The 72,089-nt window shown below is 40.9% G+C and overlaps 1 protein-coding gene across 7 annotated transcripts; it reads right to left on the bottom strand.

Moving 5' to 3' along the window:
* Positions 1-3,591: 3,591 nt before the first annotated feature.
* LOC109037054 (dynein axonemal intermediate chain 4) lies at positions 3,592-56,917 on the bottom strand. Of its 7 annotated transcripts, XM_072296319.1 has the most exons (10): positions 55,887-56,917; positions 54,967-55,148; positions 52,324-52,431; positions 50,211-50,277; positions 49,688-49,849; positions 35,600-35,706; positions 33,795-34,033; positions 33,282-33,520; positions 30,995-31,155; positions 18,301-18,625 (listed from the first exon to the last, which is right to left on the bottom strand). In XM_072296319.1, exons 1-6 carry the CDS (start codon positions 55,996-55,998, stop codon positions 35,687-35,689), a joined length of 651 nt encoding a protein of 216 aa, XP_072152420.1. In that variant the 5' UTR covers positions 55,999-56,917; the 3' UTR covers positions 18,301-18,625; positions 30,995-31,155; positions 33,282-33,520; positions 33,795-34,033; positions 35,600-35,686. The 7 variants fall into 7 exon arrangements, with proteins under 7 accessions (XP_072152417.1, XP_018907092.1, XP_072152422.1 ...); XM_072296320.1 differs by lacking the exon at positions 33,795-34,033; XM_072296316.1 differs by lacking the exons at positions 18,301-18,625; positions 49,688-49,849; positions 50,211-50,277; ... (1 more) ...; positions 54,967-55,148; positions 55,887-56,917 and adding exons at positions 3,592-4,319; positions 16,910-17,089; positions 32,079-32,227; positions 46,239-46,650.
* Between the last annotated feature and the right edge of the window lie 15,172 nt (positions 56,918-72,089).

The following is a 72,089-nucleotide window of genomic DNA, read 5'->3' on the forward strand; positions in this document are numbered from 1 at the left end:
TGACTCAGTTAAAACCTTGTACCAACCTGTGCAAGAAACCTGCAAGAAGTGTGGCTACAAACACAGAACCCCAGACTATTGCCCAGCCAACAACAAAACATGTGCAAAATGTCAAGGCCGAAATCATTTTGCCAAGGTATGCCGCTCGAAACAACCGAAATATCAAGCAGAAAGACCAACAAAGAAACAACCAAAAAAAGTGGACGGGGCCTGCATGAACTCTAGTGATGAAGATTCTGAAGAAGACTTTTGTGGTTCAGTCACCCATGAAGCACCGCCTGAAGTCACCCGATCACAAGCATGGATGCAAACAGCAACTATAGAAGACAGGATGCAAGACAATTTCAAACTTGATCCAGGAGCTGACATCAACATTCTTCCAGGGCCATTGTACTCTCAACCGAAAGAACTCGCTCCGCTAACATTGCGCTGGTCCCCGTCGCGGGTACAAAGCTGGAACGGCTCCCAGACTCAAGTAGAGGGAACAATAACCCCTAAAAATTAAAATTGGCAACCGTGCCTCAGAAGAAAAATTTCATGTTGCAGGTAATGAAAAATCAATTCCAATTATGTCTAGGGACACCTGTACCAAAAGTTAAGCGCTTATCTGTGAATGAAATTATTTCCGATGACACAAAAGACCCACAATCAACCTTAAATTCCCAACTGCTAGAAGAAAAGAAAGCTGTTATTACAGAATTCAAAGATGGATTTCAGGGCGTAGGTAGAATTAATAAAGAATATTCAATCAAACTTAAGCCAAACTCACTCCCCTCCTCATATCCACCCTACAGAGTACCATTAAAAGTGCGACCCAAACTAGAAGAAGAACCGAGTAGACTCCTGTCACTCGGAATAATTAGTAAAGTAGACAACCCGAATTCGTGGGTGAATCGGCTGGTTACCGTAAAAAAACCCAATGGAGATCTGAGAGTATGCTTAGACCCAGGAGACCTTAATGAAGCAATTGTTAAAGAATATATTGTTTAATACCCACTCTAGATGACTTTTCGTGTAAACTAAAGATGGCAGGGGGGCAGAAACGGACATTATGACACATTGCACTTTTTTTCCGAGGGACCTGAAAAAGAAAACACCACAATTCTTTCCCAGGGCCCTGAAAAATAAACTCCACTGTTTTTTAAAAAACAAACGTTGACACGTCTGTACCAGCAAGGAACATACAGGGTGTTAGAAAATTCCCCTCCCCTCCCTCTAACTTTTGACCTAATTAAGGTAGTGATTTGAAACTTGGAGAATGTTCCTAAGTCAAAGGGAACTACTTTTTGACCCCCCCAAAATTTTCGGGGGTAATGGACTCCAACTTTTTTTTTAAACGGGAGGACCCTCTTTAAGGTACCTCGTTCGAAAGAGCATAAAAAAAGAAAAATTTTCGCGCAAACTTGAAGTCAATATCTCAAACCGTTTCAAAAAGGCGTCCGGTTAAAGTTCAAGATGGCCGAAAATTGACACCTAGATTTTTTTGTCGATGGATTTGCATGAAACTCGGTACTGGGAGGTAGGTATTTCAACACAAGAAAAACGAATTGGAATTAGATTTTCAAAAAACCAAAATTGTCAAAATAGCAGCTGATTGAAGATCAAAATGGCCGAATTTTTTTTTCTTTTTCATAGAAATCTAATTTCAAATTGGTTAATCGCATGCCAAAATATCCCCAGGTTCCAAGTTCCAGGCAAATCCATAGGCACATAACCGAGATGCCAATTTTCGGCCATTTTGAACTTAAACCAGCCGCCATGTTGACAATTTTGGTTTTTTTGAAAATCTAACGTCAAATTCGTTTATCTGGTGTTATAATACCTCCCAATGAACCGAGTTTCAGGCAAATCAATCGACAAACAAGCGGTGCCAATTTTCGGTCATCTTGAACTTTAACCGGCCGCCGTTTTGAAACGGTTTGAGATATTCACTTCGAGTTTGCGCTAAAAATTTTCTTTCTTATACTCTTTCGAGCGAAGTACCACAAAGGGGGTCTTGCCATCTGAAAAAATAGTTGGGGTCCGTCCCCCCCCCCCTAGGGGGACCCCCGGAGATTTTAGGGGTGTCAAAAAGTAGGTCGCCAAGTTTCAAATCTGTACCTCGATTAGGTCAAAAGTTAGAGGGGGGAGGGGACTTTTCTAACACTCTGTACATCCCTTGCTGGTATAGACGTGTCAACGTTGGTTTATAAGAGTTTTTTTTTCAGGGCCCTGGGGAAAAATAGTGGTGTTTTCCTTTTTCAGGGCCCTCGGAAAAAAAAAAAAACGCATCGTGTCATAACGTCCGTTCCTGGCCCGTGCCTCCCCCTCCCCTGTCTTCCCCGCCTCCCCATGCCTCCCCCTCCCCCTCTCCTCCCAGTGGAAGTAGCCACTTTGGTTCTATATTCCTTGCTGGTATAGACGTGGCAACGTTGGTTTATAAAAAACAGTGGTGTTTTTTTTCAGGGCCCTCGGAAAAAAAAGTGCATCGTGTCGTAATGTCCGTTTCTGTCCTCTATAAATAGTATACCTACGCATTTTTGCACAAACCCAAGGACGCCGATGCTATACCTTTTGTTCAAACAAAAAAAAGAAAAAGAAAAAAAAAAGGACACCGATGTTGACAAAGAAATGAAGTCCCTATTTATTGACCTTCCTATACCCCCCCCCCCCCTACTCATCCTAAACTTCGACCTTTCAACTTGTTATCTTTATCTCTATATTAAGCAGCTACAAGCAAAATCTTGGAAGCACTATTTCTGACGAACTGCCGGACCGATAAGGATGATCTTTATGTATGTCATCTGTAGTAGATGTAGATAAGCAAAAAATTATGAAACCCCAAACTTTTAATGTTGTAGAGCTTTTAAAGCTCATGTCACTTAAGTCCAATGTTAATAGCGTGAGAGATATGTCGTTTCCGCTAGAAACGTCAAGGTGTAGGATTCTACCTGAGTGACTCGAATAAACAATAAAACAATGGAAAAGCTCGTGAAGGGCTCCTCATTTGAAGAGTTGAGGAACGCTGCATCGCTCAGGGTTCAAGGTCCAAGGTTCAAGGTATAAGGTATAAGGTTTAACTTAATTTTTCCTGCATTCTTCCGGCTTCGATTTGTGGCATTGGTCAATTTACTTGATTGCTGAATTTCTATTAATATTTACAGCAGATAAACGGCAGATACAAAGTGAGAAGGCAGGCGCTGTGTCGCGTCGGGACGGACCAAATATTATTAACTGTTAACGGTCGAAATCCGATTTTTTTTTTAAAATTAAGTATTTGAAAATAACATAATAAATGGAAATTTCTCCAGTAAGAGGACTATGAAATTATGTACATCCAGCTATTCTTCATCATCATTCCCTTTACAAATTTGAGTGTTACGTCAAAAATTTTGAAATCGATGCAGCTCCAACACAAAATGGTGTATTAAAATGGAAGAACATTTTTGCCTATACATATGCGTATAGGGCCCGCGAAGCGCCCTCCCGGGGGTTGGGTCGCGTAGCAGTCAGGGGGCAGGGCCCCCTAGTATACGCATACGTACGCACATACATACGAGGCGCACCTGAAAAGTAACGCATTCAAGCTCCTCCCAAAGGGGGGGCGGCAACTTTTCTTTTTTTGGGGGGGCCGGTGGCGATGAGCAAAGCCTCGTGAGCGTCGGAGCTCGAGCCTCGGGTATGGATGGCAGAGAAGCGAAGAGGGGCCGGAATGGGCTGGAAGGAGACGGTACGAGTAGTGCCGCACAGTGGTCCGGCCGGCGAGACCTCCGTTCACGCACATAAAAACGGCAAATATCTCGAAAACTGCACATGGGATCTCTTTCGGCCCGTGAGAGCTTTTGATTAGAATAACTATCTGAGTAACGTAGCAAAGTTTCATCAGATTTGAGCGGGGGAGGGATTTCTCATAAGGATGGTGCGGGGTTCTTTAGAAACATTTTTACTCATAGGTGTCTTAGAAAACAAACTTTTCAGCTGAGTTCTGCAAAATCGCAATTGGACACACGCTTATTCTTGAAGGATTACCCGCACACATTTTTGATGGATTAAATTACGCATAAAACAAGATTTTGGAACTGATCCCTTCGTCCCGCTGATAAATAATGATCATGTTTTTTTTCTGTGCGCAGCACGGATTTCCTGCTAGATACATAAATAAAATTTACCTTTCCAGATGGTGAGAAGACAATAGATGTCAAGCCTCCGGTTGAAACTTTTAATGTCGACAAAGGCGTCACAGTCTTGCGAGAAATATCCCATAAATGGATGCAATCTCCGCTTACGCTAGCCAAAAACGTAGAATGGGTGGGAGACCAAGCAGCGTCATTTACCGCGTCCTTGAAACAATTCATAAAAATATCAACGTTTATTATAGGGCTCCATAACCCCAGCCATACTGCTTCCCACAAAACTTTAAGTAAGAAGTAAGCAACTACCTACTTCAGTTGCAAATCCACGACGTGTGCAAGTGCTTCACTATCCGGAAGTTATCATTTCTATTCCACGGGTTTAGTTTCCCGGCTGAAAATGAGTGTAACTGTACGGCGATTGCCGTTCTGTCGGAATTATTCGAATTTACATTGGGCCATGTTAAAGTTGGTGCTAAAACTTTTGCTGTATTTGCAAAATGTTTGCCGAATTAGTGTATGGTTTTGCTCTTTTTACTAATTATTTTGCGAAACTCACTAAAATCAATCAATCCCTTAGGGAAGCTCAAGAAACTGATGCTAAAATTCAATATTATACTCACTGTAATAAGCGGTGCCGGACACGGGAGCTGTCAGCAATAGATTTCGGGTGCAGATTGCAAAACGACGGAGGTGGCGCGACTGCGGAGTGCACAGGAGTTAGGGCGCTCCGCGAGAATATATGAACAATACCTATATGAAGCGTGTGGCTCATTTTAGAACTTTGACTTTTAGAAGTTTTCTTGTCCGGACTGCGGGCCGAACGCTGCCTTTTTTTAACGGTATATTACAGAAAAGTGCAGGTAAAGGGGAATTGTGTCGATATAAGAGAAGGGGGAGTGGACTGATTAATCGGAATAACTGGTAAAACAGTGGTTGCCCATTTTTGAGAGTGATTCTTTTCGCTCTAAATGTTTTTACTAATGTCTTTACTTTTTTCTTTAGGCCTTTTCTCCACGGGCCGTTTCACGAGATTTGTCCCAGCGTTAAATTCCACTTACGAAGTTGAGAAAAATATTGAGTTAATCAATTTTTTTTTCCCAGTACCAAGTATGGTACTTGTACCCCTAGGACCCACTGAGAGGAGAGGAAGAAGTGAAACGAATTGTGCAATATTTTATTCATTACTCCATTGTTAATGTTTGTTTCGTTAAAATAATGTGTATAATTGTCAATTAAGTGCAATTAGTATTTTAATCCCGGTTAAATACTCGACTTTATCTAATTTATCTTCTCGCGCAAACTAGTCGCAGGACTGTATGAGCCCCGTCCCGTGGAGACGGTAACTGGGAAAAATCCCAGAAGTTTCATTCCTGCGATTCGAACTTGGGACAAATCCTATGAAAACGTCCCGTGGAGACAAGGCCTTACCTTTCTCCTCTTGTATTTCAATCCCCCTAAGTTGAGAAAATGACAATTCCATATCTACCAGCAATCCCCCCCCCCCCGATCACGTCATCCGGACACCCATCAAGGACGCCATAGACTCATCCGTTGATGACGTCATGGAGGCACCTGTCGATGACGTCGATGGAAACGAGTCTCGTTGATGACGTCATGGAGTCATCCTTGGATGACGTCTTGATAATGGCATTTTGAGGTCACATCCAGGATCCAGGGTACCAGTTGATGGTGACGTCACAACACAAACCATAATTCATGTATATACATTTATTGCTAATTAGTTTTTGATGAGTCAATATTTTCTAAATTTCTAATTTTTAATAAATTTTCCGCTTCATATATAAAACCTACTTTAGCATGTACAGCATCAACTTGTTTTGAATCCCCCGCCACCTCTTTTTAAAAGTCAGAGAGTTTTTAGAATCTTGTCCATCTGTATTACAGGTCGTCAATTTTTACAGCCCACAAGCTGTTCGTTAGTTCCTCAGATGTCCGATTCAATTTAGAGATTCAATTCTCCAATCCCGCGGCCAAAGTTTGTTTACATTATACGAGCGCCCTAACTCCTGTGCAATCCGCAGTCGCGCTACCCGTCGTTTCGCAATCTGCAGTGCACCCGAAATCTATTGCTGACAGCTTCCGTGTCCGGCACCGCTGTAATAAGAATATTAGGGACATCAAGGTTATTATTCGTGGCCTACACTCTACGTTAGATGAACAGGACATTCTTGCCGATCTACAGGCGAAGGGTTTCAAAGCTAAAAAAGCCGTATGTCTTTTGAAACGAGTACCAGTACCGGGTGCCGAACTAAAGGCTATCAAAAAAGCTCTTGAAGCGAAAAAAACTAATGTTCCTGCGGATGATGCCTCATCTTCGGCTCCAGTTGCTGGAAACTCGGATCAAAAAAACAGCAAACCAGTACCTCCTAATAACGATTTAAATGCAATGGATACTAATGTTACTGAACAGATTATTGATAATGAATACGTTCCTCTATTTACTCCAGATACAGAGTATATTAGTAAAACTAAACTTATTAAAATTCAAGTCCATCAGGTCGACTTTGACCATTCCGAAGACGTGGAAAAAATCTACAAAATTGTGGGCATTTGTTCAATGTCTGTCAAAGTAGAACCTATAAAAGTATCTTCATCGAAGATAATCCAGTGTCGTCGTTGCCAAAATGTTTGACATTCAAGTAACTACTGCGGTAAACAGGCCAGATGCGTCAAATGCACAGGCAAACATCTTTCGGCTGATTGTCCCTGGCCTCAACGCGTAATTAATCCCCGATGTGTGAACTGTGGAAAATGGGGACACCCTGCTAGCTATCGAGGCTGCCCCTTTGCCAAAGAGATGCAAAAAGATAGGCTCAAAGCTCTTAAAGGTAAAAATCTACAAAAATCCAGTATTAGGGGAAATTTCCCTGCCCTTCCTTAAAAATCTAATCAGAAAAACGTAAATACTCAAAATAATAAAAATTCCAAATTATCTAATCATAATAAAATCAAACCGAATGTCACATATGCAGAAGCAACGAGCCCCTCGTCATCCGGTGATAACCAGCAAACGGAATTGATAAGTCAACTATTACTCACAATTGATTCTCTTAGAAAACAGCTCAAAGAAATGAGTAAACGCCAAGAAAAATACGAGAAAGCTTTACATGGCCGTGTTATCGGCTCTACTTCCTTTCGAGCTTGAATCACTCTAATTCTAGAGAAAATATTTTAAATTTTGTTGCATAGAACGCCAACGGTCTAACCCCGGCTAAATTACTCGCATTTAGTGAAACCATGGCCCAATTAATAACGGACGTTGCCCTTTTTTCTGAGACCCACTTTACCAGAGAATCAAGGGGTTATGTGAAGGGATATCGTTTTTATAATGCAAGACACCCGTCTAACAATGCGCGGGGGGGGGGGGGGGGTGCCTCGATAGCAATCAGGGAGTCATTAAAACACTCCGTTATCAAAATTTTAGAAGAAGAGAGATTTCAGTCTGTAGTCATTCAGATTGAGTCATCTCTGGCACCTTTCAAAATTGGTGCCATCTACGCACCGCCCGGACAGCGTTGCAACGTTGCACATTATACCGAATTGCTAGAAGGGATGGGTCCCCGCTTTATTATAGGCGGTGACTGGAATTGTAAATCTGTTAGGTGGGGATCTAAACTCACGAACCCTAAAGGTAGACACTTGGAAACGGCAGTAAAGAACCGTATGCAAAAACGACGTTTTTCGCCCCCCACCCCCCCACTAAAACTTATTCAAACTTCGTCTATCAGTTACTAATACTGGAGCGCTTCTTTTCCCAAATTTTCAGACCCCCAAAAAATTTTGGGGGGCGCTAGGGGGGTGGAAGTCAAAACCTGTGAACCTCGATATCATTCGAACGAAGCAAGATATTGAGGCCCGGTTTGGACGAAAAATCGTCTAAAATTGCATACTTTAAGATTCTAGAAGTCAAAATCCCGATATCACATTTTTGACTGAACTTATGTGCTTTTTTCAGTTTTTGAGGAAAAACAATTTCTTTTAAACACACAAAACTGAAAAAGCACAATTTTGTATTTGAACCAAAACCAGTTTTTTTAAATTGTTTGTCTTTTTCCGCATCCAACGAGTGGTCATTCAAGCTGGGGAACCGAACGGTTCCGGAGTTATGATCGATTGAAGTTTCCGCTCAACGCGCGCCGACCGATTTTCGCGCGCAAAAAAGTCGGATTTGACTGTTATTAAATCAGATTGAATGTTCAAATTGAGCAAAATGCATTATTAGGGACTCTTGAGGGTCGCTGAGCTCTAGCTTGAAGAATGCTGAATTCAGAAATTATAGATACTTCCAAAAAATTCACGTTTTTAAAATTACAGCTCCGTACAGGACCACTGAGCGGCCGGTCGGCGCTCAGTGGGCCTCTAAAATAGCGATACGGAGCTGTAATTTTAAAAACGTGAATTTTTTGGAAGTATCTGTAATTTTTGAGCTCAGCGACCCTCAAGAGTCCCTAATAATGCATTTTGCTCAGTTTGAACATCAAATCTGATTTAATAACAGTCAAATCCGACTTTTTTGCGCGCGAAAATCGGTCGGCTCGCGTTGAGCGGAAACTTCAATCGATCATAACTCCGGAACCGTTCGGTTCCCCAGATTTTATGACCACTCGTTGGATGCGAAAAAAGACAAACAATTTAAAAAAAACTGGTTTTGGTTCAAATACAAAATTGTGCTTTTTCAGTTTAGTGTGTTTAAAAGGAATTGTTTTTCCTCAAAAACTGAAAAAAAGCACATAAGTTAAGTTAAAAATGTGATATCGGGATTTTGACCTCTAGAATCTTAAAGTATGCAATTTTAGACGATTTTTCGTCCAACCCGGGCCTCAATATCTTGTTTCGTTCGAAAGATATTGAGGTTCACAGGTTCTGACATCCACCCCCCCTAGCGCCCCTCTCCCCCAAAATTGTTTGGGGATCTGAAAATTTGGGAAAAGAAGCGCTCCAGTATTAGTAATTGATAGACGAAGTTTGAATAAGTTTTAGTGGGGGGGGGGGCGAAAAATAACGTTTTTGCATGCGGCTCTTTAATCGGCGGTGATTTCATCACCCCGGGCAATGCCACATTTTACCCAGCTGATGGAATCAAAGAGTCCGATGGTATCTACTTTTTTGTCTTTAGTAATCTCTCACTAAGTAACAAAACCGTCTGCGATGTTCTGAATAACAAAAAAGGCGTACGCCCTAAAGATCATGTCCCTGTTGTTTTGTCTATCTATGCTACACCTGTATTAACTAAAAGACCCCCGTGTCTTTTTTCCGCCCAAACGGACTGGGAAAAATTTCGCTCAACCTTAACAAACCGGATCGATAATTCTATCACCATTAACGATCAAAAATCCCTCGATTTTGAAGCTGAACGTCTAACTTCCCTTATACAAGAGGCTGCAAAAATTAGCACGCCAGTTGCACGTAATAATGGGAACTTTTACCCAAGATGTACTCTTCCGGCAGAAAGTCTTCGTTTAATTGATAGGAAAAAGGGGGCTGCACGACGCAAAAAATCTTCCTTGTTTCCCGCAGACAAAGTTCGTTACAACCAATTGAACAAAGCAGTAACAAAACGCATCAACGAATACAGGAACGCTCAGCGCGAAAAATTTATTCGTGATTTAAGTGCAAAAGAAATTAATGATCACTCTTTGTGGAAAGCAACTAAATCTCTGAAACGCCCTTTCCACACAAGCTTCCCTATTTTACAATCAAACGTCGAATGGGCTAACAACAGCCAAGAAAAAGCAAACACAATTGCTGCTCATTTGGAATCAGTGTTTCAACCAAACCCCTGTACTGACCCAGAACGAGAGAGAGAAATTTCGAACGAGGTAAATGATATTCAATTCCTCCCCGATGAAAAGATCAAAAAAATTAGCTTTGAGGACATTTTTAATGAAATCAAATATAAAACAAAAATCAAAAAGTGCCCTGGCTTTGACCTTATATCGGGTGTTGTGCTGAAACAACTTCCAGAAGCAGCAATTAAAAAATTAACAACTATTTTTAACGCTGTCTTAACCGTTGCCTACGAGAATGGAGAGGCCGTAACTATGATTCTGTGACGTCACACTAGTAGATGAAACTCGGCCGCGGTTTAACACGCGTTCTTATGGGAGAACGCTTGCCGCGCGATGATTTCTCTCCTATATCTTTTTCAGGGTTGATCTGACACAAAATTTCATAAGAACCTTTTCGAAAGAGGATGAAATTTCACTATGGAAAACTAACTAACCCATTTGTGACATTGTCTAAAAATCGAGGAAATGAAAGCGTAATGCCGAAAATCGTTACTCCACTCAGATTCAAACGGGCCGCTCGAGCAACTTCGGCCGATCGAGGGCCACTCTGATTGATCCACGCAGCACACGCAGCGACTGCCTCACTCATCGCAACAGACAAGGCAACATCCAAGAACACGACGTTACAAAATTTCTTCTCTTCCAAAGATTTCTCAATAAAAGCAGAGATGCGATGGAGTTGCTCTATTGTACTGTGTTGTGGTCGGAATCCAAATTGCTCGTTAGGGAGAAGTTTATAGCGATAACGCTCCTGGACTGGATGGATGCTCCACGCCGTCTTAAAAGAAGAAAACCCCACGAGTTGGCAACGGCTCGCTTTCGCCAGTATTAGGCTCGTGCCACTGGCCTACGATTTAGTCTTTGTCGACTGACAGGGTCACGCACTCTTAAATCAAAAACTCTCATGTTTTACATGAGAATTCACATAGCTATTCATTGTTAGTTTTTCCCACTTTTCTCTTTTTTTCTTTTAACATTCAAGTTCATTATTTTTAATTTTAATTTCTTACAATCTCTTCGTAACTTTCGTAAAATTCTTTCTTTCAATAGTTAGCTCTCACCTTGATGTCCCTATTTTCTTAACTTTAGTTTCAGTTACCTGATCTTTATCTCTTTTGTCATTTTATCCCCTCTCAATCTCAATATTGTAATTCTGTTATTAACTCTAAAAAGTTGTGTGTACGAGGGCTGTCCCAAAAGAAACCGGACTTTCGTCATAGAAGGCGAACCGAGCGTCGTAATGAAGTTTTCTGGGGCTTGTTTGAAAGCTGATAAGCTACTAAAGATGCTTGTTTTTACGGAATGCAAAAATTCGTCTTGGTAAGGGAACTACACGCTTTGGAATAAAGGAAAGTCAAACTCGAGTTGCGATTTTTGTCTTTATTTCAAGAAAAATTTAGATACAACTTTACAAAAAAACCCAGGTTTTAAGTTAAAAACTTCGTTGCTCTCTTCTTCAAATGCTTAAAAATAAGGAAATTAACATTTTAAGCAGCTTACCAAGTCATCACCTATCCCCTTCAAAATATTCGCCAGCTTTGTCGATGCATTTTTGCCACCGTTTCTTCAATTGGGAGAAACACTGTTGGAAATCCTCAGGTTTGAATGATCGCAATTCCTTCAAGGCGTTCTCTTGAATTTCCGGAATGGTTTGAAAACGTCGACCTTTCAAGGTAGATTTAAGTCGCGGAAATAAGAAAAAATCACGGGGAACCAGGGCAGGTGAATAAGGGGGATGAGGGAGGACACTCATGGCATTCTTTGCACACAATTCGCGAATTTGGAGGGATGCATGGGCAGGTGCATTATCGTGATGCAGAAACCAGGAATTCTCTCTCCAAAGCTCGGGCCTTTTTCTGCGGACATTTTCGCGTAATCGTCTCAGAACACCATTGTAATATTCGCCATTGACAGTTTCTCCTTTCGGTAAAAATTCATGATGGACAACTCCTCGAACCTGAGAATTTCCAACAGTGTTTCTCCCAATTGAAGAAACGGTGGCAAAAATGCATCGACAAAGCTGGCGAGTATTTTGAAGGGGATAGGTGATGACTTGGTAAGCTGCTTAAAATGTTAATTTCCTTATTTTTAAGCATTTGAAGAAGAGAGTAACGAAGTTTTTAACTTAAAACCTGGGTTTTTTGTAAAGTTGTATCTAAATTTTTCTTGAAATAAAGACAAAAATCGCAACTCGAGTTTGACTTTCCTTTATTCCAAAGCGTGTAGTTCCCTTACCAAGACGAATTTTTGCATTCCGTAAAAACAAGCATCTTCAGTAGCTTATTAGCTTTCAAACAAGCCCCAGAAAACTTCATTACGACGCTCGGTTCGCCTTCTATGACAAAAGTCCGGTTTCTTTTGGGACAGCCCTCGTATTATACTTTATTAGGTATAAGTTAAAGAAAAATTTTATAAAGACCTATCTGGTCTGAAAGTTTCAAGTGTAATTGCTATGTACATTTACATTGATAAAAAAAAAAAAAAAAAAAAAAAAAAAAAAAAAAAAAACTAAAATCAATCGCTACTTCAGCAATCTCGATATTGCGATTTTCACCACCTCATAAATTGCTGTTTTTACAAGATAAATGCGAATGTAGCGTCGTTTTTGCAATTATAATGGTTAAAAAAGCTATTTGTACAACTGAACTTTGCTGAATTAGGAAATTGTGTAAAATTGCTGATTTTGCAAAATTATTGTTAGGTAAGTTAGCAATCTCATTTTGCGATTTTCGCAATAGCAAAATACAACCATATGCGCGCGCTCCAGGAGACGTTTTTGGTACTAATGTTCTACCAATTTTATAAGAATCCGTCATTAAACACACACATTACGGACTCAGAGGCCTGCGATAATTTAAGAGATTTAATTTGGGGGCCCGGGCCCATTCATATCAAGCCCTGGCTGGCCTAGTGGTAAAGTACTGGACTTCGGATTTCAACTCCATCCCGAGGTGTTGAAACGGCTAAGACACGCCCGGCAACGCACTTGACACGGGCTCGCTCTGGGGGCGTAAAGAGCGAGAATATTTCGGGGGCGCCTAAAAGGCGAGGTCTCCACCAATCCGCGAATTTTAGGAGCCACGGATAGCTCACATGGTTGAATGATGACAAGACAACAATTGATTGATTAAATGAATGATTGATTGATTTAATAATCATAGACAGAATACACGAATCAAATTTCAGAACAACGAAACCGTTAAAACACAACTAAATCTTCTTCAAAATCTTCCAAACTTCTAAAAACTCTCCAAAACAACCGAAACTCAAAAATAGACAAAAACTACAGCTAGCACACCAGGACTTGACGGGGGCAATGGTCGGACGACTCTAATGTGCTGATCCTCTATTCCAGAGGTCTACGGAGGTTGATTCGACACCGCCGAAAAACACTTTGAGGACTCAGGGATGGAATTTTACGTGCACCTGGACATCACACGGAATCGCGACATTTCTCATCCCGGCAAACATGAGCGACTCACTTTAGAAATTTTCCTGAAAACGCACGTCACCGTGCACTGCCGCCTCCTACGTCCCGCGCGTCCTACCCCTTTACGCCAATAGCATCTCACGAAAAGTGCTGATCAATCTAGGGCTGGCCGCGGTTCACACGGGAAACAAGAGCAAAATCTAACCTATGACGTCACAAGATTTCCTCCTCGCTGAGCCGCTGTCCGGCGTGCGATTCGCGCTATTCTCCCAGTACAAGGAGAACATGAATAATTTTTAAGTTTAGGCAAAGACATAAAGACGGAGGGCTAAAAGCAAAAAATGAAGCTTCTTTTCAACCACCTCTACGATTGGCTAGAGGATTGGCGGCGAAATCGGGACAAGTTTGAAATTCTTTAGGGCGGGAACTAAATAAAATTGCGGAAGCAAAGGATTCTAGGTTGATTTTTGCCCAAATTCACTTATACCCACTCATATTTTTTTAACTTTCGGTTAGTTTTGGTCCGTCGTCGACCGATTAATTTCATTTGGGAGTAGCAGTCATCTAGAACTGTAACGGCCTGTTTGAACCTGCTGAACCACCATGAACAGAAGAAAAAATAACTTTATCTGAGATTACTGCCTATTACCGGGCAAAAGTAGGTGTATTATATTAGGACGCAGTCCCAACTTTCTTAATACATTCGTTTTAGGCATTTAAAATACGATTCGAAGAAGAAATGTGGAAAAATCAAGAGGACAAGTTCAAATCAAATTTCCGTTTGCCGCCATGGATTCCCGCGCTTATTTACACACTCACACAAGCACCCAGCGCCAAACCAGGCTTCACTTTTTCCCCATGCTTTTAGATACGAGCACTCCGTCTTTATGTCTTTGAGTTTAGGGCTCAATTTTCGTTTCAGTGTGGGTTCTAATCCCGACTAGGACTAGGTTCTTAAGGTAAGTAATAACTCTTTGATCCTCCTCCTATAGAGAAAATACAGACGGTGCCCTAGTGGAAATGAACCTCATGCGGCGGGAGGTCTGCAAGTGGTTAACCATCCGCGGCGGGGACTAACCAAAGACATAAAGACGGAGCACTAAAAGCAAAAAATGAAGCTTCTAGAGCTTCTTTTCAATCACCTCTACTATTGGCTAGAGGATTGGCGGCGAAATCGGGACAAGTTTGAATTCAAATGTAGGGCGGGAACTAATAAATAAAATTGCGGAAACAAAGTATTTTAGGTTGATTTTTGCCCAAATTCAGGTACACACTTATATTTTTTTAACTTTAGGTTAGTTTCAGTCCGTCGTCGACCGATTAATTTCATTTGGGAGTAACGTTGATCTAGAACTGTAACGGCCTGTTTGAACCTGCAGAACCACCATGAGCAGAAGAAAAAGTAACTTTATCTGAGATTACTGCCTGTTACCGAGCAAAAGTAGGTGTATTATATTAGGACGCAGACCGAACTTTCTTAGTATATTCGTTTTAGGAATTTAAAATACGTTTCAAAGAAGAAATGTGCAAAAATCAAGAGGACAAGTTCAAATCAAATTTCCGTTTGCCGCCATGGATTCCCGCGCTCATTTACACACTCACACAAGCGCGCAGCGCCGAACCTAGCTTCACTTTTTCCCCGTGCTTTTAGATACGAGCGCTCCGTCTTTATGTCTTTGGGACTAACCTCCTGCAACCATAGAGTACATAGAGTCGTAATGTAATTGGGAGAGCTGGCGCCACTTTTAAGCATTTTCCATGTCCCGAATTCCGAGACTCCTGTGTGACGCCGGGTCACTTTTTCGATACATAATCAATTGTTTGCGATACACGGGTACCCGGCCATCCGATGACAACAACAACAACAACAACAACGGAGATAGGAATTACCACGTATTCCACACCGCCATTTTGGATCGAAAATGTATCGAAAAAGCGACCCGAACTCGGCACACACCGGGCTCGGAATTCGTCGAGCAGAACATGGCGCCAGCTCTCCCATTTACATCACGACTCTATGTACTCTATGCCTGCAACCTCCTGCTAACCTCAAGCAACCTCCCGTCGCATGGGGTGGACACCCTGTTCCAGGAAAAAACCCAGCAACCTCCCGCAGACCTCTCGCAAGCCTTAATCACCTCAAGCAAGGGCCTGCAACCCCATGCAGCTCACTAAGGCTTGCGAGAGGTCTACGGGAAGTTCGCGGGAGGTTACTCGGTTTTCTCCTGGAACAGAGTGTCCACCCCATGCGACGGGACGTTGCTTGAGGTTAGCAGGAGGTTGCAGGAGGTTAGTCCCCGCCGCGGATGGCTAACCACCTGCAGACCTCCCGCCGCATGAGGTTCACTTCTACTAGGGATGTTGGCAAGGCAGCAGTCTTAAAGATTTGCTGTGACGAAGAAAAGTACACGGACTGGCGCGCTGTTCAAAAAAGAGTACATTTTATGATGGAACCTGTATAAAGACCTACATCATCACTCAGACTAACATGGAGAGTCATTTAATTGAACATTAGTTACCATGACTTTCCAATTTCTGCTTTTTTGACGCACAGAACGTAATTTAACATGGTTATGCCTTCAAAACGGGACGAGTCGAGATAAAAGTTGTTATTATATTAAATATATATTTTTAACTTGCACATTATTTTCAGTTACAGTCGAACATTGATAGAAAAACATATTGAAACATAAAAAGTCAATAGTGACGAGTTTTTAGAGTCAAAATAAGTGGAAACCTCACAACCTTTCTCGCTCTTTTTTATATTTCAAAGAGATCTCTGTTTTTCCGCGATCCTATTGACCAATCAGAAGAGCAGCTTCATTTTTAGCTGTGACGTAGAAAAGAACATTTCTTCCCTTGCCACCGACTTCTGTATTTTCTCTATGTCCTCCTCCTGGTCCACTAAAGCAGATACACATGCGCAACAACATTAGTACACCAAAAACGTCTCCCAGAGCGCGCGCACACGGCTGTATTTTGCTATTTAAAAAATCGCAAAATGAGATTGCTAACTTATCAATATTTTTGCAAAACCAGCAATATCATTCGGCGATTTTTGCATAGCTAGTATGAGGGTGTACTAGCAATTTTATATTGCGAAAATGACATTTTTTTATTTTGCTTTTCCAGCAAAAAATTGTTTTGCTGTTTTACTACCCACATTGCAAGTCCGTTTTTAGCACTATGAATTTCTATTTTACCCACCCTCGTGGGTATTACAGCAATATGTTTTTTTCCGTGAGAGCCCTTTGCACAAAGTTGAATGTGGGGGTCATCAGTGCATTACTCATCGATGAAGGTTTTTGCAACACATTGCACGATCATTGATGAATGATGCACTCCCACTTTCAGCAACACACTCGCAACGTGTGCAAAGGGCATAGGTACCTACGCGTCTTGAGCTCACAATAAAATCTCGCTATGTGATCATCAATCCGAGTCCGTCTTTTCTTTCAGTCCACCAAATACATCATTGGGGCGGGCAATTCAAACACAAGAGTAAAAATTAAAGAAAAATTGTCTCATAATTTTGAATGTTGATAGAATGATATTACCATGCTGCAACACAACTTTGAGAGTGGCTCGGTCATATTCTCAGCCCAAATACATAAGTTCCAGTCGGCGCCATGGGTGATAAAAATAAGAGGACAAAACGGCGAGTGATGGATTCCGTAGATTGGTCCGATGTGCCCTTGGATCACGCTCATATATTGGTCTCGATTTGTTATGGAGCACTGTAATAGAATGTTATCAAAATGGTAACAAACAAAGTTGTTACGGAAGGGCTTCAGGTACCTAGGAATTTATACCTTATTGTCTTTTTTCTTCAGTCTTTTATTTTCTTTTCAACGAAAGGAGGATTGCTATATATTCACGAGCAAAGATGCGAAAGGGACTGAGCAAGCAATATTAGGGGTATTAGGACCAGCGATAAGAATGCGGTATGAATGCGTTATAAGGAGTGCGGGAAGTGTAAACAAATAGCATGCAGGTAGGTACAATATAGGCCAGGGTGGTTCTTATTTTTCGAATTTTCGAAAATCAAATGTCTGACACTCCCCCCTCCCCCCCCATAAAGTTGTCTCTTGGTGTGAAAAAAACGTACAAAAAATTTCAGCCGGATCGGATCATCCTAAATAAGTGGTGCCGCCGGGCCCGACAAGTACCTAGTCTCCAAGCGGGAACTTCAAAGGGACAATCGCGTTTTTCCGTCATTTGGCGAATTTTTCCCCCTTTTAAAATGTAGCTGTGGCTTTGACATTTTTTGAAATAATACACTTTTAAAGGAGCTTTACACGAAGTATAACACTTTTTACCTTCCCACTTTAAAAATGCCCATTTCTACCCCTCATAGTAGTCACATCGTGTGATTTCGCCGATTTTTCCTAACGTTCTCCCTGCACGGTGTGCCTTTTTTCTACCTTTAAAATGTCGCTACGGCTTTGAAACTTTTTGAGGTAACACATTTCTTAGGGTACTCTACAAGAAAATTAGCCCACTTTACCTTATCATTTTTAAAATACCCTTTTCAACCCCACAAAGTAGCCACATCGTGCGATTTTGCCGATTTTTCCTAACATTCTCCCCGCACGGTTTGCCTGAACGACTTTTAAATTTTATGACAAATCATAAGCAATTACGCTTCAGATTTATGAAGTAGAGTGTCTACCGAATTACCTATTTAAGCCGATAAGAAAAACATTCTGTCGAGCTCCTGGAAAAGAAAGTCGATTTAAAGGTATTTTAGAGCTAAAATGGGCAACTTACCGATGGTAGGGGAAATGTGGCTGAGTTGGGACGGGTTTAAGTAGGGACAGTTTACTTTTTTCATATGACAGTTGGTAGCAGGACGTCGATTTTTGGTGTGGTGGTACCCCTGAGACATCCAAGTAAACAGACCTTGAAACGGGAGCGACTGGCCGTGTTTTGCACTTTTCGGGTGAGATTGTTTTTTACTTTTTTTTTTTTTTTTTGGAGCCTAAAAGCTCGTATTTTTTTTAGAAAATGACGTGTGGTTCTCAGGAATTTAAACATTTTGCTGATATTTTTGTACCAATGTTGAGGGCAGATCTTCTGTCATTAGTTCCCTTTGCGTTTTCTTCCATATTCCTAACCTCAAATTCTCACCATCAATATTTACGCGGAAGGACCTTCTAGTCTGAGTTGGGACAGTGCACTGGTGGAAGAAATGGGACGGCCCAACTCATAGTATGTAGGTTCTCTTCCAAAGTGTATTGAAGTTTAGTCGCTGTATGCCAATTTGATGGTACCTACTTAACAAAAATTTAGAATTAGGTATTTGTTCTCAAAAATTAAATTTTTACGTACTGATTTATTACTTTGTCACTACAACTGTCTCATTTTGACTATTAAAATAATTTTTCTACCTATTAAAATAACTTTTTTACATTTTAGGTAAAGCACTATTGTTTGTATATGCTGGTAAGTGCCTAAGTTCACATTGAAGTTTAATTTGTTCTTAAATTTGACGATTTGTCTACCCTGTCCCAACTCTCCCAGGGGGTGTCTGAGTTGGGACACTTTTAAATTTTCTCTATTTAATTTGTAGGAAAGCTCCTATTCGTTCAATTGAGACCAAACCTCGCAGTAAGAAGCATAATAGTCCTGTCAATCTGGCATTTTATTTTGCGAATCTGAGGAGAAAAAAGTAAGACGGATTCCTATGTAATTTTGGTCGCTGAATCCGAATCTGATGTTTGCCAACAAAATTTTGCCCGGAAATGGCCGCCATCTAGAAATATGGCGGAAAATCACGTTTTTTCCCCCCCAAATCCCCCAAAATCTCACTTATTTTGGGGTTTTCGACAAAATAAGATATCTTCATTTTAAAAGAACATAAAATTTCCTATCATACGGCTTTTAGATTTTTGAAATCTAACAATTAGGGTAAAAGTTATGGGCGATCGCGTTAGGGGTTGTTTTACGGGTTTATAAGGTTTTCGTAAAATTTGCTGCGTAAAAACGCTGTAACGCCGTTGGAAGGGAAACGAAAATTCCGACAATGGTTTCCATATGTCCTCCTCGGTACCAGTGACCCTCCGCCATGAAAACATCTCCCACCCCCGCCCCTCCCCCCGAGCCTCATTCAATGTGCACTTTTTTCAATTTAATCACACTAATTACAGATGTCGAAAATGTATGCAAAACCCTCATGGACCACTTGGTTTTCCAACTCCCATCACCCCCACTTAACTCCGTTATTACCCCCCCCCCCCACCTACCCCTCCCCCTCAACCCCCTCCCCGCACCTCCAACCCTCCACCCCTCCACCCCACCACCCCACCACCCCAAACCCTTATTAGCCATATAAGAGCCACCAAACCGATTCTGAAAGCAAGAATTTTTTTTTTTTTTAGGCGGGGAAAATCTTTTAAATACTTCATCTTAGGCAGCTAGGATCCCAAGATGAGTATGTGGGATTGCCACCGGGATTGCCACCCACTAAAAACCCCTCCGCTTTGGGTGAGCGAATAAAAAAAAAAAAAAGCACTGAATGAATGATGTCTTGAATCCCTGGTAAAAATTGGCAGTAGGATCTGTGTTCCAAAATACTATAGACCTACAGACGGCTGAAAGTTTTCCTATAGCTTTTGTAGCCGACTATGCAATTTCTTATAGCCTTTTATAGCCCGTGGCAAAAAAGCTATACAGCCAAGCGATATACTGAATAGCCCGGTGATATACTGTATCCCACATAGCACAGAATCTTATGTCAATACTGATACATATTGTTGGGTGTTGACATGATATCACCAACACTAATGCAGTATGATATTAAGATTGTCGGTTAAACGGTATACCGCGTCAGCATGAATATAACACTGATACCTTCAATATATCAAACAACAGTATTGAGTCAATGCTGACGAGGTAAAAAAAAAATAATACGAAAAGATATTAACACGAAAAAATGAAAAAAAATATAGGAAGAAAAAGAAGCCTAAGAAAACACGGTGTTAATCAAAGTTATGATGAAAGTCGAGCCGCGCACTGATGCTATGCATGCTATAACAGCCTTAACAGGCGTGATTTTAACCCGAAACACCATCAGCTCCCTGTGGCTCAATGGCAGAGTACTGGGCTAGGAATTCCGCGGTTTGGGTTCAAATCCACCCGAGGGCGTCCGGGTATTTTACGCTACTAAACGTCGCAGGACATCAAGTAAGTGGTTTATAATATTCAATACTTGTATACTTGTGTAATTCATGTTTGAAATGTAATACATGTGTAGTACTATGAAAATGACGGTCATCGTCTGAACTTTCATATCTACTTGACAGAGTGCGCTGAGTGTAAAGACGTGTCAGTGTCAAGGTAGTAATGCATACATATTGTCGGTGTCCTGCAGTGTTCTGATGACCTTGTCATAACCCTGATTTCCATATGACATCAACCTTTTCGGCCAATACTGTAACAATATTCTGACAGCTCCAAATCAGTAACTAATAAATACTGGCATAGTCTTGATATATTATTAAATCAGGATACATCAGCATTATATAAATACTGACACTACTGACGTGTCAGTACTATTGTAGTATTACATCAATATTCTATGCTACGTGGGATAGCCCGGCGATAGGAACCAAAGCCCGGCTGCATAATTTTTTTTCGCTTCGTGTAGCCCGGCTGTGTGATTTTCTTTCCTCTCTACAGCCAGTTATATAATTTTCTATCGCCTTCTATATCCGGCTATAAGAATTCCTAAGGTATTTTGAATAACGCAGCTCCTATTGATAATTTTTACCAGGGATAGCTTTTTCTCTAGAACATTTTCCATAAATCCGCTCTGACTCGGTAAATTCGGTATTTTAATCAAATGTCCATGAATCCACAACAAATCCAGCGTTAAGATTTCATAACGATCAGGCAATCTATACTATAAGCTCCGAGACCTCCTAATTTTGCGAAACTGGTAACGCTTAGTTCCAGCGTTCTACCGGGCCGATTTTCATGATTTTTGCGGCTATCGACGGGCAATTGTCTCTAGATAAGCCAACTCTTTTCAGATTTTCAAAATATGGCCCAGGTTTTTTTATATTACGTGGTAGAGTTGCGAATTCTCCCATTTAAACAATGTAAATTTATACTTTTTGTCATAGTTCGTTTGAGCGTTCTACCGGGCCGATTTCCATGATTTTTGCGTGAATCGACAGGTAATAGGCCCTAGATGAGCCCGCTGTAATCAGATTTTGGAAAAAGGACCCAGGTTTTTTTAAAATCACGTTATAAAAGTGAGTGAGTTTACAGAATGCTCCGGTACTGCTACCGCTATGCGCGGGAGGATGCGCAGTGGTCGAGGAGGTTGCGCAGTAGCTGTGTAGCTTGCGCATCAGCTCAACACTTATCTACACAAGATTCGCACAGAATATTTCTCGTTGAGCGGTGGCCGAGTCGTCTAAGATGTCGAATGTGTCGACTTTGATTTCGGAGTGGGTCCGATCCCCGACTCTAGAAAAAATTGATTATTTCCTGACCATCATTATTCATTGTTTTACTGCAATAATTCATCAAGCAGTCATTCCAAAACGCGTCCTTTTAATTTTAAAGTAATTTTAAGTAAAGTTCAAAATCAAAGTATACCTCATATCGTAATTTTTTAGGGGAAAAATAAAACTAACACTGATAGAAGGGTAAAAATAGGGCCGCGTAGCGGCCCATTGATGGCGCGGAGCGCCTTCAGGGGGTTGGGCCGCGTAGCGGCCAGGGGGCGTAGCCCCCTAGTTTATTAATAGTCTGCAAATCAAGAATTCTGATGTCTTTTCATTCCATCGTGGCGTTTCTTTTCAAAACTTTCAACGGGTGTTACTCCAGAGGCCCGAGCTATTTTACCGGCAGATTTTGAGATAAATTAAGAGGTATTACTTGATCAGGGTGAACTGATGATTGTGGTGTGATACACATTACGCCGCCCATAGCATGGAAGGGGTTCATTCCATCAAGCATCTGACTATTAAAATCCGCATTATCGAATATGAACTGAAAGAAAGCGTCGAAATTGATCTTTGAGGGTCCACGCAGAATAGCTGCGATTTTATATTTCAAAATTTCATGGCACGGTGCAACGTAGGCGAGAGAATTCAATACAGCAATCAATTTTTTCGATCCGAATTTTTTGCACACATACGCTGAAACTCTGATTTGGATCGGCGAATAATATGACCGAGGTCTGACTGCTGGAATTGCAGTGTGAGAAATCGCGTTGACTTATTTTTGGAACTTCGGTTTACTCTTAACTTTTTTGTTATTTAGAATAATAGTATCAAGTAGGAGCTTTAGAGCTTCTGGAATGTCTGATTCTGCGCTCTAAAAAAACATAACAAAACTAAATCAATCAGTGATATCTTTTCACGGTTTTGGTGATTAGATTCTCAACGAAGCTTGGTAAAAACAGGTTTTAAGTAATGAAAACGCTGAAAGCTACGTATCGTGGAAACTGCTGCAAAAATAATTCTCGAGGATATCAAAGTGAAGGTTTACGACACAGACAACTATCCTGCATCTGATGGTTTTTTTAAGAGCGCAGCTGCAGACATTCCAGATTCTCTGAAGCTCCTACTTCATACTATTATTCTAAATAACAAAAAAGTTAAGAGCAAACAAAAGTTTAAAAAAAAGTCCTGTCCGGTAAATCCCATTTTGGCGATGAACGCCAGGAATTTATTTATCAAAACAATATTAGTTTTCTAAGTTAAAAAGCCGTAGCGGAAAATGTACCAAACTCAAATTGTCAAAGAACATCTGTTAGAATTTATTAGGAAATAAGTATATTCTACCTGATAAGTACTGAGTGATAAACTATCCTTACTCTATCATTTTGAACTAACCCACTGCAGTTTAAATTTACCATAATATAGAGCAATATCAATTTAATCGACCGAAATGTCACTATGAACAGCAGTACTGTTGCCATATTTGAACAGCTGAGATGAGATGCGGTCCGCCATTTTTCCATTGATGTCATTTATAAATTCAGCGCGCTGAGAGCCGGAGTCCAAGATCCATCCATATAGGTCAGTCATTCCCGAAACCCAAATGAGAATCTTCTGCGCATGACGTCAGCATTACTGCCGCGAAAACCAGAAATATCGGAAACAATGCTTTTCTTATGGGAGAGAACAAATTTTTCTCAATGAATCATTTAAATTTCTTACTTTTAAATTCTTTGAAGCTTTCTGAGTGTCGAAAGGAACGTTTAGAAATTAGCGTCAAGGGTTCCAATTCAGCTGAATTTGCGTTTTTATATTTTTAAATGATTTTTGAAGTCAGCGATGTAACAAGCCATCTAGTGGTATAGATTCGCGTGTAAAAATGGCTGATGCAGAGTAAACTGTAAAAATGAAAGAACACAAATTCGGCAAAATCGAAACCCTGAATGCTAATGTCTAAACGTTCTTTTCGACACACAGAAAGTTTCAAAGGATTTAAAAGTAAGAAATTTAAATGATTCATTAAGAAAAATTTGCTCTCTCCCATAAGAAAAGCATTGTTTCCGACTTTTCTGGTTTTCGCGGCAGTAATGCTGACGTCACGAGCCAATGGAAAGGGGCTTACCCCGAGCGGGGAAATCTGCGCAATGACTGACCTATATGGATGGATCTTGCCGGAGTCTGTGCGCGAGGTGCTATTGATCCATACAAATCCATGTGAATTCACGCGTAATTTGCCCAAATTTGTGTTCAAATCGTCTCTAAGGCCACCGTCTTCTGTTTGAATCCATCTAGTTTGACCTGCCACGTATATTTTCTGGGATTTCTTAGTAACTCATATCGAACAGTTTTTGGAGGTTAGGAGTTGCTGCAATGAATCTGGCTAGCGGAATGAGTGAATCATGAAAACTTGAAGTGTTATGCCGGCCTCGGCAAAATTTTCGCGTTAAAAAGAGAATATCGGTGCTGTGTAAAGTCATTTTGAAAGCGTTAAGATGCGTACATCTATTCGTGTAAAGATTTTCAAAGATCAAAATACTCAGATGAAGGGTCAAATATGCGTGGAATTATTGTTCAACTGTACAGTTTTAATTAAAATTTGAGTTTTTGCCCCATCGTGAATTTTGTGGCGATTGGATTTTCGTGCAGTGTCTTTTTGCAGATACATTTTGAGCTACCTATCAAGTTATTATAAATTGAACTTTTTGTGAATCTGATCTAGTTTGTAAATTATACTTTGACAGGAATAACACGTATCGTTTCGGTATCATTTACTTGAAATCAGTGAAGCAGTTATCTACTATTTCTCGTTGAAATTTTCTTCGATTGCCATTGATTGCGAGTAACGGAATTTCGAATCAAAATGTACCTAAGTAAAATATCCACTATTTTCAAATGAAATTATAGGGAAATAGTCAGGGGGCATACGTAATCCCGTGTGCAGGTTCGTGAAAGCATATTGTGTGATACATCAATCTCTTCGTTTTGATGTCTAGAAAAAGAAAATCGATGATGGCCATCTCAAATTTCATAAAAACCCCCCCAAATTCAAGATGGCGGCCAAAATGACGGTTTTGGGGTAAAAAAATTTATAGTTTGCAAATACGTCGTGTCGGGTGTCGATTCTGATGTATTTTTGATCGTAGAATCCGAATTTTTAGTCAAAAGTTAGCCCAAAGATCATTTACAGGCCAAAATTCAAGATGGTGTCCAAAAATACCTCTTACGGGTACTAATTTGTCTATTCGGGTCTACATGCATTGTGAGATATCAATTATTAGGTTTTCAGGGTCGTAGAGTCCGAAAATGAGGTCCATTTTCCGCAGCGGCTCTCGAGAAGCCCTAAAATCAAAGATGGCGCCCAAAATGGCCACCGGTCTCGTGGATGAAACTGCCATTTAGGGCAGCTGTAACAAACAATACGTTCAAAATTAAGTTTCTTGGGTCAAGAAGTTCGAATAGGAGATCAGATGTTTACTCCTACAAAAAATTGAGCCTCCGAATCGAAAATGGCTGTCGACATTGTTGCCAGTTAGAGGCGCAGACCGGTAAATGACTGATATTAAGGGATTGGCCAAAGGAGAGGTTTCGATAAGGGCCGTTGTTGGGCCCATACCCTCAAATTCTTCAATTCTACGATTGTTTGCTCATTTAAAGTCTAAAGTTTGCGGGATGTATCATGATTTTGTCATTTTCGGTCTATTTAGGGGTCTAAAACTGGCCTAAACATGAGACTGAAGGCCGTTTTTGGCGAAAAATGCTGGTTTTTTGACATTCGCCGTGACGCTGTTTCATAAAGATCCCATCATCGAAGGAGAATATTGTCCTTCAAGTACGTTCATTGAGGATGCAAGATAGTCACTTTGGCCAATTTTCGTTGACGGCAAACCTTGCGCTCGGAGTTAAAACGATCTTCTTAGAATTTTCTTGTTTTTCATCACTATTTAAAATGACATAAAAAGGACGACTCATCTTAAACCAGAAATAGATTCCTTGGGCCTTGGCGGAAAATGTACGCAGCTGGTCATAACCTTCCTCCAAAAATTTAATGGATTAAAGCCTCCCCCGCCAAAAAAAAAGAAAAACTTGTGTTGCCATATTTTATTGCCTAACATCACAGAAAACCGCGTAATTATTTCAGTAATTGGAAGCTGTCTTCATAGAGCACATTCAGCAAAGTTCAAAACCCTTGATTTTTCATACGTTGCGATCACATGATTATTGATTTTATAAATGCAATTATCCTTCATTATTTTGTTTATTACATGTATGTATCTATAGAAACTCCCATCGTGGCGCGGCATTTCATCGGTAAAAATCGAGAAAAATGCAACATTAACCGAAAATGAGAATTCTACTATCATCGCTCAGAGAATTTTAGCCTTATCCAAAACTAAAAATTCATTCCATGAAAAAGTGTAATATTAGTTCAAAGGCAAAACGGCATAGAGCATGGTCATATCCGGGTGGTATTACCTGTTCAAAGTGGGCGATAGAGTCGTCGACTGCTAAGCTCATATTGCATCTCTCATTTGGTGCCTCACTCATTACAGACATAAGTCTGAGCCAGAAAAACTAAGCGTTTGCTAGATTAACATGCATGCGTCATTTCTCCAAAATTATGAAATGGCAGCTCCAAACAAGATGTCTGATGCAGGAGACAGGAAACCTTATGAAGAAGCAACTGATGAGGAAGCGGTGAGGTGGCTGGGCATATAAGTAAGGGAAACCAGGGTTTCAAATTATTTTTAGGAAGCAGAATTCTGATCGATCGCAGGCAATAAGAAAAGTTGGGGGCGAGATTGACAGGGTGGTGAAAAATCAGCATTAAGAACTCGTGATTCTGACACATGGCTTACTTTTTTTTCGGATCTCAGATCACGGTCAATGATTCGAAGTTGCACCTTCGTGCGTGAATATCGTGTACAAAATTCGTAAAATAATAGGTCACCTACAAGCCCAAAATTTTAAGGCAATTATTACTAAAACAAAATATAATCTACCTGTATCTCTGAAAACTGTAATTTGAGTCTTACATATTTATTTCAAAATGCGCATATTCCGAGAAAGTGGCTGAAATCCTCGGCCAACTCGGATTTTTCTCGATTTTTACCGATGATACGTAGGAATGCCGCGCCACGATGAGAGTCTCTATAGACACATACTGTAATAAACAAAATAATGATAGATAATGGAGATGTTGCATGTGTGAGGAATTTGCGAATTGACTGTTGATTCTTACGTAAAAATTCGCGAGAAACACGATGTTGCCACTGGTTTTCTCTGAAATCAACTCCCAAGCCAAAAAAAAATCTCAAGTTGAGGCCGAAGTGGAGGGGATATCCCAAGCTATCCTGAGAGTCCACCTCTTAATCAAGACAAACTCTCTATGCAAAGATAGGGTGCAGGTACATTGACAGGTCTGCCACTTTATATGGGGAGTCCACGACTGAAAACACAGCATCCATTTTGGCCTCAACTTGGGAGCTTTTTTTGAGCTTGGAAGTTGATTTCAGAGAAAGCAATTGCCACCATCGTGTTTCTTGCAAAATTTTACATTAGAATCAATTGTCAAATCGCAAATTCCTCAAACATGCAACATCTCCATTGCATTTGTATAATCAATAATCATGTGATCGTAACGTATGAAAAATCAAGGGTTTTGGTATTTGCTGAATGTGCTTTACGAAGACAGCCTCCAAATACTGAAATAATGGGCCTGTTGCAAACTTTTGCTAGAGCAAAACTAAGAGTTGTTTCCTGCAGATAATGCCCCAAAAATCACGATGAGCGCATCGGCAAAGTCTGAAATGCACTCATAACTTCACAATCTGCGTAAGATATTTGCGGTTTTTTGAGCTTCCCGCTTCGGAAACGATACTACGGTACAGGTGAACATTTTGTTAGAGGAGTCGTTCCATTGGCGACAATACTCATCATGGCCGACGCCAGTCCGCCAAAACACGTGTGATGGGACGAGATAACACCTGAACAGGATTAAACCATAACAATCGGCGTGTTTACGTTCATATTTTCCTCGCCCGCCTTAATTGACCTTGAACTCTCCTCGAATTACGTGAGGAACTGCGCAAGCGTCGGCCATGATGATTATTGCCGACGATGGAGCGACTCCTCTAACAAATAGTTCACCTGTGCAGTAGTATCGTTTTTGAAGCGGGAAGCTCAAAATAACGCAAATTTCTTACGCAGATTGTGAATTTATGAGTGCATTTCAGACTTTGCCGATGCGCTCATCGTGATTTTTGAGGCATTATCTATAGGAAACAACTCTTCATTCTGCTCTAGCAAAAGTTTGCAACAGGCCCATTACGCGGTTTTCTGTAATGTTAGGCAATAAAATATGGCAACACAAGTTTTTCTTTTTTTTTGGCGGGGGAGGCTTTAATCCATTAAATTTTTGGATCAAGGTTATGACCAGCTGCGTACATTTTCCGCCAAGGAATCTATTTCTGGTTTAAGATGAGTCGTCCTTTTTATGCCATTTTAAATAATGATGAAAAACAAGAAAATTCTAAGAAGATCGTTTTAACTCCGAGCGCAAGGTTTGCCATCAACGAAAATGGAGATGTTGCATGTGTGAGGGATTTGCGATTTGACCATTGATTCTTATGTAAAAGTTCGCGAGAAACACGATGGTGCCACTGGTTTTCTCTGAAATCTACTCCCAAGCTCAAAAAATGCTCTCAAAGTGAGGCCAAAATGGAGGGAATATCCCACCCTACCCTGAGAGTCCACCTCTACATCAAAACAAACTCTCCATGCAAAGATAGGGAGCAAATACATTGGCGGGGTTGCCACTTTATTTGGCGATTCCAAAACTGAAAACATGGCATCACTGCTAATGTATTTGCTCCCTATCTTTGCATGGAGAGTTTGTTTTGATGTAGAGGTGGACTCTCAGGGTAGGGTGGTATATCCCCTCCATTCTGGCCTCACCTTGAGAGCTTTTCTGAGCTTGGGAGATGATTTCAGAGAAAACCAGTGGCACCATCGTGTTTCTCGCGAACTTTTACATAAGAATCAATAGTCAAATCGCAAATCCCTCACACATGTAACATCTCCATTGGCCAAAGTGACTATCTTACATCCTCAATGAACGTACTTGAAGGACAATATTCTCCTTCGATGATGGGATCTTTATGAAACAGCGTCACGGCGAATGTCAAAAAACCAGCATTTTTCGCCAAAAACGGCCTTCAGTCTCATGTTTAGGCCAGTTTTAGACCCCTAAATAGACCGAAAATGACAAAATCATGATACATTCCGCAAACTTTAGACTTTAAATGAGCAAACAATCGTAGAATTGAAGAATTTGAGGGTATGGGCCCAACAACGGCCCTTATCGAAACCTCTCCTTTGGCCAATCCCTTAATATCAGTCATTTACCGGTCTGCGCCTCTAACTGGCAACAATGTCGACAGCCATTTTCGATTCGGAGGCTCAATTTTTTGTAGGAGTAAACATCTGATCTCCTATTCGAACTTCTTGACCCAAGAAACTTAATTTTGAACGTATTGTTTGTTACAGCTGCCCTAAATGGCAGTTTCATCCACGAGACCGGTGGCCATTTTGGGCGCCATCTTTGATTTTAGGGCTTCTCGAGAGCCGCTGCGGAAAATGGACCTCATTTTCGGACTCTACGACCCTGAAAACCTAATAATTGATATCTCACAATGCATGTAGACCCGAATAGACAAATTAGTACCCGTAAGAGGTATTTTTGGACACCATCTTGAATTTTGGCCTGTAAATGATCTTTGGGCTAACTTTTGACTAAAAATTCGGATTCTACGATCAAAAATACATCAGAATCGACACCCGACACGACGTATTTGCAAACTATAAATTTTTTTACCCCAAAACCGTCATTTTGGCCGCCATCTTGAATTTGGGGGGGTTTTTATGAAATTTGAGATGGCCATCATCGATTTTCTTTTTCTAGACATCAAAATGAAGAGATTGATGTATCACACAATATGCCTTCACGAACCTGCACACGGGACATATGTTTTGTTACGTATGCCCCCTGACTAAAAGGGAAGGTTACCATACTGCCAGGTAACGAGCGCCGCTGCAAACCGCGGGAATTCATAGTTCGATTCACCATACTGATGGGTCATGTTATCGTGATCTGTGTTTGATGAAGTTCTCATGATTGATGCTGTTCTTATGAAAAGCCGTATAGTTGTGCCGTTTTTTTACCGAACAGTATGGTAAATCTAAATCAATTCGTGGTTATGTACTTACCTCATTCTTTCTTTTCCGTGCACTCCAAAAATGACCTGCTTTCTGGGCCGTCGATTCGGCCATCGAACCGAGTGTGAAATGGAAGCTCATAATGATCTGATGCTCAGAGAAAAAATTCAATAGGAGCGTAGGAACGGTGTCCGAGAATCGGGGGAGGGGGGGGGGTCCGATCTTTTATTCGCTGTAATCTTGTTGAATGGATGTTGCCGCGGGCTTCTAGTCGTTGTTCACACAAGTTCAGCCAATCGACACTCCACAATTTTTTACGTAAAATTCGATTTTCACGTCAAGGAATCGATACATCGATTCGCTTTATCGATTTTTCCGGATTTTACAAGGGACATTGGTGGTTTCCGGCTTCGATATTTGTCAATATCGATTAACAAAAGAACTAATGTCCCTTGTAAAATCGGAAAAAATCGATAAAGTTAATCGGAGTATCGATTCCTCATTCTTTTATTTTCTAGGAGCTCGAATGTTAGGAAAAATCGGCGAAATCGCACGATGTGGCTACTTGGAGGGGTTGAAAAGGGCATTTTAAAAATGATAAGGTACGTAATTATGATGTGGGTAGATGTTCTTATGATACCCATGTAAGAGGAATGCCGTATGCTCCGAAGCGTACTTCAAAGCTGAAAACAACAGCTTCCTTTCGAGCTAGTGTTTCTTACCTGCTAGCGTTTTAAACAGTTACCTACTTACAATAGTTGAGGAGATTAATTTTGGAACTATAAGATGGGATGTTGAGGTGCTTTTTTTGAGCCTTTTCTTCTCTTAAACTCAAAGAATGAATCAATATACTTCGGAAGTAAACACATGAAACATTTCTATTTCTATGAAGGTCATCCCCGATTCATTGCAAATAGGTACCTCCATGACGCACAAAAGTTAAGAATTATTAAATACTTCTGGAGGCATTACCAACGCTATGTATCCTTCTTCAGTCACAACGTAGTAGAGAGTTCTGTTCGAAGGATGCAAAGAAAGGGACAAGCCAGCCATGAGTCTTTGAGTAATTTCGTCCGCTTGTTCCATTTTTTCACTTCCTGAATGTTCGTGAAAGTACTTCAACTTGATCAACTCTGATTGAAACATTTCAAAAGTACCATCGTTAATATATATCTTTTACTCAAAAGTTACAGTTGGGAGAAAAGGAAATGAAATAAAAACTAAATTTAAAAAAAAAAAAAAAAAAAAAAAAAAAAAACAGAATGAATCCCTGTGAATCCTCAAGTAGCGTTTCTCAACGAAAAAATCGCCATATATTGCGATTTTATCGGCGATAAAATCGCCAGGATCATCAACATCCGAGCGATTTTATCCTCGATCTTATCGCGATAGAATCGCGCTTTCATCGCGCAACAATTTATCGCGATATTTTCGAAATAAAAAATCGCGATAAATGGCGATTTAATCTCGATTTTATCGACGAAATTTGATCGCGATTTTATCGAACCAAATTTGTAATATGTAGCGATTTAATCGCTATATATCGCAATTTCTTGTGCGATAATATTTCGATATATTGCCACCGAAATAATCGCGATAACTAACCGATAGAACCGCTATTTATCGCGATCACTGCTGCGTGGGTCGAAGAAGTGGCTGTGTTTGAAGGGGCACGTAAGTAGAATGTGGATGGGAATCTGAGCCCTGACTTTTAAAGAGAGAAGAAAAAAGGTCAGCAGAACGCGCAATCCTTTCAGAATTGAAAAAGTGGTCCTACCAGCACAAAAAATTTCAATTTATCAAATGAGATTTTCAAAAAGTGAATTTTAATTATTCAGTAAGTATTGCTACCTGGCATACAGAAAAGTTAGTGGTGAACGTAAATTCACCGTTTAAGTACACATCTAAACACGATGTATATTCGGCAAGGGTAGTGTTAGTGTTTGCGAGTCCATTCCTCGGGGTCTAAATTAATGGTCATAGCGAATTCTAAATGAAACCTAACTATATCTTTCATACATTAATTTTGACGCTTTTTAAACTCATAAAATGTTACCATGGCAAGCATAATCTGCCTCGATGCTCCATTTTCGCACGTGCCCACTTTGATCCACGGTAATTATTTCCTCCGTCTCCTTTACAAAATTTGTATGGTAGAACCACAACACCTTCCATAACGGACCGTGAGTTGTTACGTTTTTCATCCTGAAATTGTTTTAAATTTTAAATTTTCTTTTTTGGAGAGATGGCATGTTAATGAGTACCTAATTATTAAGTCTACCTATCTACACGAAAGCGTTACAATTGAATAGTATCAGTATATTTATATGGAATCCATATGAAAATCAATCGTTCGTTGTATTTTCAATGTTCCAAATTGAATCCATACGAAAATTGTTTCTCCGAACGTGTCATTGTCATGGACTCGCTATAAGTACGTACGAAGTCCACATGCATGCGTCGGTGCTGTATGGATTCCATAAAAATTATGGCTTCTCTAGGGATGGACGAATATCGAATTCAAATGCGAATATTCGAAACTTTTCGAATGCGATTATTGCGAATAGTTGAGAATTCGAATCTTGCGATTGCGAATAGTTCGGATGCGAATATTCGAATACCTATTTTCGATTATTGCTTCGATTTTTGATTTTTTATGAACCGTGAGAGATAAAATTACACCCTTAGAATGCGATTATTCGAAAATTCGAATTTGCGATTTTGAATACTTCGGAAGTGAATATTCGAATGTGATGCGTGATTATCTCGGTGCCGATGATTCGAATATCGAATATTCGAATATCTAAATATTCGACCATCCCTAATGGCTTCCTTATCCGAGATTCCCCACGAATTTCCTTCCTTCTTTTCTATATGGATGCGTCAATATAGATACTTACCCAATCCCAATATCAATAGGTATTTCCATTTGTATTTCCTTCCACGGTGTCTATATGAAAACAATACCGGTATCCAAATCGAATGCCATATTTTGTTTTCGCATTTTTCAGCTTTGCTAATGGGTTTAGGCACAAGATAGATTCTTTCGGAAGAAACAGCGAAAGTGTACCTCTACGTAGTAATGGATCCGATTTATGCCAAAACTTCAAAAAGAAACCATTAATTTAACAAAACTCCCTCGATATCTCAATGATTGTTTACTTTTGGTGTGGATTCGCTTTAAATTAAGTTTTATACCCTTTTTCACTTTCAACCTCTCAATGAAGGAAGAGTCACTTGAATTTTGGACGCAACTTACTCGTTTAAAATTATTGTGTCAGTCTCTTGAGGAGCTATGTTAATGATGTAAAAGGCTCCGTTATAGCAGCCGACCGCGAGTAAGTTTGGTTGGTCCCTCGAAAAGGATAAAGAAGTCACGGGTTGGGGAATCTGGTACATTCGCTCAGGCTGGCACGGATTTTTGACGGACCAACAGCAAACAAGTCCGTTCATGGCCTCGCTATAAAAATATTTTCCGTAACCCACAGCTACGATGTTCTGAAAAAATTGAGACAGTTTGAGAGCGGAAACAAACATGGAAAGAGGAGAATAAAATGACAAGGCAGAATGAGTGATAACACCTAGACCTACCCTGCTAAAAATATCCCCTGGGGATTTCACCTACCTAGGCGGTTTTGGGCAGGAGAATAATTCCCCTGGGAAGTGGCTCCCATGAGGAGTGGCTCCCCTGGGAAACTCCAGGCTCTGTAGCCAAAATTCCGTCTCTACTAGCAGAGCCATAGAAGAAAAATATTTTGGATTATATACCTACACGAAAATTAATGTGTTCTGTTGCCAAGGCATTCTTCAGACTAGGAAGGGATACTTAGCCACCACACAAATCTCCGCACCGCGGTCATTCCCGAGCGATCTCCCAACTAAGCACCATAACAACGCCCGACGTTGCTTAACCCCCTTGATCGCCCGAGTGCCGCTGCCGTGGAGCTTCGGAGGCTCGCGTGTTCTTCGAGTGTAATTTAGGAACCATAAACGTCCCCAGCACCGACTAACCTAAGTAAATAAATAGATAAATTAATAAATAAATAAAATAGATTAAAATAAATAAATGAATAAAAATTAAAAGAAATTAATTAAAACTATAAATAAATTAAATAAAATAAAGAAGATTAAAATAAACAATTAATAAGTAAAATAAAACATATTGTAATAAATGAATAAAATAGAATATGTTAAAGTATTTAAATAAAATAGAAGTTGTATATAGAATTTATTCGCCTCCAAAGCATCTTTTGGTTATAACGCACCTAAAAAATATGTAAATTAATAAAAAAAATAGATTGAAAAATAAATAAAATAAAAAAACAAACCGAGAAGCCGGATGTCCGCCAACCGATCCTTATAGCTACGGGACGCGGGGGATGGAGGGGCGGGACTGAAGATCCCCAGACTCCCTTGGGTGCACATAGGACCCTTAGTTTACTCCCCTGGGAGCACAGGGGATCCCCTGTCATTCCCTTAGAAACACAGGGGCTTTCCAGTCTATTACCCAGGGGAGCACATGTGATCTCGTGTCAATTCCCAGGGGAAATTATTTATCAAGGTATAACTTGTAAAGCATCTTAAGTAGACGAGGACGCAGTGTTTTGTCGCATTGTATCCGTTCCCAAGTTCGGTGACGTCTTTGCAGGACACTGGTGAGCTGCAGTCACATATGGGCCCGTGGCATTTCCCCTGAATTTTTATGATGATCCACGAGACACCGTGAGAGGTCCCACGAGAGCACATATGGGTCACATGCACACTCCAATGGGATCACATGGGTCACATGCCGGCTCCCAGGGGAGCGCATGGGTAACATGTTAGCTTCCAGGGGAGCACATGTGATCACATGTCATTCCCCTGGGAGCACATGTGATCACATGCCATTCCCCTGGGAGCGCATGTAATCACATGTCATTCCCCAGGGGAAATTTTTAGCAGGGTAGGTACACGCATCAGGGACTTAAAATTAGCTCTTGCTGGAAACACGTGACAGTCGCAAGTACCAACCCTCATCTATACGCATAAATTCCACATTGATGCAACAATTCGTATGTATTCCATGAGAAAATCATATGGATGCCTTATGGGCTCCTCTTTCGTTTGGATGCGTCAATATGGATACCACCACAAGTAATGGAAGCACCACAAGTGATTGACCCCTATTATGGAGTCATAGAGTCTAAATATTTGAAATATGCGGCCTTGTAGCAATGAAGCGCTTTTAGCAAAATTGAATAAATGTTTCCTGATTTCTGTTTTCCAATTTTCAGTAAGTAGTAAGAATAATGATTCATCTTATTAAAAAAAATATGCATACCTTAACTTACTCTCCTAACTAAAATGGCGTCAATAGGTCTTTGTAAGTAGCATACAACAATTTACCTCGGTTTAAGTTAACCACGATTTTCCTCCCCAAATGCCTACAATTCACAATAGCAGCCATGATATGATCATCTCGGGCTTCGATGTTACTCGTAGCGGCTACACGCAGTGTTATGTGTCATGTGAAGTATGAGTTCATTCATGTATCATTTGTATATTTTTAAAACAAGAGCTTTTGTCGTATATACTTACGTGATTGACTTTGTTCCAACTCATGGCTGTTATTGTACGGTTTAGTGTCTCAGAATTTCTAAACGACCAAATTAAGCTCATCCTGTATCAAAACTCCGTCTGAAACTCTGGGAAAAAACACAGGGAATATTTATCACTGAAACACAACATATAAATATAGGGTGATCCAAAAGCCCCTTCCATCCCCTGGTTTTTACCTAATTTTGAGGTAAAGATTTGAAACTTAGGTGATGTTCGGATGTTCTTAGGTCAAAAGGAGCTACTTTTTGGCACCCTAAGATTTTCAGGGATGCTCTCTGAGGAGCCATCGAACCTCAACTTTTTGATTTCAAAGGGAAAAAACGGGCGCTCCGCTTCGCTCCGCGCCGGTTTTTGGGGGGGCTTCGCCCCCCAAGCCCCCCTGGGACGCGCGCTTCGCGCGCGTTTTTTAGTTTGAGTGTCCGGCCTCAGTTGTTGTGTCTGGTAAGTGACCCGCGCGTCCACCGCGAGAAGAGTGTATTTTCCGAAGGGAGGGGCGGGGCCAAGCTTGAATGACGATGAATAAATCTCCATAACCCACTGTGCGACCACATTGCCGTCTTATCCACCAATTTTCAGTTCGTGACCCACTGTGCGACAACAATGCTGTCTTGTCCACCAATTTTCAGTTCGTGACCCATTGTACGACAACATTGCCGTCTTATCCACCAATTTTTAGTTCGTGACCCACTGTGCGACAACATTGCCGTCTTGTCCACCAATTTTGAGTTCGTGACCCACTGTGCGACCACATTGCCGTCTTGTCCACCAATTTTCAGGTCGTGACCCACTGTGCGGCTTCCCTCCTCTTTTGCCGCACACCCCCGCCTAAAACTTTCGAAGCTCGCCATTTTTAAACGGCTTGACCGATTCCGCTCAAATTCAATACCAGCCTAGAACTAAGTAAGATCTTCCTTCTGTAAAAATTTCGGGGGAAAGCTTTTAATTTGCGCGAGTTATCGCGCCCACAAAATTGAACCTCCCCCCACTTCTCGCCCCCACCATTCGAAATGTAATACTTCGATCTCTGTTTTTTTTCGCAGAATGGTAGTCCTGTTCCTCTACTTTACATCGCAAAAAGTTTCACCCGGAAATTTTTTAAAATGAGGGAGATATAACCCAGCAAAAATCGGAACAACCACGATGTGTCGGAAATACATACATAAATAAACAAACACACACACACACACAAGTATATATATATATATATATATATATATATATATATATATATATATATATATATATATATATATATATATATATATATATATATATAGTTTCCTCAAGTAAGAGTTATTGCAACTTGAGCGCATATGGAGTAAGCGTCGTTGCACCATGACGGAGTCGTTGCACCATGGGGGAATAGTTGCACCATTTAGCTTCCCAGAGTAGGAGAACTTGCACCCAGGGGCCGATTGTACTGCAGTGCCCTCTATATTAATTTTAAAGTGTTCCAGAATTGCCTGCAGACTAAAGAACGATATTTTCTAGTGGTGGGAAATTTTATTTTTTATTTATTTTTATTTTTTTCTTTTTTACTTAGGTAGGTATTTATTTTTTATTTATCTATTTTATTTATTTTTTTTACTTATCTATTTTTTTACTTATTTATTTTTTTACTTATTTATTTTTTTTTACTTATTTTTTTTTTACTTATTTTTTTTTATGTATCTATTTTTACTTATTTATTTTTTTATTTTTTGTAACGTGATTCAATTCCCTCGTGTTCTTTCAAATGCTTACATCGGCCCTTTATCGGCCCAATGTGAACCGAGGGGGGGGGGGGGGGGGGGGGTCCGTAAGATCTAAAAATTTTGGAAATTGGAAATACAATGAAGTGCTAATGTGAGGTATGTAAACAAAACTCATAGTTCCGAGCGATTTCCAGTGGTTTACGAGGTTACACATAATTTTTGAAATTAATTAACCCCAAGGGGCTTAAAAGCTAAAAATTTTGAAAAGGCATAGCTAAACCTACTATATAAGTGTGACATGTCTAAAAATTCCTCCCAACGACGGCTTTAACGTGGCCAAAGTGCATACTGAAAATTTTGAACTCCAGTGTCCCTAATGGGAGGGGGGGTGGGCTAAGGGCTCAATATTTTTGAAAATCGAAAAATTCAAAAACGTGTAAGTGAGGCGTGTCCAAGGACTCAAAGTACCGGATGTAGTTGCACAGGTAAGATAGTTACAAATGATTTTCAAAATTGACTGCCCCGAGCGGTTTGATGCCCCAAATTTTGAGAAATCACAGCTAACCCTACTACATAAGTGTGACATGTCAAAAAATTCAGCCAAACAACGGCTGTAACGTGGCTAAAATGGTTACTGAAAAGTTTGAACTCCAGTATGCGTGATTGGAGGGGGGGGGGCCTAAGAGCTTAACATTTTTGAAAATCGAAAAACTCACAAACATGTAAATGAGGCGCGTCGGAAGACTCCGAGTGCACAGTTTTAGCGTAGGCTTTTTAACATTAAGCTCTTAGTCTCTAAATGTAGCATCACCCCTCGGTTTTTTCAATTTGCACAACCGACGTTGCAAAATTTACCTCGAATTGGTAACAAAATACTTTCGTCTTTGCCGCCAGACCGTTTATCCGCCTTCAATCTCGGCAACTATTTGACCGATTTACCTCGGATTCTCGCAAATGAAAGCTGTAGGTCTCTAAATGCACCAACACCCCTCGGTTTTTTGATTTGCGAAACCGACGTTGCAAAATTTACCTCGAATTAGTAACAAAATACTTTCGTCTTTGCCGCCAGACCGTTTATCCTGCTTCAATCTCGGCAACTATTGGACCGACTTACCTCGGATTTTTGCAAATGAAAGCTCTAGGTCTCTAAATGTACCAACACCCCTCGGTTTTTCGATTTGCGAAGCGACGTTGCAAAATTTACCTCGAATTGTTAACGAAATATGTTCGTTTCTCCGATCGCTAAGAGATTGTCCTCCTTCAATTAATTTGACCTTTACTAAGGGTCCAAAGAGCGCTGCGGTCGGAAGCGATTCGATTCTGATCGGCGGATCCCGGTCCACGAGGTAGGGTCTTTCTTCTTTGTGAGATCTTTAAAGTTTTTCATGGAGCTCTATCCTTCGATGTGGGTATGAAAATATCCGAAAATATCTCTGCATGTCCAAATAGCCATGCAATATCTAACGCTGCCGCGCCACAGCCTTTGATTTTGCGTCGGGCCCGCTTTTTTATAGACAACCTTACATACTTCCTTTTTTTTGTAAGTAACTACAACAAAATTTCCAGATCAATAAAAAAATCACTTGACATTCTCCCCTAAAATTAACGGTTTCAAATAAGAATGATCAGAAAGTTCGTTGATGATAACAATTTTGTCGCCGCTCTTTTTAAGTCCTGAAATTTTGGTTACAAGAATATTTTTAATTAGATTTTTCTGTAAGTGGTCACTACCAAATGTTCCGCTCTTTAAGGAGATTTACAGACATTTTCCTCTTTAATCAATGGTTTAGAAGAAAAAGGATAAGCAAGGCGCTCATCGTAGAAATTTTTTCCGCAGTTTTCTTCACACCACAAATTTTTTTTATAATTTTTCCCTAAAAATCGATAGCTTTTAAGGGTCAAAATCGAAAGTTCGCCAAACGAGCTGAAACCAAGCATGTTCGCTTGCAAATGACCCGCTGAGTGCGATTTACCGGTCGGAAAAGCTCCTCGAGTCCGCTGCTTGGCGCTATCCGCGAAAAACGCCTGGCAAAAAACGGTGAAAAACGTGCAAGAAACACTCGTTTCAGACCAGTTTTTCGCTGTTTCTCGGCTCAGGAGGCCCCGCAGAGCCGCGGGATTGTGCGCAACCGATCCAGCACTTTCATCTACTTAGGATCCGACTGAAATCTCGGAATTTTTTCTCTGGACGAGAATCAAGAAAAATTGACAGGGGTTACATGGACTAAATTTTAAGGGTCAAAATCGAAAGTTCGCCAAACGAGCTGAAACCAAGCATGTTCGCTTGCAAATGACCCGCTGAGTGCGATTTACCGGTCGGAAAAGCTCCTCGAGTCCGCTGCTTGGCGCTATCCGCGAAAAACGCCTGGCAAAAACGGTGAAAAACGTGCAAGAAACACTCGTTTCAGACCAGTTTTTCGCTGTTTCTCGGCTCAGGAGGCCCCGCAGAGCCGCGGGATTGTGCGCAACCGATCCAGCACTTTCATCTACTTAGGATCCGACTGAAATCTCGGAATTTTTTCTCTGGACGAGAATCAAGAAAAATTGACAGGGGTTACATGGACTAAATTTTAAGGGTCAAAATCGAATGTTCGCCAAGCTGAAAACAAGCATGTTCGCTTGCAAATGACCCGCTGAGTGCGATTTACCGGTCGGAAAAGCTCCTCGAGTCCGCTGCTTGGCGCTGTCCGCGAAAAACGCCTGGCAAAAACGGTGAAAAACGTGCAAGAAACACTCGTTTCGGACCAGTTTTTCGCTGTTTCTCGGCTCAGGAAGCCCCGCAGAGCCGCGGGATTGTGCGCAACCGATCCAGCACTTTCATCTTCTTAGGATCCGACTGAAATCTCGGAATTTTTTCTCTGGACGAGAATCAAGAAAAATTGACAGGGGTTACATGGACTAAATTTTAAGGGTCAAAATCGAATGTTCGCCAAGCTGAAAACAAGCATGTTCGCTTGCAAATGACCCGCTGAGTGCGATTTACCGGTCGGAAAAGCTTCTCGAGTCCGCTGCTTGGCGCTATCCGCGAAATACGCCTGGCAGAAACGGTGAAAAAGTTGGAAGCTAAGAAGTTGGAAAAGTTCGATTTTGAGTTGGGCCCAGAGGCGACGGTTGATCATATTCAAGTATGTTACGTGTCTAGGTGTCCTTGACACCATATTCGAAGCTCATCATTCGTCTCCTTTGAGCCCAGGTCGAAATCTGAGGTAGAACCGCAAAAAACGCGAAATTTCAGCTATTTTCGCCCTTGGGGCCATGTTTAGGCCCCTGTTTCGCAGCCAAAAAACGTGAGTAGGTATCGGCAAAACTCGATTATTTCTGTCTAATATGCACCGTCAACTGCCGTATATCCAAAAATTTCTCAATTCCGTGGAGTGGCCGATTTCGGCCCAAGTCGCAACCCCTCCTTTGACACTTCTTTAAAGATATTTTAGAAATTAACTGTATTAGAAAAATGAGAAAAAAGGGCGCTAATCGCAAAAGTTTTGGCCGCAGCTTTCTTAATACTCCATATATTTGGTCAAAATTATTTTTGCGATTAGACTTTTTTTTTAAGTGGGTGAAAAAAATGCTCCGATTCAATAAACGATCAATATGAAGACATACCTACTCCTCTAAAACAGGTGGTTTGAAGGAAAAATAAGAAAACATGTCGCTGATCGTAAGAGTTTTTGCCACAGTTTGTTTTTAAGACCCGCATGTCCTCAGTCCCGAGAATTTTTTTTTAAAAATTTTTGTAATTGACTACTAGAATATATACACTTTTTGAAAAATATCAAAAAGGCGAAAATATGTCGTTTTCGATCCGAGGGAGATTTTGCAACGAAGATCATGAAAATTGAATAACTTAAGAGTTATGGCTCATCCAGATCCCAAGAGCTTTCGTCTAAAGCAAATCCGAGGTAAATCGGTCGAATAGTGGTTGATATCGAAGGAGGACAAATTGCCAAGTGGCAAAATCGAAATAAGTGCTCATCAATCCCAGGTAAATTTTGCAACGTCGGTCATGCAAATGGAAAAACCGAGGGATGTTGGTACATTTAAAGACTAAGAGCTTTCAGTAGTAAAAATTCGAGGTAAATTGGTCCAATAGTTGCCAAGATTGAAGGAGGACAAACTCTTAGCGGTCGGAGAAACGAACATATTTCGTTAACAATTCGAAGTAAATTTTGCAACGTCGGTCACGCAGATCGAAAAACCGAGGAGTAGTGGCACATTTAGCGGCTAAGAGTTTGTATTTCAAACAATTTTGAGGTGAATCGGTCCAGTAGTTTTCGATATCATACACGGAGAAAAAAACTTCGTGCGTGGGACCCGAAGTTTGTAGGTCATATGGTTCTCTGAAGTTTTCAGATTGAGCATCTGAACACTTTAGATCTAGCTGTCGAGGTTCGGATCACACATCTGAAACTTCAGTTCTTACATCTTAAGTACTTCAGATGTGAGAACCAAAGTTTTTCGGACGTGAAAACCGAAGTACTTTAGATGTAAGAACTGAAGTTTCAGATTTGTGATCCGAACCTCGACAGCTAGATCTAAAGTGTTCAGATGCTCAATCTGAAAACTTCAGAGATCCACATGACGTAAACTTCGTATCCCACGCACGAAGTTTTTTTCTCCGTGTAGAAGGACAGGACAAACTGTCTAGCGGCAAAGGCGAAAATATGTCGATTTCGATCCAAGATAAATTTTGCAACGATGGTCATGAAAATTGAATAACTTAAACGTTATGGCTAATCCGGCAGCCTGATTGTTGAATTTTTTGGTTTGTCGGGACGACATAGATGACACAGGTTAAAAGAAGGAGCGAGATTGGTCGGCTATGTCTTATCGCTGCTTTGTCGTGCCTTTGTCAGGTGGAATGGACGACATGTCGGAAACTTAAGAGGTGCCGTTAGCTTGTCGTGAGTTCAACCCGACATAGGCACGACAAAGCAGCGATTAGACGTAGCCAACCAATTATGCCCCGCCATTTAACCTATGTCATCTATGTAGTCCCGACAAGCAAAAAATTTCAAAAATCAGGCAGCTGATCCTAAGAGCTTTCGTCAAAAGCAAATCTGAGGTAAATAGGTCTAAGAGTTGTTGATATCGAAGGAGGACGAATTGCAAAGTGGCAAAATAAAAAATTTATTGTTATCGATTCGAGGTAAATTTTGCAACGTCGGTTTCGCAAATCGAAAAACCGAGGGGTGTTCGTACATTTAAAGACCTAGAGCTTTCATTTGTAAAAATCCGAGGTAAATTGTAGTCCAAAAATTGCCAAGATTAAAGGAGGAAAAAGTCTGGCGGCAAAGACGAAAATATTTTGTAACCAATTCGAGGTAAATTTTGCAACGTCCGTTTCGCTAATCGAGAAACCGAGGGGTGTAGGTACCTTTAGAGGCCTAGAGTCTTCATTTTCGAAAATCCGAGGTAAATCGGTCCAACAGTTCCGAGATTGAAGGAGGTTAAACGGTCTGAGGGCAAAGACAAAAGTATTTTGTTCCCAATTCCAGGTAAATTTTGCAACGTCGGTTTCGCAAATCGAAAAACCTAGGGCTTTTGGTAAATTTAGAGACCTAGAGCTTTCATTTGCAAAAATCCGAAGTAAATTAGTCCAAAAATTGCCGAGATTGAAGGAGCATAAACGGTCTGGCTGCATAGACGAAAGTACTATGTTACTAATTCGAGGTAAATTTTGCAACGTCGGTTTCGCTAATCGAAAAACCGAGGGGTGTCGGTACATTTAGATACACTGACCTATCATTAGCTAGAATATGAGGTAAATCGGTCCGATAGATGCCGAGATTGAAGGAGGAGAAACGGCCTGGCGGCAAAGACGGAAGTATTTTGTTACCCATTCGAGGTAAATTTTGCAACGTCGGTTTCGTAAATCGAAATAGCGAGGGTTGATCGTACTTTCAGAGACTTAGAGCTTTCATTTGCAAAAAATTTTGTGTAAATTGTTCCGAAAAATGCAGATATTGAAGGAGAATAAACGGTCTGGCGGCAAAGACGGAAGTATTTTGTTACCCATTCGAGGTAAATTTTGCAACGTCGGTTGCGTGAATCGAAATAGCGAGGGGTGTTCGTACGTTCAGAGACTAACAGCTTTCATTTGCAAAAATCGGAGGTAAATTCGTCCAAAAATTGCCGAGATTGAAGGAGAATAAACGGTCTGGCGGCAAACACGAAAGTATTTTGTTACCCATTCGAGGTAAATTTTGCAACGTCGGTTTCGTAAATCGAAATAGCGAGGGTTGATCGTACTTTCAGAGACTTAGAGCTTTCATTTGCAAAAAATTTTGTGTAAATTGTTCCGAAAAATGCAGATATTGAAGGAGAATAAACGGTCTGGCGGCAAAGACGGAAGTATTTTGTTACCCATTCGAGGTAAATTTTGCAACGTCGGTTGCGTGAATCGAAATAGCGAGGGGTGTTCGTACGTTCAGAGACTAACAGCTTTCATTTGCAAAAATCGGAGGTAAATTCGTCCAAAAATTGCCGAGATTGAAGGAGAATAAACGGTCTGGCGGCAAACACGAAAGTATTTTGTTACCCATTCGAGGTAAATTTTGCAACGTCGGTTTCGTAAATCGAAATAGCGAGGGTTGATCGTACTTTCAGAGACTTAGAGCTTTCATTTGCAAAAAATTTTGTGTAAATTGTTCCGAAAAATGCAGATATTGAAGGAGAATAAACGGTCTGGCGGCAAAGACGGAAGTATTTTGTTACCCATTCGAGGTAAATTTTGCAACGTCGGTTGCGTGAATCGAAATAGCGAGGGGTGTTCGTACGTTCAGAGACTAACAGCTTTCATTTGCAAAAATCGGAGGTAAATTCGTCCAAAAATTGCCGAGATTGAAGGAGAATAAACGGTCTGGCGGCAAACACGAAAGTATTTTGTTACCCATTCGAGGTAAATTTTGCAACGTCGGTTGCGTTAATCGAAATAGCGAGGGTTGATCGTACTTTCAGAGACTTAGAGCTTTCATTTGCAAAAATTTAGTGTAAATTCTTCCGAAAAATGCCGAGATTGAAGGAGAATAAACGGTCTGGCGGCAAAGACGGAAGTATTTTGTTACCCATTCGAGGTAAATTTTGCAACGTCGGTTGCGTCAATCGGAAAACCGAGGGGTGCTGGTACATTTAAAGACACAGAGCTTTCATTTGGTAGAATATGAGGTAAATCGTTCATATAGTTAACGAGATTGAAGGAGGTTACGCGGTTTGGCGGCAACGACGAAAGTATTTTGTTACAAATTCAAGGTAAATTTTGCAACGTAGGATTCGCAAATCGAAAAACCGAGGGGTGTTCGTACATTTAGAGACGTGCAGCTCTTATTTGCAAAAATCCGAGGTAAATTCGTCCAGAAATTGCCGAGATTGAAAGGAGTATAAACGGTCTGGCGGCATAGACGAAAGTATTTTGTTACCATTTCGAGGTAAGTTTTGCAACGTCCGTTTCGCTAATCGAGAAACTGAGGGGTGTAGGTACCTTTAGAGGCCTAGAGTTTTCATTTGCGAAAATCCGAGGTAAATCGGTCCAACAGTTCCGAGATTTAAGGAGGTTAAACGGTCTGAGGGCAAAGACAAAAGTATTTTGTTCCCAATTCCAGGTTAATTTTGCAACGTCGGTTGCGTAAATCGAAATAGCGAGGGGTGTTCGTACTTTCAGAGACTAACAGCTTTCATCTGCAAAAATTTCGGGTAAATTGGTCTGAAAATTGCAGAGATTGAAGGAGAATAAACGGTCTGGCGGCAAAGACGAAAGTATTTTGTTACCCATTCGAGGTAAATTTTGCAACGTCGGTTGCGTAAATCGAAATAGCGAGGGTTAATCGTACTTTCAGAGACTTAGAGCTTTCATTTGCAAAAATTTAGTGTAAATTCTTCCGAAATATGCAGAGATTGAAGGAGGACAAACTTTTAGTGGCGGGTGGGACGAACATATTTTGTCCTCAATTCGAGGTAAATTTCGCAACGTCGGTTGCGCAAATCGAAAAACCGAGGGTAGTTGGTACATGTAGCGACCTAAAGCTTGCATTTGCAAAAATCCGAGGAAAATTAATTCGAAAATTGCCAAAATTGAAGGAGGATAAGCGGGCTTGCGACAAAGACAAAAGTAATTGTTACGAATTCGAGGTAAATTTTGCAACGTTGGTTGCGCAAATCGAAAAACCGAGGGGTGGTGGTTCATTTAGAGACTAAGAGTTTTCATTTGCAAAAATACGGTGTAAATTGGTCCGAAAATTGCCGAGATTGAAGGAGGATAAATCGTCTGGCGGCAAAAACAAAACCAAGTCATTATCAGTTTAAGGTAAATTTTGCAACGTCGGGCATGCGATTCGAATACGTAACGGGTGCTGGCAAATTTGCAAGTTTGTAATTTCCGAGATCGAAGGAGGACAAAAAAATCTTAAAGATTTAATTTTACAGATAGAGGATATCGTTATTGAAAACCATATCTTCGTTCCCAAGCATTTTTAATTTTAGATTTTTTTTTTTTTAATTTGCTTAAAAATAAATAACCACCATTCAAAAAATATCATTAAACATTCTTCTTTAAAATGAACGGTCGATATCATCAAAACCTGAAGTATGTTGATTATATAAATCCCGGCAGTGGAGTACTTGCACCTGGTGCAATAACTCCTACTACGTAATGCTTCCACCATGGTGCAATAACTCCTAGTACGTATGCGGATTTTTAAGTTGCAAATGTATGATTTTTAAGGAATATATTGATCAATCATCGAAATTGGGTCATTATAATAAACGGGCAACAATGTTTTCACTCCCTCCCTCGTTATATATACGGGTTTCGACGATGGTGCAACAACTCCGGAAATCTTGCATGGTGCTACAACTCCTAATCCATAAGAATATATATATATATATATATATATATATAATGGCTGTAATATTTATAGGAAATTTACCTTATTTATTCAGCTTGCAGCCATAAAAAATCGAAACATTAGTTCCTACGCATCCGCAACGTTTCGCCCCGCATGGGGGTCATCCTCAGGCAGGCACACATTATAACTTAAAAACTATTCATAAAACTGATCGATTGTCCACGCGAAATGTTAAAATCGTCGAATGTCTACGCGGAAAAATAAAAACTTTTAAAAACACGAGAACTAAAACTACAACGGTGGCCACCACGAAACTCCGACTCGTATAACTGCTTGAAAACTGACTATAAACAAAGAGAGCCCGTCACCGCGAGGAGTAAATAGATAGCACACGTAAACAATCAGAAGAAAGCACTGTACGCCGTGCCCAGTACATCGGTGTCAGTTCTGAAATTAATGGAGTTTGAGCACCGTTTAATCTGTATGGCTTCATGATACATGGCTAATGTTTCGATTTTTTATGGCTGCAAGCTGAATAAATAAGGTAAATTATATATATATATATATATATATATATATATATATATATATATATATATATATATATATATATATATATATATATGAATTCAAACGGCATGCATATTCGTAATCTACGACCCATGATCGATGCTCATTACATGGTCTTTGGTCCAGGGCTGACATCAGGGGAGAACGCAATAGTGTATTTCCTTCGGAAAATACACTAAAAGCTCCCCCACACCCGTGTGACACCTCGTTAGAAAGGACATAAAAAAAGAAAACTTTTTGCGCAAGTGGAAGTCAATCCCTGAAAAAATTTCAAAATGGCGGCCGGTTAAAGTTCAGGATGATCGGAGATTGGCCAGTTGGGTTTTTCCCGATACGTAGATTTTCCGCCAGAATCTCACTATCTGGAGGAATCTGGACGCAAGAAAAACGATCTTAACGTTCTTTTTCTTTGAACGACTTTTCAAAATGGCGGCCGATCCCCTATAAAAATGGACAAAACTTGGTTTTATTTCAAAAACCTAACCTTACATTCGTTTTCTTAATGCTGAGATACACGCAGATACCAAGTTTCAGGCACGTCCATCCGCAAAAAACCGATATGCCAATTTTTGGTCATCTTGAACTATAACCGGCTGCCATTTTGAAACGGTCTAAAATATTGGCTCGGGGTTGCGCGAAAAATTTTCTTACCTATGCTGTTTTGAACAACACAAGAGGGATCCTTCCGTTTGAAAATAAAAGTTGGGGTCCGTTCCTCCCAAATTGTAGGGGGTCCAAAGAGCAGCACCCTGTGACCTAGGGACATCCGGCAAGTTTCAAAGCTTTACTTTAATTGGGTAAGAAGTCAGAGGGGTTAGAAGGGACCTCCGGATCACTTTATGTGTGCCCTCTTTCAAATTTCACGAGTAAGACGACCTGCACAGCAGAAGATCTGGGAATCAATTTTTTGGACAAGATTCAAGTGTTCACGCGTAACAGTGGTTGTTTCTATGGTGTCGCTTATTTTAGGCATTCCTTTAATGAATTTTTTATATGTGAAATCAATTAAATGACAAACAACGGAGGACTAACTTTTTTATTACACAGTAGTTATTTTAGGTTACCGAAAAAAGACTAAATTTATCGAATATATGATGCTAAAACATAGTTGTCAAGTTAACCTGTAATTTCGATTACCTGAATACTTTCCCTAACTGAAATTTCATTCCGATCTTTTTGAGACAAAGTTTGAAACCTATTGCGAGATAAAGGTTTTGTAAATAAATCTGCTAACTGCTCTTCTGTGGCGATTTGTTGAACCTTAAGATCTTCTTCTGTGACTCTTTCCCTGATGAAGAAGTGCTTTATCCCAATGTGTTTGGTTCTTCTATGAAACTCAGGATTTTGAGCGCACTCCTTATTGCAGATTGCACTGGTGTAAGTTCCCATGTGCCATTTTCTTCTAGAGACGTAAGTTCACTTGTAATGGCTATTTTCCATTCTTCTTGATATTTACTGTTTATAGCTTCTTCATAAGTTACAGGTTCATCTTCTTGAAATATTTGTAAATTTTCAGCAACTAAAATTTCTACTGCATTGCTGTTTCATGCATTTGAACACTATCACTCGCAAAATTTTCATCGGCATCCTTTCCTTCTATTTTCTCGTTTTCTTCCTGGAAAATGGTTGTTTCTGAAACTTGAGTGTCAGCCCCTTTTTTTGATTGATCAGAGATTAATTCAGTGGATCTATTATTGCTCTGACATCCAAAAAATTTTTCTTCAAAAATGACATCTCGTGATTAAATGACTTGCGCTCTTTCTTTTATGTAAATGCGATAACGTTCATCGTCGTCGCACCCAACAAGAAAACCTTTTACGGCCTTTTTGTCCATTTTCTTGCGTTTTGCATCTGGAATATGTGCTTGACATGTTGATCCAATCATTCGAAGATGCTTAATCCTGGGCTTTTTACCCATCCAAACATAAGGACTTTCGTTTTGCACGGAAGACTCTCCACTTCTATTTAAAATATAAATGGCTGTCTTCACTAATTCAGCCCAGATCGCATTCGGAAAGTTGACCTCAGAATTTGAATATCTGAAAGTTCGCGCCGTTTCAACAATTGTTCTAAAATCTCTTTTACTAGAACCATTTTGTTGAGGGGCATAAGGAGCTGTCAATTGCTGTTTACAGCCGGAGGCGCCAAATTCAAACTTGCGTCCTCTTTGATGAGACTGGACTGTTCACCAATGAGCAGAGGTTCTCCTACCATCTAGGCACTAGGTTTATAGGGCTCAGAACCAACAGTTTACCGATACCCGGCATTCTTTGATTTTTACTGCCACTAGGGAGCAAGAATCAAAGACCTGCTTCTCCGAATAAACAAATAAAAATTGATTTTACTCTACTGTAGGTTTCGTAACAGACTTCAAATCTTCCTCATCACTTGACAGTGGTAATTTCCATCTCTGGAAACACGTTTTACGCCATATATCTATCAAATAAAAAAACAGTTCTACAATGTAACTCTTTTCTAGGATCATACTTTAAGAGAGTGCAACATGGTTATGATGAATTCTATTTTTGTTAAGTAAATTTATACTTTCTTTAAGAAAAACATCACTTAAACTTAGAAACATGTCTTATTATAGATTCAAAATGTTAGACAATTGTGAATTTACCAAAATCACGTTGGTAGCCGGAAACCGTGTACCTTCCTACATAATTGGGCTAAGAGATTACGGCTCGGATCACATTGGTGTTCAATATTTCCAAATGCTTCGTCGACGAGACTTGAACCTATTTTTTCTTAACAAAACCCCGGAACCCTTAAAAAAGAACAAATCTGACAGTGCTAATTGTAGAAAATCATATGACAGAATCTTCGTGATAAAATAGATTCTTTTGGGTTATGAGATTATATTATAAATGATCTGTTCGGTTGAGAAAATGCAGTAAAGCTGTGGTACTTTGTCTGCGACAAGTGAGAGAAACAAAGAAAATTACTTAGGAGCTCACTTTTTTGTTTTTGAAGGCCCATAAACAGAGCCTGTTCCTCATGAAAATTATTGGAGGCCAGTAGCCGCTGCATGATAGCAACAGCACGTTTACATTCAGATGCCTGAAATATTTCTGCATCGTTGTGGCTACCTGACGTTCCTTTCAACCGCGTCTCAGTATCTGAAAAACCAAAAAAAAGTTTTTTAAATTAATTTTCTCCATTACTTACGTCTATCTTTGCTTTTACCGTAGATATTTTCTAATTCAACGTACTTTTGCATTCTCGTCTTTTGTCAGACCTGGAACAATAGACCAAGTAATGGAGGTGGCCAAGATCAGTTTCACGCCGATGAAATATAATTCCCGAAGTCAACCATTTACAAAATCCCAATAAAGTCTACGTTGGATGAAACTTAGAGATCAGCCTTTGATGAATTTAAAGAATGAGAAAAAATTCCCCAAAAAAAGTTTAGGAAACAATTATATATTATATTTATATAATTTATAGTATTATTAAAATATGTTCCAAGAAACAACTCACCAGCATCGGAAGTCAATTTTCGGTAGGTGTCATACAGGTCCCATTCAGTCGCAAATACAAGTTTGTCCTGAAGGCAAAAATAAAATGTCATACGTATCGGAAAGTGTGATATTCTAATTCAGAGTAGCAGGTATACCTATCGCGATAGCTAAAGTGCGACACCACGTACCTCCATTGCTATGTTTCAAAATCTGTGCTCCTAGCATATTGTTCCGAATATTGTTCCGAACAGGACAATACAGAGTGTTTCAGACCACCCGTACCAGGCTTTTTTCTCAGGTGTTTTAGGTCGCACGAAGTCGGGGACCGCGGGGTTGAATAGGGAGTTGACCCCAAGGAATCCGAGTTTCGTGGTCCCGAAAACCCCCATCCCCCCTTAGGGGGTAAAGGGGGGTCACGATGCTAAAAGTCACGGTTCCTGACCGAATGGCGGATTAATCGCATCAGAATTGAAACGCACAGAAAATTTCTCGTGAAATTGACCCCTAAAAATCCATAATCGGCCCAACCAAGGCCCAAAAATGCTCCCCTAAAGAGGGGGACAGTACCCCCCTCCATAATTTCTCCTTGGTCTCAAAATTGACGTAGACTCTCCAGAAGAAGATGGTTTCCCAGGTAATGGACCCCGAGAAATCCAAATTTCATGGTCCCGAAGCTCCTCTATCCCCCCTTGGAGGGTAAACGGGGGACCCAATTTTAAAAATCGGGGCTCCTTCCCGAATCGCGAATTGATTGCATCCAAATTGAGAAGCAGAACACATTTACATCTTAAGTAACCCCCAAGAGTTATAATTGACCCCCCCTGAACGGCAGAAAGTAACCCTCTGAGGAGGGGGGCTTCGCCCCTCCAAAAATTTCTCAAGATTCCTCCTTTGTCACAAAATTGACGTCGATCCTCCAGAAAAAGACGGTTTTATATGTAATCGACCCCGAGGACTCTGAATTTCATGGACCCTAAGCTCCACTACCCGCCTTTTTAGGACAAAGCCGTCTTTTTCCGAAGAATCGACGTCAAATTTGCGACCAAAGAGGAATCTTGAGAAATTTTTGGAGGGGCGAAGCCCCCCTCCTCAAGGGGTTACTTTCTGCCATTCAGGGGGGGTCAATTAGAACTCTTGGGGGTCACTTAAGATGTAAATGTGTTCTGCTCCTCAATTTGGATGCAATCAATTCGCGATTCGGGAAGGAGCCCCGATTTTTAAAATTGGGTCCCCCGTTTACCCTCCAAGGGGGGATAGAGGAGCTTCGGGACCATGAAATTTGGATTTCTCGGGGTCCATTACCTAGGAAACAATCTTTTTCTGGAGAATGTACGTCAATTTTGAGACCAAGGAGAAATTATGGAGGGGGTACTGTCCCCCTCTTTAGGGGAGCATATTTGGGCCTTGGTTGGGCCGATTATGGATTTTTAGGGGTCAATTTCACGAGAAATTTTCTGTGCTTTTCAATTCTGATACGATTAATCCGCAATTCGGTCGGGAACCGTGACTTTTAGCATCGTGACCCCCCCTTTACTCCCTAAGGGGGGATGGGGGGGTTTCGGGACCACGAAACTCGGATTCCTTGGGGTCAACTCCCTATTCAACCCCGCGGTCCCCGACTTCGTGCGACCTAAAACAACCGAGAAAAAAGCCTGGTACGGGTGGTCTGAAACACCCTGTATACAAACAGCGCAGGTTTAAAAGTCAAATTAGGAAGTGAAAGTTACAGTTTTTATGCAGAATTTTCCAGCGATAGAGAAGAAAATCAAATGAGTCAAGAAATTACGCTGACTAGTTTTCCTAGGAAAAAAAAGTATGACTGGAAGTCTAAAACGTCGCAAACGGAGATATGTACGTGCTCTTGCACTTTGGCCATGCATCGATATGACGTATTTTTTTTATTCGTTTACGTCCAGCAAAACTTAAGAATCTCCTAACACTTTATTTCTTCTTCTTTTTTCCATATGTTCTTTCACTCAGTCCATTTAATATAGGTCTGGGTTGTTTAATTTTTCTGCCTGCAGATTTATTTCTGCTTTAAAGTACCTATAAATTAATTCATCTTGCAATCAGCGTAAAACAATTTTATGAGATTGAAGTTGAATTTTGATGTGCATCTTTGGTCCTATTACCTCCTCTGACACCTGTTGCGTCTGAGTCATCTTCTGCTTTTCATTCATTCTGATAATTTGCACAGAGGAGTCGCTACAATGTGTTCCTTTTTCTTTACGGCTGCCAATCTGGAAATAATTATATATTTTAGACAAAATTGAATTAGTCGATGTTATCCACACATGACCACGATCTAGTGAAACCTTGAGTAGGTACAAGGTCCTCCAACCCATCCAATTTCGTTTCTGAAGCTGAATTAGGGATATTTATTTATATACTCTCTCTTGTAGAATTCACGTTTATAGTTTTGGGTTAGATCGTTTGGAGCACTACTATTCTCTGATGTTTCCTCTCCACAAAAAGTGGCTAATTACTCGTTGCTTTATAAATTATAAACTCTACTCTTTGCCTCAAGTCCTTAAAATAGACACAGTCGAATCTTATACACCGTGATTCGGCAATTAACTACAGTGCGCACGAATTATCCATTCATCCGTAAAACTTTGTATTGATTTGTTAGGAGGGAAAAATGAAAGTTTGAATTTTAAACCAACACATTCCCGCTCCTCACTCTTACATACATACGAGTCGCTGTTATAGCGCTCTTTGGCGCTTTGCGACACCTAATCGCCACAAAGCTCGGTCTTCCCACAGGTTATCAGGGAGTTGACACTCCCTCATCTCACTTAACACCCCCTGTCGCCAACCTCTCACTGGGCGTCCCCTACGCCTCCTCCCAGGAGGAACCCAATCAAGCATCTTTTTTGGCAGCCTCTCTTCCGTCATCCTATTGACATGACCATACCAAACAAGTTGTTTGGTCATGACGTCGAACACGATGTCATTTTCGACTTCCATTATCTGACGCACTCTATCATTACGGACCCGATCTCTCCTAGAAATTCCTGCCGACCTTCTCCAGAAATCCATCTCCGTTGCTCTTAGCATATCCTGTGTCCGTTTCTTCAGCTGCCAAACTTCACATCCGTATGTTAATATACTTTTTACTACAGCGTTGTATATCCTCCTCTTGTTATCTTTGGAAATCCGCTGATCCCAGAGGATTCCATTTAACATCGCTATAGCCTTCCTTGCTAAGGTGTTCCTTTCCCTGATAGCTTGATCCGTCCTTCCATCCTGGGTCAACCGCACTCCCAAGTACTTGAAGTGCTCGCAGCATTTGATCTGCTGCCCATCCTCCAACTCAATGCTTTGCTGATCACCACCAAAAGTCATCTTCTCAGATTTGGATATGCTGACTTCCAAACCCCACTTCCGATATTCTTCTACTAACTTGCGCATCATGTACTCCGCGTCTTCTTGATCTTGAGCAACCACCACCTGGTCATCAGCAAAGCACAGAGTGATAAGAGTTTCAAGATCACCCAAGGGGACACCCATACCAGAACACTTCCTTTTCCATTCCTTTAGCACACATTCGAGGTAAATTTTAAATAATGTTGGCGACAAACAACATCCCTGTTTTAAACCCTTAGTCACATAAAATCCCGCTGACAACCCCCCATGATACTTAATTTTGGTAAAACTCCCTTTATAAAATCGCTTGACAGCATCAATCAACCCCCCGTTAAAATTCGATTTTTCCAAGGCCTCCCAAAGTTTCACCAACGGCACACTGTCATACGCTTTCTGGAGATCCACGAAAATTAAATGCAGCTCCTGAGCTACGGCCATTTTCTTCTCAATGACCTGGACAATAACAAAGAGGTGATCTATCGTAGACCTGCCAGCTCTAAAACCAGCCTGCTCCTCTGCTTCGTGATCCTGCCATTCGTCCTCGATCTTCGCTTTCAGTATCTTCCCGTACACTTTGCTTATTGTCCCGGTCACTGAGAGCCCCCGGTAGTTGTTACAGTCGTCCTTCCTTCCCTTCTTTTTGTAGATGGCCTTGATCCAGGACTCCTTCCACTCCCTTGGTACCTCGTCACCCCTGATGCATTGCTGCATCAGTTTCCTGAGGCACTCAAAGAGCTTGGCAGTCCCGTACTTGACCAACTCAACAGGAATCCCGCCAGGACCCGGCGCTTTATCATTAATTAGCTCTTTAACCGCTTTAATTATGTCACAAGTGTGAATCTCCAAGTTGTTCATTCTTCCGTTGTCCGTGCTGCTGTCTCGAAACTCTGGGCGCCTTTCCGTCAAAAGATCTTTAAAATGATCCTCCAGTTTTTTAAGTGATATCGGAGAAACGATGTCGCGCTTCATGTCTCTACGTAAACCTTTAATTAACTTCCAGCTCTCAGCACTTTTTCTCCCCGCTAGGTAGGTGTTAATTCTAGAACAGTTGCTTTCCCAAGCTTCATTCTTCTTCCGTGTTATGAGGCTCCTAACTTTACACTGAGCTTTCCTGTAAGCAACTTTATCTTCAGCCTTTTTAGACGACAGAAATATAAGATGTTTTTGCCTCTTGAGATTTATCTCGTCCTCAATTTCTTCATCCCACCAGTAAGGATGCTGCTTTTTATTACTGGTTTTGCAAATACCTAGGGCTTCTTTAGCTGCAGAGTGGATACAATCTTTAATGAAATGATATTGCTCTTCAGTGGTACCCGAAAGCCCATCCCCCAACTTCTCATCCAAGCGTTTCCGATACAGAGCCTTGACACTAGGGTGCTGCAAACTTTCGATGTCCTCACTCTTACCTGGTCTAAATTGGCAGTATTCATCGATGCAGCCGCCTCGATATTCTCATCAACAACAATGCCAGAGCTTTTGAGGTCCAGAAGCCACGCAGTCGGTGTCTCAGTAAGAAGAAGAACAATGCTGTTAAGGAGTTCTGTTTTGGGTTTCAGCGGCTCACCCACTTGCTTAAGCAGAGATACGACTGAAAAAATAGAATGGAGAGGAATGTTTTTTACCATATTATTTGCATGATATCAATGGATTACCAGACAAGGTGCGAATTCAAGCAGTATGTCATACATGTATGATATACGTGAACCTATGTTCCCTCTTAAAAATTTCTCGCAGAACAACTAGATCATGATGTGCACGACGAAGAAAGTAACTCCTGACCAAGATATAGAATAGAGATTTTTGATGCGTCAATTCAAACTTCAGTCGCGTTATCGGCAAGCTCAGAGACGATCGCTTCTGTGCTCTACTGCTCCTCATTATCTCGACTCCCATCTTATCTCGATTTGTGCTCCGTGTAAGAACAAGTTGTCAAACCGTGCGTTATGTAAAATACGAAATGTGAAAAGTGTATGGGTGACTACATCCTGGTGTCCATACTAGGTGTGGCATCATGGATAAACATGTGACTAGGCTGCGGCTCACAGTCCAGCCACACTCTGAGTTAACTGAAAGTGCAAAAACTACAAATCAAACAGCAGATACTCTAGTTTCTTAATGATAATGCTAATATTTGTGAAATTCTTCGACAAGCAAGCAATGCTGTATCCACTCATTTTAATGTAGAAACGATTGGTCAAGAAGCAGCTCCAATCATTACCAAATTTAAAAAGTTAACCTTCTTGACGTAATATGGGCGTAGGAGTCATTAGGGAAAAGTGAATTGAATATGAAACAAGTTGAGTAATTAACGATGAGGTTTATGTACTTTTGACAACTTCTTTAAAGCTCGTCGGTTTCTTAAGTCGTCGCCACCTCCTAGCGCCAGCTCCGTCTGCTTTCGCTTTCAGACTTTGACTATTTAGCTGAGAGATAAACATCGAGAGAGGAGTTTTCACCTAATAAAGAGAAAAGGATATCAATTAAAAAACGAAAATATGTCAGGTGTAATCGACCAAGCCGGCAAAAGTCACACCCTGAGAGATTACCAACAACCATACACTTCATGTTCCGGGTTGATTTTCTTTTTTTGTACCTACGGTCTCTTGGGTATTTGGTATTGGAAGAAGAAAAAATGACATGCTTTTGACAGTAAATGTATCGAACATCAATGTATCGTCATATCGATTATAGCTGGAATTATATCTATCTATGTCAAACTTCGACTGATTTCAATATATCTACCAGAGCAGATATTTGGCAATGGTCTTTTCTCGATAAGAAGATATACCTACAAATCGGGGTGTTGTACTCGGGAGAGATTTGGAGACAACTGACTAACGCTTATGTTATTTCTTACGAAAAAACTGTTGGTGTATATACAAACACCGTAAGTTCAATATTAAAGCTGCAAAAGCTAAATAAAGTTAAAAGTTGAAACTAAGGCCGCACATTTGTGACTTAGGTCAGCCTACGTCACAACTTGTATGCTATTTCCCGCCCTTTCGATGCACTTGTGTCTCCTCGTAAGGAACCCAAAGTCATTCCTTCAACACGATTATCAGTCAATTAATAACTTCACTAAAAAGAATGTTACAACAAACTTGGGCAAGGTTGATTTAGCATGATGGGCGTCTTAAAAACGGGTACAAGCTTACAGCATCTTATGAGAACATAATAAAAAATGTTGAAGAAACATGATATAGTCATGTTAAATCAACATGACTGTAACATGTTGCTATACGAGATCGTCACGCTGACTTAACATGCTGTCATGTTGATTTAACATGACAACATCATGTTGATATACGAGTACGTCTATTACGTATACATGTTTATTAAAATACTAGGGGGCTATGCCCCCTGAAGGCGCTCCGCGGCCCTATTTTTACCCTCCTATCAGTGTTAGTTTTATTTTTCCCCTAAAAAATTACGATATGAGGTATACTTTAATTTTAAACTTTACTTAAAATTACTTTAAAATTAAAAGGACGCGTTTTGAAATGACTGCTTGATGAATTATTGCAGTAAAATAATGAACAATGATAGTCAGGTAATAATCAGCTTTATCATGAGTCGGGAATCGAACCCACATCGAGTTCATAGTAGACGAATTCGACGTCTTAGACGACTCGGCCACCGCTCGACATGAGGATGTCAGCACAAATCTTGTGTAGATAAGTGTAGAGCTGATGCGTAGGCTACACAGCTACTGCGCAACCTCCTCGACCACTGCGCATCCTTCCGCGCATAGCGGTAGCAGTACCGGATCATTCTGTAAACTCACTCAGTTTTATAACGTGTTTTTAAAAAAAACCTGGGTCCTTTTTCCAAAATCTGATTACAGCGGGCTCATCTAGGGCCTATTACCTGTCGATTTACGCAAAAATCATGGAAATCGGCCCGGTAGAACGCTCAAACGGAGATTTCGCAACTTTACCACGTAATATACGAGGCTCATCCAAAAAGTAAGTTCACCCCTTTCATATCTCCGAAACTAAAAGGGATAAATCAAATCGGTAAAAAATAACTTCTTACTTATAACCTCAGCTCTCCATAGGTACCAAGATTTTTAAATTTGGACCACTGGTTGCCGAGATATTCGATTTTTACGTGAACAACTCCCGGCCAGTTCCGTCCACCAAACGACGCGCAGATATGAGATGCACCGCGCGCTGTCGCGTCGCTTTTGTCTTCTGGGACTCTCAAGGAGTACTTCTCGCCCATTATTTGGAGAAAGGGTGTACAATCAATGCACCTCGGTATTGAGGAATGTTGAATTCGTTGCGATTGGCAATAAGAAACAAGCGACCGGGTCTCTTGTCTCGTGGTCCCCTATTCCTTCACGATAATGCCAGACCTCACACGGCGAAAGAGACCCAAAATTTGTTGGACAAATTTGCGTGGGAGGTGTCACCTCATCCTTCATACTCTCCAGCCCTTGCCCCGAGTGACTATTATATTTTTCCGCAACTCAAGAAGCACCTAGGTGGCCAGCGCTTCGAGAACGATCAGCAGGTGATGGAAGCAGTCAATGGCTGGTTCAAGAGTCAACCAATAGTGTTCTTTGAGAACGGCATTAAGAGGCTTCAGAAACGCTATGAAAAATGCATCTAAAGGAACGGAAATTACGTCGAAAAATAAGGTAAGATTGTTTTAAAGCCAATCTTAGAATATTTGAGTTGGTTATTCCTACGTAGGTGTGTGGGGAACACAGTCAATTCAGGTAGCGTGACGGGAATCGCAGCGCATCGTTTGGTGGACGGAACTGGCCGGGAGTTGTTCACGTAAAAATCGAATATCTCGGCAACCAGTGGTCCAAATTTAAAAATCTTGGTACCTATGGAGAGCTGAGGATATAAGTAAGAAGTTATTTTTTACCGATTTGATTTATCCCTTTTAGTTTCGGAGATATGAAAGGGGTGAACTTACTTTTTGGATGACCCTCGTAAAAAAACCTGGGCAATATTTTGAAAATCTGAAAAGAGTTGGCTTATCTAGAGACAATTGCCCGTCGATAGCCGCAAAAATCATGAAAATCGGCCCGGTAGAACGCTGGAACTAAGCGTTACCACTTTCGCAAAATTAGGAGGTCTTGGACCTTATAGTATAGATAGAGCTGATGCGCAGGCTACCCAGCTACTGCGCAACCTTCTCGACCACTGCGCATCCTCCCGCGCATAGTGGTAGCAGTCCCGGAGCATTCCGTAAATTCACTCAATTTTATAATGTGATTTTAAAAAAACCGGGGTCCTATTTCCAAAATCTGATTAGAGCGGGCTCATCTAGGGCCTATTACCTGTCGATTTACGCAAAAATCATAGAAATCGGCCCGGTAGAACGCTCAAACGAACTATGACAAAAAGTATAAGTTTACATTGTTTAAATGGGAGAATTCGCAACTTTACCACTTAATATAAAAAAACCTGGGCCATATTTTGAAAATCTGAAAAGAGTTGGCTTATACTTTATGAGCGTGTAAAGTATGCTTACTTCTATAGTTCGTGTTCTCCCGTAATTTCAAAAGAATACCTCAAGTGTTCGGACGAGATATCGACGGTGAAACTACCAAACCACGTATCTCGTTTGCGGTATTTAAAAATCTACGCTCACATTTTATTTTTTTGAAGTAGACCAAATCAATAACATTCCTTGAAATTTTCACGGAATTTTCTCCGCACAAAGAGGAAAAATCACAGAAATTTTCAAGACTAGATGTTAAGTATTTTTTCATTTAAAAAATAAAGTATGACAGGAAGTCTGCGACGTCGCAAACCGAGATACGTGGTTTGGTAGTTTCACCGTCGATATGTTTATTCAGCGTGAACATTCGCTACCGTTTCATGTGTGAGTGTGTGTCTCTCTAAAGGATAATTCTGTCTACTTGCACATATCTATGGGATATTCCTTTCCTCTGTCGTTCATTTGGAACCGGTCAGTTGATTTTTACCTCTCATCTTTTAAGAAATCTTCTTTTCCTGAAAATTTTGCCCAGTTATCATTCGCTAAGCCGTTTTCTCCTCTCTGTTTTGAGGTTAGGTTGACCCAACCCTACCGAATGCGAATTAGAGTAGCGGAATTAGTTTCCAGCACTAATAGTGGTTAGTGTACAGAAACCAAAAATCATGTGTGTCCAAATCACACAATTTGAGTTAGTATATAGAAACCATTTTTAGTCATCTGACGCTAACTCATTTTTTTCAGTGTAAAGTTGTAATCAGTTTTGATTGCAACTTCGTACACAAGGACGCTCCCGATGTTTTGCGAGTTCAAATCCAGTCAAGGCATCAGTCATCTGCAATCCACACACTTTGGGTTCAGTACCATAGGACTGGCATAGGACTAGCCTTGGTGCTGTCAGTGCAAAGTAAGGTCAGTATAATCAAAGAATTATAATTATGGAATTTTAAAATCCTTAACGATTACGGTTCATTTAGCCACAGTTTATTTAGCCACGTGGCAAAATGCAACAAAAAATGTTGCATCGTGCCACAGATTCTAGGTGCGATGTGGCTAAACGAAACAAAAATTAGTGTGGCAAAATGCAACAAATCATGTTGCAGTTAGCCACACGACCAAAGGACAAAACCACGTATCTGCATTGCAGCGTTACCGAACCTAATCGAAACGAACTTGACCTAACTTTACCTAACCTAACATAACATAACCTAACCTAACCTAACCTAACATGACCCAACCTAAGGAAGGAGAGATGGACGCATGTGGTCAATAATTTTTCGGATACTTTCCTATTAGTAGATTGTCATGTATTTCAGCGTAAAGTAGAATCAGTATTGCATTGGTCACTAGGTAAAATTATTACAATAAAAATTGGTTTCAATACGAATGGTATTTATACTTTATGATCTATTCCAGATCTTCAATAAAATCACTAACACTGCAGTAAAATAAAAATGGGAAGATAAATAACACTTTTTTTCACGGAACTTGGTGGCCATTCCGAAGACTGTGGCTAACTGCAACAATTTTTGTTGCATTTTGCCACGCTAATTTTTCTTGTTTCATTTAGCCACACAGCACCTAGAGTTTGTGGCAATTTGCAGCAATTTGTGTTGCAGTTCGTTTTGAAAGAAGAATACCTAATGAGCTATCATCAACTTAAAAATAATTGTTTTTGTCTCGTTTGTGAGTATTATTACCATACAGGGTGAGCGAAAAGTCCCCGACCCCCGCCCCCCCTCTAACTTTTGAACGAATTGAGCTAGGGAAATGAAACTTTGGGAATGTTCCTATCTCAAAGGGAACCATCAAAGAACATAAAAAACTAAGAATTTTGGCGCAAACCGCAAATGAATATCTTAATTTTTGACCGAGTTATGATAAGTCAAAGGTCAAATTTGACCTATTTTCAAAAAATCATAACTCCGATTCAAATTATCGTAAAGAAAAAAATAAAACGGGAAAATTTACCAAATTGTGTCCGCTTTTAAGTAAAAATTGCAAAAATTACTTTCATTTAATTTCAAGGGGGGCTCGGACCCCCAAATACGTCAATTCAAAGGTCATTCAATTTTCCCGCGAAATAGCCAATTTCCCCTGGATTTGCCCCCACATTATCTCAGTAAGGTCAAAATCAGTTCAACATTACGTTGGCAAGTCCCCAAATTTCGGGAAAAGTTAAAAAAAAATGATATTTAAACGGTCAAACTTACTTACCTTAAATTTCGTTTTTTTTTAACTTTTCCCGAAATTTGAGGACTTGCCAACGTAATGTTGAACTGATTTTGACCTTACTGAGATAATGTGGAGGCAAATCCAGGGGAAATTGGCTTATTTTGTTTTATTTTTTTCTTTACGATAATTTGAATCGGAGTTATGATTTTTTGAAAATAGGTCAAATTTGACCTTTGACTTATCATAACTCGGTCAAAAATTAAGATATTAATTTGCGGTTTGCGCCAAAATTCTTAGTTTTTTATGTTCTTTCGAATGAGGTATCACAAAATAGGGGTTGCTATTTGAAAAAAAAAGTTGGGGGGCCCCCGTCCCCCCCTGAGGGGGGGGCCAAAATTTTGACCCCCCCAAAAGATGGTTCCCTTTGAGATAGGAACATTCCCAAAGTTTCATTTCCCTAGCTCAATTCGTTCAAAAGTTAGAGGGGGGGTCGGGGACTTTTCGCTCACCCTGTATTACAATTTATTTATCGTGTTAAGCGTTATTAGCGTTTTCGAGTCGATTTATTTCCCAGATAACAATTTCAACGTTGAACAACGTAGAATTCCACGTTTCTCGTGAAACCTTCCACGTGGAAAGCGACGTGTAGGTACCGGAACTTGTAACTCTACGTGGATGTCCATGTATTAAGTACCGTTTCCGGAACGTTCCCGTGTAAACGTTGTCAGCGACAATGTTTACAGGAACGTTTCAGTGTCCACGTCGCAGGAACGTTGCAGTGTCTACATTGCAGGGACGTGGCAGTGACTACATTGCACGAACGTGCAGTAACATTAGAATCCATTTTATTTGCAAGACATAGTGTGGCATTCATGTTTGGGCTTTTCACAGTTTGTGCGTCTCTTTCCCTCCTAACGTGTTTACGATTAGAAAATTTCGTTAATTATCTACTTGTTTGCAATAAATGACGATTAATTAAAATACAATCATTCACTTCATAGGCACGACTTTCATTTACTTAGGTGTACGTACTAGAGGAGGAATAAGCACTTTCAGTTAGAGTAGAACATGAGGTCTACGGGTTAAAATTGTGGACGCTGACTTGAGAATACAGAATTAGAAACAGACAAGTATGTGCAAACCAGATAATTAACGAAGTTTTATATATGTAAAACACGGAGGTATAAGCATCACTTCAAGCACGACATTAAACTGCGAAAATCACTTGGTACGCCAATATCAAGATAACAATGGTGGACACTCTCGAACAGTTGCAACCTTTCCTGATCAGACTGATTCCAGGACCTTGGTTGGTGCCGACATGGGCTGCGCATGCGCTGTAGACTTTTTTGAGTAATCTGCGCCGCGAAATGCAGCGCCACCCAGTGGACGCTCCTGGCCTGTGTCCTGCCTGAGTAGGGTGAAAATGGGAATTTGACCGCAGTAAATTATCCAACAGCGTTGCATGATTGTGCAGAAAAATACGAATTAAATTACAGCGTTGTATAGGGATTATTGTTGAATATGGCAATGCTGTAAAAAGAAAGTATTACATGTTACCCCTTCAATATGCGGGTTATGCAATCGTGTAAAACTATCCCTACAAAAAACTTTAACATCCATTAATACAAACAACCCTCCTTCTCCTCCCATCTAAATCCTCGTATTATCCCTATACCCACCATCAAAACCAAACCATTATTCCCATAAAATCCCACCACTCCCTAAACCCTATGAAATCCCTCATTTTTCCATCCCACTATATCAAAAACCTACCCCCCTATAATCCCCTTCCCTATCACCCCCCAACTTCAAAACTCTACAATACCCCAAAAACTAACATTCCTCCCTCCACAAATCCACCAAACTCATACCCAACCAAACTTAAAAACCACATAACCTACCAAAACTCCTATTAACACCCCTTACCACCCCATCCCAACTTAACCAAAAACTCACCCCCCATAAAAATCCCTCAATATTCACCCCCCCAACTTCAAAACTTCCAATATCCCCCAAAACTTTAAACTCCCTCCCCTACACAAACCCCACATTTACCCCCCCCTTACACATCACCATACTCAACTTTTAATTTCTACATCACCTTACCCCAATCCCCAAAACCTTCCCCACCCACCCCACCTCACCCCCTCCCTTCCCTCATCTTCAACATGAACCCAACACCACCTCCCACTATCCCCCCTACCCCAACCCACTCAACCCACACCCTCACCCCTCCAACCTCAAACTACACATCCAAACCCCCAACACCCCCCCCCCTACCACCAAACCCCTCCAAAACCAACCCAACCCCCAAACCCCAAACCACCCCCCCCAAACCAACCCCCCCACCCCCCACACACACCACCCAACACACCCAAAAAAAAAAAAAACCAAAAAAAAAACCCCCCCCCCCCCCCCCCCCCCCCCCCCCCCCCCCCCCCCCCCAAAAAAAAAAAAAAAAACCCCCCCCCCCCCCCCCCCCCCCCCCCCCCCCCCCCCCCCCCCCCCCCCCCCCCCCCCCCCCCCCCCCCCCCCCCCCCCCAATTTTTTTTTTTTTTTTTTTTTTTTTGTCCCCCCCCCCCCCCTTTTTTTTTTTTTTTTTGCTTTGTGGTGTGGGGGTGGGGGTTGTTTTGTTTGTTTGTGGTGTGGGTTTTTTTGGGTTATAGTTTGGGGGGGGGGGGGGGGGGGGGGGGGTGGGGGGGGGGGGGGGGGGGGGGGGGGGGCCGCCCCCCACCAACAGGGGGGGGGGGGGGGGGGGCCCCGTTTCACCTTGCGTTTTGGGAATGGATATTGCAATGTTCAGTTTGATGAATTAAAAAATTTTTATTATTTTTTATTGGATATTTACAGTTACAGTTTAAAAACAGTTCGCGTTTAGAAAACGCACTAAAAACGTGAGGGTTGTCAACCACAAACATCGGATCCTTCTCCTTCTCCGAACTTTAAATCTACACTTATGTCATCGAGTTTCCGATTGTTATTTTTCCGGGCCATCCTGATGAAACGGAACTTGCAGTCGGATGAAAGGTACTTGGAGTACAGGTACGGTGCGGAGCAAATGAGCGCCAGTAAACTCAAGATGAATAGAAGAACATCCGTCAAGGTAGAGGGTGCGCATTTGATTTCCGGACAGACAGGGCACATTGTGATGTTTGCTTCGGATGAGTTTTCCACCAGTGAGGATTTCACTCCAACAACAGCAATGATGATGGTGATGAGAATTATTTTATCAATCATGATTTCTTCCTTGCGATACTGAGAAGAGAATGCATACTATTTATACGAAATCCAACTGCTAGACCCGCTCTCCTCTCTCTCTTGTGTTTAATACTACGCGAATTGCACTTAAAAGTCTACCTATCTTCCAGTCCTCTTCGTCTACTTTCTTGTACCCCTGCTTTAGGAAGTAAATTATTTCGTGCTCGTCTGCGACACGTTCTAGGAGAAGGCAAAATCTTTCCGTTATCTCAACTAAGCCGTAACACCCGACGGGATCGGAAGTGTCTATTGAGCTGAGTTTAAGATGGTGGAATAACTTGTCAGGAAAAAGGAGTCGGGCAAACTTGTTCAAAAGCTCTGCTCGTATTCCTGTAAATTTGAAAGTGAGAGCCTCATATACCATATCCAAGGTGTTCATCGCTCTGATCGATTGTGATTTGAGGGTTGGAGCGTCCATACTTGACGAGTTCTTGTTTTGAAATGATCGATCACACTTCCTCGACACTATTTATACGTTCCCCCGACTCGCATTGATAATTTTCCCACTTGTATGAAAGCGTAGTTTTATATTGCGACTACAAATTATGACTACACAGTTAGGACTCAAGTACACTTGAGAAAATTTAGCACTCAGACAGACTCGAGTGGGCGTTATCGAGGTAGAGGCACTTAAGTGGTGGATAACAATGATGCAACTTTCTCGCCTCTTGCATCAGCTACTCGAACCACTCTGGCTGATGCAACTTTCTCGCCTCTTGCATCAGCTACTCGAACCACTCTGGCTGATGCAACTTTCTCACCTCTTGCATCAGCTACTCGAACCACTCTGGCTGATGCAACTTTCACTTGCAAGAGGCGAGAATGTTGCATCAGCCAGAGTGCGATTCGACTCTTATAAAAAGTCAAGCGCAGTAGGTAGGGGAATCATTATGTCTTCGCCTTCGTGGATAATAGTTTCGCCGCCAGCGTCCTCAGTGTCCAGTGCTAACGTATTCGACCTAATCGAGTCGGACAAATTATGACGACATAGTTTGTCCGAGTGAAACCGAGTTTGGTGATTATCAAATACTACTATATTTACTCCGTGGTAAATTATAAATCTACATAAAAGTGTAATTTATGTTACGACTTATGACGACATAGTTTGTCCGAGTGAAACCGAGTTTGGTGATTAACAAATACTACTATATTTACTCTGCGGTAAATTTTAACTCTACATAAAAGTGTAATTTATGTTACGACTTATGACTACACAGTTTGCCCGAGTGAAACCGAGTTTGGTGATTAACAAATACTACTATATTTGCTTTGAGGTAAATCATGAGTCTACAGTTTCTTTCCGCTCGGTGAGGAAACTATATATATTTACCTCCGCGTAGAAAACTCGTCAGTCTCACTTTTGATGATATTGGAAACCCTCGAGCTTATAATAGTATTCACATGTTCACTCTGAAATCTTTTCAGAGAACAGAATCTTACAAACGAGAAAATAGTGTTGATTTTCTGTTCTGACGAAATCAGAAAATCTCGAGCTTATAATAGTCTAAAACTTTGAGCTTAAAATAGTATTCACTCGTTCGCTCTGAAATCTTTTCAGTGAACAGAATCTAGCAAACGTAAAGAAAGTGTAAGTTTTCTTTTCCGACCGACTCGGAAGACTTTGAGCTTAAAATAGTATCTTTATCATGGCTGCTCAAGAACAGAATGTTGAAACTTTCATCCAATGTGATATTTGTGATGAATTTTATAAACAAGGTGAAAAGCATGAACATGGTGCGGAACAAATTAAGAAGGAGGAGGGTATCAACGATGAAACGTATATTAAACAGGAGGCTCATCCAATGTGATATTTGTGATGAATTTTATAGACAAGGTGAAAAGCACGAACATGGTGCCGAACAAATTAAGAAGGAGGAGGGTATCAACGATGAAAACGCACATTAAACAGGAGCACAACGCGCTCATCCATTGTGATCTTTGTGATGAGTTTTATGCGGAGGGAGAGAATCATGAGCAATCTCCCGAACATATTGAAAAGATGTCCACCTCATCACCTACCGATGACAACAACGATCAAGAATATTGTGACACGTGTAAAATATCATACCATAAAAGAGAAAAACATGAAGAATCTGCAAGTCACATAAGAAATTTGTTCGAGATGAAAGTACCGATTGTTCAAGTTGAGACTGCTTGTCAAAGCAGGTTGAAAACATTTTTCATCACAAACTTCCAGCCAGAGAATCTCATCATAGATGAGTACCTCCTATCGGCTAAAGACCTCATAATTAAAAAAATAAAAGAAGAACTCACCGGCGAGGCATTGAAGGTTAATATACTAGTTTACGCCGAGTACGAGAAAGCTGATGATAAGGACAAGGAAGGAATGCAGTTGAAAAAGTTTAAGACTAAAAACGAAGCTATTTTCGCGTCAACGGATCTGGACGAGTATTATGAAAAGTTCAGGGCCAAGATCAATAAAGAGTCATTCGATTTTCACATGAACGGATCCGGGTGGGTGCTGAAGAAGATACAGGGTATGGAGCTACGTGTCAACCGCTATTACGCGTTACATCGAGGAGGAACGTACGTTAAGCTTCCGTTTCGAACGAACAATGTTGTCAATGTAAATAACGGTGCATTAAACGATTGTTTCCTGTACGCAATGTTGGGAAAGTTCCTCCCGAAGGATGAGAAGATAAATATCGTCCGGAAAAATATTTAAATCTGTTCGATCGTTACGATTTCTCGGACGTTCGATTACCCACGAGCATAGATGACATTATCAAATTCGAGAAAAGGAACAACGTATCGGTTTCGGTATTTGGGCTCCGTGAGAGTTTGGTGTCCAACAAGAAAAAGTATACAGTTTACCCAATTAAAGTTGCCGACCCGGAAAGAGAGGACCACACCGACCTACTATGTCTCTCAACCCCCGTACCTTTAAGTTACCATTATTGCTGGATCAGTAACTTTGAACAACTTGTACGAAAACAGTTGACAAACCATCACGGACAAATCTTTATCTGCAAGAAATGCTTTACGTACAAGAACTCGATGGAGGAATTGAATCAACATAAAGTTCTTTGCTCTTTAGTAAGCAAAGACGCATTCCTAGCTTCATTTCCAGACGAGCGATACCTCAAATTCGAAAATCACCACAAGGAAATAAAACATAATTATGTAATTTATGCAGACTTTGAAGCCTACTTGGAACAAATTCATGGTGACTCGGAGCATCCAGCGTCTGCGTATAGGCGGCACATCTCAAATTCTTACGCTTACCTCCTCGTCACGGAGGATCCCGAATTTAAAATGACGGAACCGAAACTGTACCGTGGCGAAGAGGCACATATCAAATTTCTGGACGATATAATCACTCTCGTAGGAAGAATCAGTGAGAGTTACAATGACAAAGAGAGTAAAATAATAATGACACATGAAGACCGGGCCACATTTGAAGCGGAAAATAGGTGTGGACATTGTGAGGTGGATTTCTCACAACCAGGTATCGTAAAGGTAAGGGATCATGACCATCAAAAGAGAGCGGGAGGGAAAACAAGGTCCAATTATCGAAAAGCCTTATGTTCAAATTGCAATCTTATTTTCCGACATGAGAAATGTGTTAGAGTCGTCCTGCACAATGGTAGCAGGTATGATTTCCACGAGGTAGTGCTGGCTCTGAACAAATATCCTCATCGCGTCGAAATAATACCACACACGGAGGAAAATTACATCAGTATGACGGTCCATCTGGGAAACAGGTTTTCGATCAAGTTCATCGACTCGTTCCGATTCCTCCCCGCATCGTTGGATAAACTGGTTCAGACGATCCCGCGCGAATCTTTCGTTCGCACGAGGAAACTCACTCGCACAGACAATGAGTTCGATATGGTTTGTCGGAAAGCTCCGTTCCCGTACGATTACGTTGACAATCCGGCCAAGCTGAACGAGACGCGTCCACCACCGCGAGAGGCTTTCTTCAACACCCTGACTCAAACGGACATCTCTGAAGAAGAATACGAACGGTTTCTCCAAGTTTGGCAAACTTTCAATTTCCGTAATCTCGGCGAGTATTCAGATTTCTACTTGCGACTCGATGTGTGCCTCCTCAGCGATGTGTTTGAGGAGTTCCGACTTTTCGGAATAAAAAATTATAGTTTGGACTGTGCCAATTACTTGACGCTACCCGGTTTCGCTTTCGACGCCTTCCTAAAAATAACTAATGTGAAAATTCAACTCTTCAATGATATGGATATGGTATTCATGATTATGAGCTCGATCCGAGGTGGGATAACACAGGTGGTGAAACGGCACGCTCTTGCAAACAATCCTTTGATACCGGATCAGTTTGATCCTAAAAAACCAGTGAACTATATACAATACTTGGATGTGACGGCACTTTACGCACACACCATGAGAAAGCATCTGCCCTACGATAACTACACTTGGGTCCCGGAAGGAGAAGAGTTGCTAACTCTGGCGAAAACTATAATCAACCATCCCGACGACGCTCCTTTCGGGTACATACTCGATGTAGATATTGAATATCCAGAACACCTCCACGACCTGCACAAGGACCTTCCGTTCTTGTGCAAGAACGAAATACCACCATCGGGAGCGGGGAAATGTACGAAACTATTGACGACTCTAGCTAATAAAAACAACTATGTTATCCACTATGTAATGTTGAAAGAAGCGCTCGGTCAAGGATTAAAACTCCTGCGCGTCAACCGGGCCATCAAATTCCGTCAGGCTCCTTTCTTGGCACCCTTCATCGAGCTGAACGCCCGGTTGAGACGGGACGCTACGAATCCGTTCCACCAAACGCTCCTGAAACTGTGCAGCAACGCTTGCTACGGAAAATTTATCGAGAACCCGTTGAAGCGAAAGAATATTAAATTGGGTACAAACAGCAGACAGATATTGAAAGCCATCTCACGGGTCGATTTCGTAGATCGCACGATTTTCGCAGAAGAATTGGTAGCAATCCATTTACGGAGAACAGAGGTCGTCATAGACAGACCAATGATTGTTGGTTTTTCAATCTTAGATCTGAGTAAAGTACACATGTATCAATTCCACTATAATCACATGCTTAAGAAGTACAATCCCGACCAAGTTCAACTTCTCTATATGGATACGGACTCGTTCATTTACGAGTTGACTACACCGAACGTCTACGATGATATGATGTCAGATCTACACTTGTACGACACCTCCAACTTCCCAGAAGGTCATCAATGTCGCAGCGCGACAAACCGTAAAGTAATGGGTAGTTTTAAGGATGAAACGGGTGGAATACCCATTGCTGAGTTTGTCGCGCTGCGACCCAAGATGTATGCGTATCGTTTTAGCGACGGGGAAACAGAGAAAAGGGCAAAAGGGATATCAACACCAGTGGTAAGATCGCTAAACTTTGCCAATTTTCTCACAGTATTAAAAGATCCTGAATCGAGAATGACCGCCTCGATGCGCAGGATCGGGGCGCGGAAACACCAACTATACTCCTTCGAAACTACAAAAAGAACCCTCTCCGGCTTAGACGATAAACGTTGTATTTTAGAAGACGGTGTTAGCACTGTTCCTTGGGGTCATCGTGACAACAAAGATCCTTGCATGGTGGATGAAAGTTGCGGAGCCGAGACCGAGTTGAGAAAAATCCTCGCTGTTAAACAACTTCGTATAAATAGTATAGATAATTCTGGAGAACCGTCAGTTAAGAAACCTCGAATTTGAAAATAGGAACATCCTCGCTGTTAAACAACCTCGTATAAATAGTATAAATAATTCTGCTGGAGAACCGTCAGTTAAGAAACCTCGAATTTGAAAATAGTAAAAGTGCAACTAACGGAACGAACAAATGATGGCTTGTCTCGATGTACAAGGTTTTTGGAGCCAAGGAAATTTCATCGTCAAAGAGTTTGGTCTTGTGGACATGAAGTGTACTCAAACTGAACTCTATTTATTCAAACCTCCGTTCCCGAGCAGCATGTTGAGCGCTAAAGACGTTGTGACAAACAACTGGTTAACACGCAATTATCATCACTTGGAATGGGAAAGCGGGTTTCTCGAGTACGATGAATTCACTTCAAAAATGAATAGCATCGGGAACCGCTACGATGTACTTTATGTTAAAGGTGAACAAAAACGAAATTTCATCAGTAGTTTCGTGCCGGACAAATGTATCGTTGTAAATTTGGACACTAAAGATTGTCCGTCCTTGCGACTATTGGCTCGTTGGTCGACAGCATATACGTGTCCTTTAGTACATCCATTCTGCGCTATGTCGAACGCATTCCGATTGTGTATGTGGATGTCGGCATCTTATTATCGTGATTATTTCACAGATGAAATCATGCAATGGCAGGAGAAGATTATAGTGGCAGACGAACAAAGGAATCACCCCGATAATAATAAAGGAGTAGTAGATGAACAGTCAGATTGAACGAACCGAAATATTGCGGACGAAAAGTGAAATCATCCGTGCTTAATATAGCAGACAAATTGTCGAATCAACCCGACTTAATACATATATAAGTAGCACACGAAAAGTGGAATCATTCGCAGACGAATTATCGAAGCGAAATATAGCAGTCGAAAAGTATCCGTGCTTAATATAGCAAACAACTTGTTTCACTCGAAATATTTAGCGCACGAAAATTGGAATCATTTGTACCTTGAAAGAACTGACGACATGGAAGTTTTCAACAATTCAATCTTGATCGTCAACGCTAAAGAGCTGACTGTAAACGCCCGCTACAAGATGAACAAACTCATCAAAATACCAACCAAGTACGGGATCACCGTTGCCGCTGATATCACCTTCGAGAATCATCATCGTCTCCTCTTCCTACCTTCGCACATTACGAACCGTTTGACGGACGATGCAATTCAGGATATCAACGCTGGATCCTTCGATCTCATCTACGAAGGCCCGATCGGAAGAACATATAAATTCGCACTCGTTCCAAACGTTGCAGCTTGATTTATATTGTATGTATTATTGTATTCTTTGTAAATGATGTAATGGTTGAAAAAAAAAATAAATAAATAAATAAATAAAAAAAAAAAAAATGAACATGTTATTTATTTTTTTTTTTAATTTTTGCTTAAGATCAATCCAATTGCCTCACGGTTCCGTGCAGTAGTTCGTACGAATACTTCACAGGTGTGATCAGAATCACCTGGGCTGTGGTGTTGGCCGGGAAATTCTCTTTTACCACAACGGTCAACGTGATATCTACCGGAGCTGTTTTTAGATCTTCACCTTGAACGCATTTGATGACAAAAATCGCGCGATCTTTGAAATGTTCATACAACATAGATGGCTCGCAGAGTTTCTCACCTTTCCAGTAGTCTCTCATAAAATCGGTGTAGTTCAGATAGGCGTGATGATAATCCATACTCGAGAAATCGTAGATCGTATCAACTTGAGGAAACCGACGCTCACCGATTTGAACGCTGACCGAGCGCACATTTACATGGTCGAAACGAGAGGAATCCTTAAGGTGATTGTCCCGTCGATCCGTTTGAAATACCAACACCACGAATTTGGGCTTGTGCCTGCTGGTTGTTCTTACGCTCCACTTGAACGTCTTGGTCGGAAAAATCCCCGGGATGTCGTGCGATTCCTAATTCATGTATCCGAAACTCATCTTGTCGTTCTTCTTCA

The sequence above is a fragment of the Bemisia tabaci genome, chromosome 2, assembly GCF_918797505.1.
Source record: "Bemisia tabaci chromosome 2, PGI_BMITA_v3".
NCBI lineage: Eukaryota > Metazoa > Arthropoda > Insecta > Hemiptera > Aleyrodidae > Bemisia > Bemisia tabaci.

Bases quoted from the DNA above. Each gene is read 5' to 3' on its own strand.
- LOC109037054 (XM_019051547.2), bottom strand. From the start codon at position 35,680: ATGAGCTTAATTTGGTCGTTTAGAAATTCTGAGACACTAAACCGTACA. The intron at 33,521-35,599 runs GTAAGTATATAC...CAATTTTTTCAG, and splicing joins GTTGGAACAAAGTCAATCAC to AACATCGTAGCTGTGGGTTA. The intron at 4,320-16,909 runs GTAATATCATTC...AATTGTTTCAAG, and splicing joins CAAAGTTGTGTTGCAGCATG to GACGCGGTAAATGACGCTGC.